Source organism: Cephus cinctus, unplaced genomic scaffold (assembly GCF_000341935.2).
Source record: "Cephus cinctus unplaced genomic scaffold, Ccin1 Ccin1_scaffold0692, whole genome shotgun sequence".
NCBI classification, from domain to species: domain Eukaryota; kingdom Metazoa; phylum Arthropoda; class Insecta; order Hymenoptera; family Cephidae; genus Cephus; species Cephus cinctus.
Genome location: NW_014333315.1, coordinates 475 through 72563, shown reverse-complemented (window position 1 = coordinate 72563; position 72089 = coordinate 475). Strand labels below are relative to the sequence as shown.

The 72089-nt window shown below is 38.3% G+C and overlaps 4 protein-coding genes and 1 long non-coding RNA gene across 17 annotated transcripts in view; 2 read left to right on the top strand and 3 right to left on the bottom strand.

Annotated features, from left to right (window-relative positions):
- LOC107269956 overlaps window positions 1-12327 on the top strand; it is a 21639-nt gene extending 9312 nt beyond the window's left edge. Inside the window, exons 1-3 of one of the 4 annotated variants that reach the window (XR_003060353.1) lie at window positions 6664-7166; window positions 11689-12031; window positions 12120-12327. This is a non-coding gene — a long non-coding RNA (uncharacterized LOC107269956). Of the gene's footprint in view, window positions 1-6663; window positions 7167-9389; window positions 9568-10454; window positions 11017-11688; window positions 12032-12119 lie in introns of those variants that run through there. The other 3 variants (XR_001538191.2, XR_003060351.1, XR_003060352.1) reach the window with 3 other exon arrangements.
- On the bottom strand, window positions 8434-13331 carry LOC107269955. 4 transcript variants are annotated; one of them, XR_003060349.1, is made up of 6 exons: window positions 12689-13331; window positions 12555-12611; window positions 12220-12467; window positions 11886-12153; window positions 11537-11796; window positions 8434-8598 (listed from the first exon to the last, which is right to left on the bottom strand). XR_003060349.1 is itself a non-coding variant. In XM_025087332.1 (4 exons), exons 1-4 carry the CDS (start codon window positions 12691-12693, stop codon window positions 8595-8597), a joined length of 321 nt encoding a protein of 106 aa, XP_024943100.1. In that variant the 5' UTR covers window positions 12694-13331; the 3' UTR covers window positions 8434-8594. The 4 variants fall into 4 exon arrangements, 1 of the variants encoding a protein (XP_024943100.1); XR_003060350.1 differs by having other exon boundaries at window positions 12555-12595; XR_001538190.2 differs by having other exon boundaries at window positions 12555-13331.
- Window positions 13332-22836: 9505 nt separating this feature from the next.
- On the bottom strand, window positions 22837-53078 carry LOC107269951 (UDP-N-acetylglucosamine--peptide N-acetylglucosaminyltransferase 110 kDa subunit). Of its 4 annotated transcripts, XM_025087330.1 has the most exons (13): window positions 52746-53077; window positions 52546-52642; window positions 48529-48679; window positions 48173-48416; window positions 47921-47989; window positions 42906-43102; window positions 27390-27479; window positions 27106-27286; window positions 25916-26518; window positions 25316-25830; window positions 24620-25073; window positions 24169-24545; window positions 22837-24043 (listed from the first exon to the last, which is right to left on the bottom strand). In XM_025087330.1, exons 2-13 carry the CDS (start codon window positions 52574-52576, stop codon window positions 23854-23856), a joined length of 3102 nt encoding a protein of 1033 aa, XP_024943098.1. In that variant the 5' UTR covers window positions 52577-52642; window positions 52746-53077; the 3' UTR covers window positions 22837-23853. The 4 variants fall into 4 exon arrangements, with proteins under 4 accessions (XP_024943098.1, XP_015599903.1, XP_015599902.1 ...); XM_015744417.2 differs by having other exon boundaries at window positions 52546-53078; XM_015744416.2 differs by lacking the exons at window positions 52546-52642; window positions 52746-53077 and adding an exon at window positions 49423-49825.
- Window positions 53079-53528: 450 nt separating this feature from the next.
- Window positions 53529-57911, top strand: LOC107269953 (nucleoside diphosphate kinase). The gene is made up of 3 exons (XM_015744419.2): window positions 53529-53752; window positions 54403-54504; window positions 57511-57911. Exons 1-3 carry the CDS (start codon window positions 53573-53575, stop codon window positions 57748-57750), a joined length of 522 nt encoding a protein of 173 aa, XP_015599905.1. The 5' UTR covers window positions 53529-53572; the 3' UTR covers window positions 57751-57911.
- Window positions 57912-57968: 57 nt separating this feature from the next.
- Window positions 57969-66473, bottom strand: LOC107269954 (lipopolysaccharide-induced tumor necrosis factor-alpha factor homolog). Of its 4 annotated transcripts, XM_015744423.2 has the most exons (6): window positions 66333-66466; window positions 64794-64863; window positions 64626-64734; window positions 59253-59372; window positions 58933-59077; window positions 57969-58844 (listed from the first exon to the last, which is right to left on the bottom strand). In XM_015744423.2, exons 4-6 carry the CDS (start codon window positions 59344-59346, stop codon window positions 58742-58744), a joined length of 342 nt encoding a protein of 113 aa, XP_015599909.1. In that variant the 5' UTR covers window positions 59347-59372; window positions 64626-64734; window positions 64794-64863; window positions 66333-66466; the 3' UTR covers window positions 57969-58741. The 4 variants fall into 4 exon arrangements, with proteins under 4 accessions (XP_015599909.1, XP_024943099.1, XP_015599906.1 ...); XM_025087331.1 differs by lacking the exon at window positions 64626-64734; XM_015744420.2 differs by lacking the exons at window positions 64626-64734; window positions 66333-66466 and adding an exon at window positions 65296-65326.
- Window positions 66474-72089: the final 5616 nt, after the last annotated feature.

The window sequence follows — 72089 nt, the reverse complement described above, 5'->3', positions numbered from 1 at the left end:
GCTACGTTTGAATACGATACCATGGAATGGATTGAAAATATAATCAAAGTTATAATAACCCGAGGGCACGTTCTTCACGGGTATCGTAACATTGACGTATACCTACTTGCATAAGTGCAATCTGGATATGACGTTAAGTAATCCATATGACTTTATCCGATTTCAAAGTTCCCATAACCTTTCGGCATAAGACAAAGCCGCTGGATGCGACTTTCTTGCCTATAATCTTACGGACGCTACCTGCAAAAGAGACACAAGGCCAACCGGTCTCTTGGAGGTTTTCCGATCGAATCCAAGTAATGCGCGCCGGATGATTTAGGTGCAGGAAGAGATTATACGCCGGAGAACTGGTTATGTATTAACGTCTGGTATCCATTGTGCTGGCCAGTTTTCGCGGTCGTCGGCTACGTTCCCCATGATCTCTCTCGAGTGAAAGCTACATAAAGGTGAGTTCAGATTAGAATGCTCGAAGACGTCTGTGGCTCGCGAGTCACGTGCAGCGCCCTGGAAAATCGGATCGTTCGATCGGACAGTCCAGTAGCCGTGTTTCCCTGGCACGTTCGATTTCGGTTACAGTTAGGGAAACTAAGCATGCCTTCGTGGACAGGCTGGAAGGGATACTAAGCGGGGTACCTACAGGCGAGGGATGTTCCTCGAGGTTTCGAGGGTCTGGATGGAATCGTGTTGGCGGAGGAGGCGAGAGGCGTCGTTTCCGGCGTGGCACTGGCAGTTTGGCAGGCTAGCTGGGGCCATGCGACATGTGTGTCAGTGCTAGTGGTACCGGTTCGCCTTGATCCCTCGAATAGCCAGTCATCTCTTACGTAAGTCCAAGAGAGCGACTTATCTCCGCACGCAAGAGCGAGAGACGCCGGACGGCGTGAGAGAACAGAGTCCTCCTTGTCTTCCCTTCCGCCTCCTCCACGTTCTCGCTCTCTCGCTCCTCTATCCCTCGCTCCCCTCCTTCACCCTCGCCTAGGACTTCCCTCTCTGCTCCTCTGCTCTCTCTCTCTCTCTCTCTCTCTCTCTCTCTCTCTCTCTCTCTCTCTCTCTCATCCCACCGATCCCCTCCTCTCACTCGCTTCACCACTCTGTTCATCGCGTTTCCCCAAGCGGAGCTACGATCCTCCCTCTTTCGCCTGCCAAAGGATGCCAGAAGCCCTGCTCTATGGTGTGGTACGGAGTCCTTCTAGGAAGTAGGAAGGGTGCGAAAGGGAGAAGCCTGAGCTACGCGCTCCACGAGCCATGGGAACGAAACGCGCTCTCGTCCGCCTCTATCCGTCCGTCGGTTCTGCAGGCATTGCATCGTAGCCAACGTATGTACGACGCTGCCAGACAGAGTCTCGATGTGCTATTATGCGCCGATGACGTCATGGGACACGCTCCCGTCATCTCCGTTTCACGTGGACACACCCGCTAAGGAACCCACGTTACCCCCGCGGGATCCATTTCCGTTTCCAAGGTCTCTTACCAGCCCGGGTTCCCCTGGTATCCCCTTAACGAGAAGGGATCCTGGGATACCACCCCAGGAAAATCTCTCCTAACGATCCACCGTCCTTGCCGTCATTTTCCTGCTTAACCTCGACGATTGATCCTCCTCACTGCCAGTGTCACTCCCCGACCTCCGTCTGTACCCTCGGTAACCTCCTTTATTTCTCTGGATGATCATCCACGTCATTAACGAACGACTATCCTTTGTTTTATTGCTGATCGATGACGCTCGCCATTAAGCGCCTATACACACCTATCATGAATGCTAGGAACAGGTGAACATTGCCCCGTGCTCAATGGTGTCGTCGGCCATCATCAGGAATAATCGAGCGACCCGTCGATCCCAGAGATTTCATTTTGCTACTGATACACGCGTGTCGTATGGAAACGAATGAATTATACCTGAGCTTAGTTTTAATCTCATGCGTGAATGAATCAGGTGGTTTCCGATTAAACATAAAACAGTCATTATAAATCATTGGTACAAAATCAAGTAGTCTTATGTATACATGTATATCGACGACTCGATCTTTATAAAGGTATTTGCAAGCTCATGAATCATTCGCAGTTAATATGACCCGAATATACCTAAGCTAGAAAAGTACGTAGTCCAGGGTCGTCTCTATTTTCGCGCGTCGACTCCGCCCAGGAACTACGTATATTTCCTCGAGGGTGTCCAACTAGCAGCTAGTTCTCCGAATTTGGATGACAGTCGCGCCTGGTGGCCCAGTTTGTGGTACGAGGGGGGATCTATGTATGTATGTCACTGCACATGCGCTCTTTGCATTTTACTTACGTTCCGCAACGTAAACGGTCCTTAAGTTGAATTCGACTGTAGCTTAGTTTTACGATGCGTTCATGTATATATATATATATATACACGTTCACCTATATGTCGTATCGTACGGTACTGTATACATACTGATATGAATATACATATATTTACTGGCCGGTTATATACATATATATATATATATATATACACTGTATCCCATTCCATATAGGGAGCAAACGGCCGTCTAGGTACGTGTATTCACGTTAGGTACACACGCTGCATACTAAGACCCACCCAGACCTGCTGTGCGAGTCCATTACAGAAATTGCATTTCTGGAAATTACCCTGATGCTATAAGCTTAGGCGAATAGAAAGTCCAACGCGATGCGTGCGTCAAGGTATAAGTGTCGGTGAGGAATTTTCAGGAAATCTTTAAGTTTTCACGTTTTATCTCTTCCCTTTACTTACTTTCTAACCATTTGCTAAAAATTTGCGAATAATCGATTTCTGCCTACTTTGTAAATATTTTTTATACTGATCCCTTTTAGGAATTCTATCCTACTAGGACTTTATTTATAATTCGCAAAAGTTTACGCGGTGCATTCATGAAATTTCTAGTGAATACACAATGCACCGTGCATTACGTATAATCGGTGTAGCTTCTTATACATATTATATATAAGACACGAGGATTCTGTTTGCAGTGCGTACACTTTTATTTAATGCCATGGACCTAGGATACCATGGTAGTAGGCAGTAGTAGCAGTGCTATATTTTGAATTTCAATACGTTTCTGTATTTCAATGGGTTGCGTATAGCGTATACACTGAAATATATGTTTGTCCTGTGTAAAATCATCGGACGTAGTTGCAGCTGTTCGTACTATTGTTTCGTAATCAGCTTCTATAACGTTTTACACAATGTCATGCAGATGGCAAATATGTGTATACATAAGGTTATCGGAGTATATTATTATTTGGTCTGAGATTTTTCGAGCTGCTTTAACAGAGTGAACTGGTCAGGTGATTAAATGTCATCGGCTATTACCGATAGGATTGACTTTAGTAGATTACCTGTTATCTATTTATGAATCTTTATCCGTACCCACTTACTTATCTCTTTATCTGTCTATTCATTATATCTATAACACAGCAGAAAAATGTGCAAGCGTATATGAAATTATAGTATGCAAGGTAATATACGTTATTGGAATTGGCATGTACGGTATACGTGCATGTAAAAATAAGTAAGGTTAAAAATTTCTTTGACTTATAAAACGATATACGCGAAACAAGATTACGCTAGCTTCTCTGTTTTCACTTCCGTCGCACTTTTTGCTGTACGAATGAGTCGACTTTGCATTTCGGTACACGCGATAAGGCTGGGACACGGTCTCGAGATACTTCAAAGCCTCGTCTACCTCTTATTGAAGACTTTCTCGCTATCTTCTTCTGCACTGTGTGTCGTGTTCTCCTTTTTATTTTACTTATCGTCGTAGTCGCGGTATTAGCAAAACTTTCTGCACACTACGTGTATTCCTTGCTGGGGACAACCGAAGGTCTCAGCAGCTGTCGTAGAAGATTGCGAGGGTGTAGAGAAACTTTTCATTTATTTTTCAAGCAGTCCTACTTCTACGAACATTTTTCCTGGTTGTAACGCGAGCGAGAAAAGCTAACGTGTGAGCGTTAAAAAAAAAGTGTAAAGCTTGGTCAATGTCGAAAACAATTTTATTTTCATTCCAATCGCACCTTCTCAACAATTATTTCTTGCGCCTTTTCTAATTGGAGAACTCATAAAATTAAATTTATCGTCTTGTAACTACTACGGAATGATTTGAAGGCGCTAAAGAATTCGTTGCGTAATCCAGGGGCCCCGTAAGAGACTCTGCAAAAGATAAGACTCAGATATCTACCCGACGTTGAGTGCTTCGCGTGCGATAGACTCGCTATTGAAAATCCTCTCTCTATATATAGACAGAGTGTACGTTGTAACGTATACACGGTAGCCAACTGTCAGTTAAAAAGTTACCCAGAAGGCACCATGTCGATGAAGTATTGGGACAATTCTTTTTTCTATCAAGATCATCCCGAAGTTTATTCAAACGTCATTCCTTTCAAATATCCACGGGATGTGCATGTCATAAATTATGAGACCGACCGGAAATAAATATTCGAATTATTGTCAGAGCATCGCTAGATACATTTAACTGATTACAGGCAAAAATTCACAATTTTCAAATGAATTCGCACGTGATAATACGACCTTTACTATTTGTATGCTATACTACTATGCATATATATAAAACTCATATTGATACAAACAATGCCCTTACAAAGTCGGCCATGTACATAATACATGTCCCGTGTGTGCCTACTGCTGGCCTACATTCCAACAACGATACTATGAACCGGGTCGAGGGGGTCCCTCGCTTTGTTGAACATTAAGTCGCGCTCAAGACTTTTTCATAGGAATATGCTACCAGCTAAAGCACAATAGAATTCGTACTGTGTTATTTTTATTAAACGCACCACGCGCAGTATTTCCATAGCCGCGTGCCAAATTGGTATCTTTCCCGTATGGCAGAACGATAACCGATTCTGGTCCTCGTTAGCATTACGAATTGTAGCCATGCAAATGGACACAGAGAAACTATATGTATACGTATATCAGCCATCCTGTACATACGCACACTTCAGCCGTACGACCGTACAGTCTGGACGTTTCCACCCGGAAACCGTAGTTTCGGCTTCCGCTTTCGCACGTGATTACCACGCGTAGTGTACAGTGGTTTCATTTCGAGCGGCGATAAGGTAAACGCGTGCGTAACGGACGCGTTCATTTGACGAGCTTGCGAATATCGAAATTCGAGCAAGATATAGGATTTTATTGGGATATATTTCCGTATACTTCGATATATATACTGTGAATTAAAGTCAGCTCGCAACGTTAGGTCTTACGACCTAAAACTAATTTGGATATTTTGAAAAATATATGTACCAGTATACAATAATATATATACAGGGTGTTCATTATGAAACGCACTGTAGTAACACCGTTGCATTCCTTGTCAAGTTCTAAGGAATACGTGTATTTTGATTTTTTATTTCATGTATCAAAGTTTCGAGATAATCAAGGTTGAAGTTGCAGTAATGCGACCAATCAAAACGCGTTTAAACGGAGCGTAGATGACGTCGCGAGCCAGCCCGCAAGGCCTGCTTGCCCTAGGCCAATAACACTAAGATTATCGTCGTAGTGTCCCTGTTTATCTGCATGTAATTGAGTAAGATACAAGGGACGATACTCTTAGTGTTATCGGCCTAGTGTAAGCAGGCCTTGTGGGCTGACTCGCGACGTCATCTATGCTCCGTTTAAACGCGTTCTAAATTGGTGGCATTACTGCAACTTCAACCTTGATTATCTCGAAACTTTGATACATGAAATAAAAAATCAAAATACACGTATTCCTTAGAACTTGACAAGGAATGCAACGGTGTTACTACAGTGCGTTTCATAATGAACACCCTGTATATATATTATTGTATACTGGTACATATATTTTTCAAAATATCCAAATTAGTTTTAGGTCGTAAGACCTAACGTTGCGAGCTGACTTTAATTCACAGTAAGTTTTCATCTTTCGTACTGATTTCTCATATTCTTCTCCACCTTTTTATCAGCCACGAAAACTCGCGTAATGATACTCAATCGGCGTTTTATACGGGCGCATAAATATCCGCTGTTGGACATATATATGTATAAATATGTGTGCGTGAATATACGTGCGTGCTTCCCCTCGTGCGCGTTGTGCGTTACGTAACGGAAAGGGGTTTCAGCCTTGAGCTGCCATTGTGTCCAACAAGCCCGGAGAGCCAGAGCGCAGAATCTGCTCGTGGGCCACTCCAACACATTCGTGTTTATCAAGTTTTTTCCAAATAGTCGGGATTTGCTTTTGCATTTATTAGCTTTTCTCTTTTTATAAGCTTTTCTCATCAGCGTCGTCAGCTTCATCAGGGTCAGCCAGTAGCCATGATCAAGGAACGTAGCAGTCCCACGAACATCGTGTGAATCTTTGTACCACGAAATTGGCAGAACCTGCTAGCATTCGGTTCGACGTCTCTTTTTGCCTCTTCCATGTTTTATTCGCATACTCCTGGGGGCGAGAGGCCTGGATCGATCGGTTTCTCCCTCAAAATGCCGCACTACCCTTTCTGCTCTGCCTCCTTGAATCTTATACGCTTCGTGCTCGAGCGCCGAATTATAGATATACATATTTAGATTCGTATAGGGTCGCTGTGCTAGATAGACCATAGACTATACGTATAGAGTATAGAGCGTAGACTAGATTATGGATACAGTCCGATACTGATTCTGTGCTATAAGGTATGTATACGCGCTCTTGCGTTTGTATATATATATGTATACATATTGTAGGTTAAACCATACTGTCGTATCTGTACAGTACTGTACCTACTACTGCCTTTCGATTATCCAGTTTGGACACTCGGCGAAGACTCGAGGTTTATGTAGGGTAGATATTTGACTTTAGGGAGTATCTGCAGTATTATTGTATCCAAAAGATTCGCCGTCTGAACATCAAATCATAGAATTTATGTCAAGACACGTTCCTTTATTTCCTTTTTTGCTGTTTCCAAGCATTCTCAACGTCACAACAGCGTCTATCTTTCAATCATTTTTCATGATCGTGTATCGTGTGTATTGCGATAAACTCCTGAATGCCATTCTGAAAGTAAGTGTGCAGTGTGTAGCCTGCCATTATTCGCGAAGACCTACGTGCCACGATCCCGGATGAGAGTGACATCACCCGGCACCTAAGGACGTCGATAATAATTAGAATCGCGTAATTGCGCGTAGGACGGCTCATAAGATTTGCGCATGCGCACAGGTACACGTACACGTAATAACGTTACTAGATAAATCGCGGCGAGGACAAACGTGTACGCCGGTTGCATCCTTTATATAATCTACTGGGATTCACGTAATTTCAATTCCTAAACGATTATTATACGTGCGTTCGAAGTTCAAAGTGAATTGTATTTTCTTTATAGGACATAAAGAAGAAGTTAAAAATTTCTATAACGTTTCATATTAACTTCCGGGCACATCTAGGCGACGGCCCAGGCTCCACGCAGCTGGCCCCTCATCTAGAACGGATTTGATTGATTTTTTTTGCAATCATTTGTATGTCTTTTGTAGGTGTTGATACTGCATCCATGACGTTTGATAGTCCATCATTTATTTATTATATTAAAATTAATTTTCTAGGGAATTCTTCTTTAGGTTAGCCCCTCATTTAAATATTTTATTACCTAATCGCTTTTTGCTCATATGCAATCGTTTGTAGGTGCTTCGTATGTCCTTGACGATATGAAATAATTGATTCTTTTAACGTAAACAATGAAAGAAATTTTATCTAGTGAATTCCATAAACAGCAGCTAGCGCGCATGCGTGGGGACTTCAATATGTCAGATAAATCACATTGTACACGTACTTATCTGTATCTTAATTATATGGCATATCATTATAGTGAAGATTATATTAGATTAATGATTTCGTTATCAAGTGCTCCTTAGGAAACAAAAAAAAACGTGTTCAAAAAGTGCATACACAAAACGGCGTACAATTGCTTTCCTTTTAAATTGCCAACATTGATAGAGTGATGAAAAATTACAGATATCTGAAGTTGAAATTTGCCAGAAATTGTTCTCAAATCGGGACAGGCATGATGAGCTTTTAGATGACGATGGTGATAATTGTGTCAGCACAAATTTTGAATCTCTTCTGAATGCTGGTGATATTGAGGTAGAGTTTGAAGCAGTTATTATCTACAGAGAAGAAAAGACTGTGCAAGCTGTTCTCGGTTTTCTTATTCAAAAGGTAATTTTTAATTTATTTATTGATAATTTTATTTATTGAACTTGATACACATAGCGTACAGTGTCATGCATAATTTGTATTTTCTTACAGAAATGGATGCTCAAACAACAGATAAATATGTACAATCAATTTTTATCGAAAAATGGTTACTATTTTTTGAATGCTTAACGTGAATCGAACGTTGCCTTTGTCTCTACATAAATGCTGTTATCTCCATCACTATTGTAAATACATATTTCGTTTATTCTAGTACTTCGAAGTATACTCGGATAGGTATGTATTTATAGTATTTATTAATAATATGATTGTACAACAAAGATAAACATCTTCTGCAAACTCTTATGTTACATTATATTAGACTTCTCCCTAAGCACCTTCAATTTTGCTTTTTTCTTTGCCAGAAGAGATATCTGTGTCCAGAGGTAATGTATACAGTCACCTAAAAAGCAGAAGGAAGAGTACTACTATAGAAAAAAAGATTACAAATTTTTAAAATCTAAATAATAACTGACTTATATTGGTACAGAATTCCAATGAAGCATCTTTAAGGATTGGTATAAATTCTTTAATGAAATGCTAAAATCCAAGGTAAAGACTATTGAATACAGTGGTTCTTCGCAACACTGGCAAACAATCGAATGACCTTTTACGTTGGACAACTCATAATTCTTTCAATGTTGGCAATTTAAGGAGAACAATTTATTGTACGCCGTTTTGTGTGTGCACTTTCTGAACACTCCTTTTTTCTTAAGGAGCACATGATAAGGAATTCATTAATATAATTTTCACTATAATGATATATGCCATATAATTATTCGTTTGCATTTTTTATATAACCCTAAGAGTAATGCTCCACCTTTCTTTATGATCATCCAGTTAATTATACAATTTAGTGAACACTAAACTGTACAATTGTAAATGTTTCAGAACTAAGAAAAGAGCACTAATAAATATTTGATACCTCGGTTTACAATGTTTAGTAATATAATTAAGATACACGTCCGTGCGTGTAAAATGTGTACGATTTATCTAATATATTGAAGTCCCCACTCATGCGCGCTAAGTGCTGTTTATGGAATTCCCTAGATACAATTTCTTTCATTATTTACGATTAAAGAATCAATTATTTCATATCATCGATGAGATATGAAGCACCTACAAGTGATTGCATATGAGCAAAAAGCGATTTGGTTATAAAATATTTGAAAGAGGGGCTAACCTAAAGAAAAATTTCCTAGAAAATTAATTTTAATATTATAAATAAATATTGAACTGTCAAACGTCGTAGATGCAATATCAAACGCCTACAAACGATTGCAAAAAAATAATTCAAATCCGTTATACATGAGGGGCTAACTATGAGGAGCCAACAGCCGACAGGAATGACACTGGAACGTTGTTACCGACGGTGGGTAAGCAGGTATAGATACTCTGTAAATGTCTCGGGATTTACAAACCATTTCAGTAGCGTGTTCCGCGCGTACTACTCGTAAACTGTTAAACTTCTTCGTTGCGCATATATTTCAACCCTGACACTTATTCCTATCTACGTATCCCCACGTCAGTTTGTTAAACTTTTCACGAGCTGCTTATATATACACATATGATGTCATTTAGACGCACGTAGCAGCAAGAACGAAGAGGGATGCCTGTGGAATGGATTTCAAGGACTCTTTCTGGGAAGGTATACAACGAAGCCGAATTCCCGGCACAATCCTGAATTCCTACGCGATACCTTGAGAATTCGTTAATTCGTACGTCCATTGCTGTATGACTCTTGCATGGCTGTATAACTCCGGAATAAGGTTATATTGCAAGATCCAGGTGTACTATGTAAAGATAAAAAGAATGTCAATATAATTTTATTGACATTCTCTATAAACGACAGCGCGATCGCAGCGCGGAAACGGAAAAGTTGATAACTTCTAGTATGGTATACCTATACCGTCCATTTGACGAAGTTGGATAAAGTTAACTACTCGAGCGAAGAACTGGGTCTCTCGGTTGGATTTCACTTGATTATACGCAAGAAAGATTTGAAATGCCATTAGCAACAGTGCAATGATGAAAACTTGAAGTTGTATTACTGGTATTTTTGTCTTTACGATGACTGCTGTCAGTACCGATTAGTTTTACGTAACTGGAGATGCCTCGTTACACTCGCTATAAGTGACCGGTATGAGACTTTTGAATTGGCAAAATAATTCAATGATAATACTGAGGTTAGTATAGGATGAAACAGATCCTATCAATTTGAAAATCGAAAGGAAGAGCTTGATCACGTGTACTCACAATGTCTATATGTAACTATACGTCTGCGTGGGCTTTTATACGCATGTCCCAATGTATTACATGAGTTAGCAGGAAGGACGCGTTATGTTGCTATTTATTTTCTCCACAGAAATTTGAAGACGTTCCCGGCACATTAATGAATTGGAGTTTTGCTGGCTTTCTTAAAATAGAGCAGCACCCAGCCGCTGCCAGGAAATTAGTAGTAACTTTGGAAACGGGAGTATGACATATGATTACCATGGTACAGGCATATGTATACATATAAAGGTCGGAACCGACACGTATCCATAAGAGTTGGGTTAACGAGAAAAAAAAATGGAATAGAAGAAAGATATGACCGCCATTGGCAAATGGGCTGTCCAAAGTTCTTCGGGGAGTTCCAAGAAGAAAAAAGGGTCGAGGAAGAGGATGGAATATTAAGATGGAAAGAAGAAATCAATGGCGAGAGCCGTAGTAGCGCGTGGATTGTAATAGTAATTACAGATGATGCAAAGAGAATACGTATATGTGCATATACCTGAAAAGGACGAGGGTCAAGAAAAAGACGTAGGAGGGACTCCCGTAGGTATTAATTATCCTGCTTCTCCTATTTGCAATATCGCACCGCATACGGCAATTACGGCCTTTTCGCAGCGGATAGATATTCTCCCGTTATGGAACGCAATAAGCCTCGGGATAGGAAGGCGAGGGCTTCGTTTTATGCCATATGTGGGACTGGGAGGAGGGAGCTGGATGCTACGTGTATGAGCTAGATGGTCTTGCATAGAGAAACATGCGAGTAAAGAGAGATTGGAAAAGGCGTAGAGAGATAAATGAAAGAAAAATACAAATATTTCCTCCATTACTCGAGAAGAGTTTGCGCGAGCTTTTGAAGCGTCAGCGTAACAAAAGTTTGAGGACGGTACCCCGGTACACTGTGTGGCCCCGGTGCCATTTACTTGTATACCTGCCCTTTTGTTTTTCACTCTTTGTTCTTAGGACAGCCTACGAGGCACGTCATTGTGCTTGTTAATCATTGCTTCGTGAAATGACGTCGAGCATATATCGAAACGGAAAATTAGTCGATAAACAGTTCTAATTCTCACCTTCTAGTCTGGAGGGTTCGATTGATCTCTTTAATTCATGGTCGAGCCGCTAGTGGCGCTACTGTCGCTACGGTGGCGTCTTGTTTCGTAGACCCGCGTTGTTTTTCATCTTATACACTGCTTTGACTCGATGCTCACTTGTCTTATTGCAGGGAGTAAAGCCATCTAACGGAATAAGTAGAAGACTCAATCTACAGCGGTATCCTGGATTTTCATGATCCCCCGAGCATGGCTTGAAAATCTTTTCAACGCTGAGGGACCTAAAGGTTATGAAATTAATAAAGGACGAGTCTCTACAAATCTAATCAATTTCATTGATGAAATCGTTATCGTCGTTTTCATTTTATACCTTCGATTCACCTGGGTACAGACTTTATCTCTTTTTCTTGGCATTGAGCTATAACGATTATTCAGGTTAAATTACTGGGACCTTATACATTGCTCAGGAGTGTTGAAATGTCAGGTGTGAGCTGTAATTGAGAATTCTAGTCGCAGGTAAGTCAGACTTGTTCATCCGTAAATATTCAGACCTCTTCTTCAGCCTTCTTAGCCCGTATACTCAATTCGTTTTACCTCTTCATAGTGAAGCGCAGTTTCTCGTGACTTTGTTACGAGAACTAAGGAGGCAAGAAAATAAGGAAAGATGTGTATAACGAAAAAAGAAGAACCCTTGTCCAACTCACTTCTGTCGTGCATTTGTGCAATCATCCGGCGCAAGAAGGTTAGAACGATGGCAGTCGAGACGAATGCGAATGAAGTTGGCCAACCTGGTTAGTAGATGGTTAGTACACACATGTTGGGCACAGACGACGTCGAAGGTCGCGTTTACGTTTGCGTAAGTCGTGTCGGTTGCATGGCACGCGCTTATGCCAGAGCTTGTGTCGTCTTTACCTTCGCGTACCAGTTGATCCAACCAGAAGAAAATTAAAAGCTGTCAAAGATACGTTTAAGAGAATTACAAGTTCCTCTTACAACATGGCACTTCAAATTGGCAAATAAAAATAAAAAAAGGACTCACAGAAGAACACACTTTCTTCAGACGTTGAATGCCTTTGTTCGCTAAAATTGAAAGTATCTTTTTTCTAAATAATATTAATGACAGCACTCATAGATATATTTAAAAAATTAATTTAAATCAATCTTTTTACACACTTCATAGTGTCTGCAAAATAAAACGAATCGTTTCACAGACGTTTCTGCAGCTTCGACTGAAACTCACAGTACTTTAACGTAATTGTGTGGAACCACGTATACGTATGTACATATATATAGTCACCGGTATGATATTAGCGTCTCGCTGACGATAAACGCGTGTGGGTGAGATCCCAAGGTTCCTCTAGATTAGCTTGGCCTCCGACCGTCTCTAACTATCCGCTAACTAATAACCGTGCAGTGCTCACGTGAAGATTCTAAATGCGAGATAAACCTCTGTTGAAATCCTAATGGCGCGAGCGTCAATGCTGCAGTGATAAGAACAGGTCTCGGTTTGAACGATTGAAATATTTGAGGTTAGAATTTGGTAGTTTAACGTAGATCTTTTAACACGTTTATCAAGCCAGTCATACGACATCTGATTCACCGTACATAACCTAGTTACGTGAAGTTTTGATCCATGTCCTTTCGCAAGATCGTATCACGCTTACCAATTGCAATAATGGTGAATGAAATGATGCCGGAGATTGGCGTCGTGTTCCGGTATAAAATGAGGAAATAATTGATATAGAGCGTTTACGAGTAACGAAGAGTTTTCGATACCAATCAAAGTTGATGCTCGCTACTTCCTAACGATATGGTTATCGACTTTTACTAGTTTAATATAAAACTTACTCGATGCAGTAATGACGGCGTAATGGCTCCACGCTTCCTATAAAGTGCAGAGGAGTTGAATTTATCTTTTTCGTTATCGATCGACGTGCTTATGTGTACGCTCTTGGGTTATGCGGTTATGGAGGCTTAGTCGCTTCCACCCACGGAATCCACATAGAGTCAGTTGGCAGGTGCAATAATGCTGAATGTGGGTGTAAAGGGCATCTGCTACCAAAGAAGGTTACGATTGCTATTCTCTCGTGGGGTATTGTCTTTGGCTCGGCTCGAAACGTATGGTTGCGAAAAAGCCTTATACGAATACTTTTGGCTTTGAGTTCTCTTTCTGAGACCCTATGTCGAGTCGGTAACGTCCATGCAAGAGACTGTCTGGTTCTTACGGTATTCGATATCCGGTTTGGGCGATGATGTCACTTTTGAGTTTTAACGATCTTCCTAAGGCGTTTGAACCAGGTTTCGCGTCAGAAACTTATTTTAAAAATTGTTCGAGGAAAATCGGCAGTCCCTTTGTTAGCCGACATCAAGTATATTGAATAAAATTAAAACGTGTAATTTCTAACGGTCCTATAGTATTTTTGTGGTCCATCGTTATACCTTTTACGTCCGTTCGATGATATACGGACAATTTTGACAACTCCAAGTGATTGCTTCTGGTTTTACTGTCTGTGCTACCGGCTCCCCCAAATTGTTCCTGCAAATGAAACCTAGGTCCTGGCGCAATTATTAAACGCTAAATAAAGCTGCCCATAACGATCACCAGCAAATCCAAATTGTTCAAGAGTATCCCGTAAATTTACACACCGGAGTAAATAGCCGTCGTATCGAGCAGCGGAGTGAAATTTGTCGATAAATTGCAAGGAGGGCTTCCCGTACGCCCAGCGAGGGAACATTTTTTCATGACAAATTACAATGTTGCTCTTCCTCGTATATTTCTGTATAGGACGCGTGGCGAAACAGAAATTCAGCCAGGGTAGTCAGCGGAGCAGATACGCAGAGGGTAGAGGTTTAGAGAAAGAGGATCATTTGAGAGAACGAAGAAGAGGGGGAGAGTCATGAGGTTGCGGAGGGTCCAGTAGGTGGTTGAAAGGAGTTTCGGAGGGTTCAAATGGTAGGTGAGGAAAGTGGTGGTGGTGGACCACGAGATGAAGAGGGGTCAGAGGTAGAGGAGAACTAGGGCGAGGCCGGGGCCACATGGGTTTCAAGGGATGCTAGCACACGTACCACCACCCCCTCCAAATCCCTCCCTCATCGCCCCACGAAAGGGTAGGAAAAGCTAGTTACATAGGTGGTAGCTAGTAGTAGATTTCCCATCTACCTAACACGAATACAAGTGTGTCAGAATGCGAATGTACATAGACAATATTAAATTCAAAATGTCCCCCAGTATTCGAAGCATTGGGGAAGAATTAAAGAATTTAACTGAGAGCCTCGCTGGCGTTATTGCAGCTATCGTTAACGAGGCGCCATTATTACTGCCATCGTTCTGCTTCCGATTTTCAGGGCACTTTTAATTACAACCACTCCCTCGAGATTCACTCTATACCATTTAGAACTCTAGGTAGAAGACCCTGCAATAGGTGGGTGATATTTCGTTTATATTAATTTCTCAACCTGTAGCGCGATAGTTGTGCTATGAAGTAGATAGGGGTGTCGGTACTTAAGGAGGAATACCAAAAAATGAATCCTAGTCATTTAAACCCAAAGGTTTTTCGAGAATAAATTTCTAAGGTTGAGTACAGTCCAAATTTTATTCTTCTACGTTGAGAAAGGAAAAAATGTATTCTAGTCTTACATAAGCACCACGTATCGATAGTCATGACTGTTTAATTCATTAACCATAGGCCCAACCTACATTCGCTCTAACCCTGTATAAATACCCGCATGGCTTTTTTTTCTTGAAGTAGTATGCAAAGCTACAGTTAACAGGTGCTTCCGTGACTCCTAAATCGTTAGTCTACTCTGCGTTGAAGTCATCCTCATCGTATTATCCCAGAATGTGTATATCCAGGCGCTCGACGTCGTTCGAGGCATTAGATAAAATTGTGTGATGGTAATGACGGGTGGCACGATTAGTGCGCGAGGTTTTGGTGGTGAACCCAGTGAAAAAGCATGGTCCAACACTCGAGCGTAACTGGAACAGGGGCAGAAGGAGAGTGGCCTGCTTCGGAGGTGGCGTTGGATCGATGTCGTCGTCATGGTTACGAGAGGCGCGCTGCTCTACTGCTGATTATTTATGTCAAGGATCCTCCACTCGAACGCAAACGCAAACGCAAACGCCAGAAGGTGCACGCTGGCTGGTCGGCTACGTAGCTAGGTAGGTACCTACCCCCTTCGTACGTAAAGAGTCGTTTCGACCCAGTTTACCCCTGCCGTGGCCTCGTCGTACAATCGATACTTACTCCGCGCTATGCTACCCTAGCTAGGGGTGCGCGATTGCTTGCTGATGATGATGCTGGTACTGCCGGTGGTGGCTGTTGGTATAGACTGTATACTGGTACACTTGACGAATGTACGGAACGAGTCTTACTCCAGGAAGTTTAGAAGGAGACGGAACACTTGGGGTTCTTCGATTTATTTGGTATCTCCTTGTTATATCTGTTCTGAGGTCGTGTAATAGTCTTAACCTTTTGTCCTTGGCGATCACGATGTCCTGGAATGGAAGAGGAAGACTAGCTGGAATGTTGCTGTGGATCGCTGAGGATGCTAATGTGGGTATGGCAGGGGTCTTCGCAGGTGAGGTAATTGGTAACGGATTGGGATGATCGTCTTGCAAATTCCCAGACTTCCGGGGAGACGTCTGACGAGATCTAGCCCTCCCTTGAGCTGCCTGGAAATTTTTCGAGGATCGCTATTAATAATTCCTATGTGTTACCGGTTTGTTGGGCTCTTTCTTTCAATAGGCGTTTACTATGGTTTTATGTTTTGGGATCGGTCGGGGCCTGACAGAAAGGCAGGATTGGGTCGTCCTTGATCCCAGGGATCCAATAGTTTCCCCGCTTTCCAGGTAAAGGATTCGTCTTATTTTAAGGTTTAAAGAAATGAGGAGAGGGTGTAGCCTAAAACATCCAATGCCGGATACGCTTGGAGCCTACGAGTCGGGCCAGCCTCCGGGAAGATTTATGATCGTTCAGAAGCAGCGGAAGCGACCGAAGAATGAAGATGGGAGAATGGTAAAGACGCTGGCTAAGAAAAAGGGAGAACTAGAAAGACTGATCGGTTTAACGGGGATGCGATGCACGAATACCATTGGGACAAGGATTCTGGGGGATAGACACTTTGCTGTGCATCTCTTTTCAAAGAAACTTTCTTACGCTTGTGAATTTTCAAATTGCTAATTCGTTGTGGGGTAGAGAAACATTTTGATAGGTTTAAACGAAAAGCTTGTTACATTCTTCCCTCCGGAAATTGGACAGATAGCTACTTTCCCTGACTGTTTCAGTTTTCATTATAATGCTTGACACTCTATTAGCAATATTTTGTTCAACGAGTTCTCGTTCATTGATCATTTTAATTTTATTTACTCTAGATTGAAATTTTTTGAAAATATTATTTAGTCACGATGTACGTTTAATGAAAGTAAAGTAAATTATTTGCATGAAAATGGCTAGTAGTCATTATAATTATTGACCTCATGTCGAAACTTCTATAACAAAATTAGTTAAATATATATTTTAATCAAGTGGTGACTGTCCCTCTAAATCACAATAATAACGCGATACTTGATATTACGTATATTATGAAAATTTTGCAGAGAATTATTCAACAACTATACAGATAAGCATACACAGAGTTAGTCATAACAAATGCACCAGTTGAAGTTGGACGCAATTGGCCGATACGACCGATTCACATAAGCGCACACTGACAGTTCGCATAGCAATAAGTTAGGTTATTGAAATAATTAATAACCTTGTTCTGCCATTGACTAAGGGAGGAGTAAAGACACGAAAATTGAACAAATCTACGTTTTCAGATTCTCCATCATTTTCTAGTAGGCCTCTTCTGGGTCCATATCCTATTTACATATGTCCTATTGTGTTTCTTTCCTATAGCAGAAACATGCTTATTTCTGTAAGTTAAATTCAATGTTTCTTTCAGCCTTATTACTTTTGTCATTTCTTTGTTAGTTACTTCAGATTACTTATTTTATTTTCATCGTAACAGTTCGTGCAATCACCACAATTTACGCATACGCATAGTTTTCCGCAGCATTGACTTTAAATTAATTTCTTTCTGACCGGCTGCTGATACTGAAACTTGGTCTGAATGCAGGGAACCATGAAAAGTATAGTCTGCAACAAGAAATAAAACACGAATTCAGACTTCGGATGGTGTCAGTCCTTGCCTACAGCTCAGGCAGCCAACTTCACCCTAGTCTGAAATCGTCATGTTTCATCCCTTGTCACACAGTCTACTATTAATGCGGTTTTTGATAATTCGATTTTTACGACCCTCTACGTAGTCACAGTATCAACACCATTAGAGGTTTGTCGATCGTAAATTCTAGCGGCTGATTTAAACGACAAAAAATCCACATTAAAATACAAATGCGCAAACGTTGCCGTACCCGGATTATACGAATCATCCTTTATCGCAACATTCGTTTTGGCCCTGTAATTTTTTCACATCAATCCTTGACTTTCCAGTACCAACGATTCAGCCTATACAACAGTCAGCGATCATATAACTATAATGTGGACATTAAGATAATACAAATAGCTTTAACAAAAAAGAAAGTCAGGGATGCACTCAATTGTAATTTATACATAATTTGTAAACTGTTACCTTTAAAAAAGTGTACTTAACAAGAATAAAAGTCCATACGAAAACCATATAATTTTATCGCAGTCTTCACTATGGACCATAACTTCCGGCTACGTTGCGCCTGGTGGCTGCCCATAAAATTGCTATGAACCTACTTCAACCTCAATGTCATCTCTCGCGCTAAGAAATGAAATTAAAGGTATACATTTTTGTAAGAGCTCCGAATCACCTCCGAGCAAGCTTAGGAACAGTCTTGTAAGTAAGGAAAATATATAAAAAATCAATATGGTCTCCCTGAAATACATTTGCCTGAGACTCAACATATACTCAAAGATGATCGCTAACATAGATCTGTTAAATGAAGGAATGACCTATTGTCAAAGATATTTTGTAATGCGTTAATCTACATTACCGACTGGTTACCCTGAATTGTGTCATTGCCACAAGAGATAACCACCGTATACAACGAAGAAGAACAGCAGGCCCCCACGAGACAGTAACTGTCTATCCGGTGCATCGAGTCTTTTGAAGTAACCTAATAATTCTCGAATTCGTATATATAAACAGCGTTACATTCCCTAGGCGTAACTCCGTAAACCCTGTAAACGAATCGCTTTATGATTCTTCGTTGCCGTCTATTTTTAATACCGGAGAATGTACACAGTACACGTGGAGGAGGTAGACGTGGGTGTTGAACGGATATCGAAGTACTTCTATAGAACGTATTTGCCTTCTTTCACATCACAGAACTCCGGGCACGAATTCCAAAGCCTTGGAAAGAGAGTTCCTTTTCGAAAAAGAAGAAACAGTCATTCAGGGAAAAGCTTGTGGGACGTTACAAGCAAATTACTTGGGTATAACGTAACTGGAAGATCAAACATTTTTTACTGGGTGAAAAGATTTTTCAATGTAGTATTATTCGTTGTCTTCTATTTCGATACTTATTGGATTTGGAAATAAAACCTGTTGCATGGGATTTTTTATAATGGCATTATAATTAAGGAACGATTTATTGTCTTTGAGAATTTTTGCGGCGCGACGGAGAACAGACACTGTAAAAATATCGGATCGTTCCGTGGCTGGTGAATGGCTAACGGAGCCCCTAGTATATCACGCATAGAAGAAGCTACCAAAGAACGAACTGAGGTCATACACGTGGAGAGGCCAAGGCGGTTCTTCGTGCCCACCGCATACGTGCTTCTTTCTACCAATGAGCTATCAAATTTGTCTAACGTTTTCTTTAAATAATTCTGTACCACCTGAGAGTGTTTAGGATTGAAATAGAAAATTATGTCGTGGATCTAGAAGAAGCCAAGGAGTTCGGGTCGAATGGGTGGAGAAAACGGAGAACGTGGAATCGTGTGGTACTAATTATATGTGTATACGTGTATATGTATATAATTCGAAACCTAGGAAGAACGTTTAGAACGATTTAGACGATGCAATTATTTCCCTAGAAAGAGTCGTTAAACGTCGGATACAGAGCTTCTAGCATTAACAATAGCTTAAACGAATGTTTAAAGAGCCCTGACGGAAATATTAGGAAATCGGTTAAGGAATTGCGAGAGAGAATTAAATTCTGGAATGTAAAATAGTTTATACATATGTATTCTATTTCTCTTCAATTTCAAATTCACGATCCACTCTCTCTCGGAGTATACTAAAACAGAGATTTAAAAAAAAATTCGGCTGTTATAAATAACTGAAACATTTTATGCCGCGAGGTTGAACATGTGATGATTGGATCGAACTAGGATAATAATATATTAATCATTAAATGTTTTTATCGGGAGATAACAATATCCAATAAATAGCTGCGGCCCTGTTACGTCACCCGAGGTACGCACATGCGTGGAAACGCCCATACACAATATCCAGAAGAGATTGAAGGCACAGATACAGAGAGAAAGAGAGAGAAAGAGAGAGAGAGAGAGAGAGAGAAAGAGAGAGAGAGAGAGAGAGAGAATGTGTGTATTCACGTTGACTATTAATCGATCAATGAGTTGAACGATGACCGCTGGTTACGTTTATTCGTACGCGTATATGCGTAAGTGCGAATGTTGTTTGAATTTTCTTTAAAGGCGTTAACCCTCTATGGTTCTTTACAATGCTACCGAATATGATTTAATTGCGATTGAACGGTGATCATCAATTTAAATGGACGTGGCTGGTTGACCTGGACTATAGAATGATAGTCGGAGTGATTCGTTTGAAAAATAAATAGTAACTTGGCTGGGGTTCACAGCGACAGAGGATGCTGCGACAGTATGCAGAATCTGTATTCACTTCCACAGCGTGTACTCGATTAACCGTAATTCGTATTTATTTACAGCAGTAGGGTATGGAGTCTTAATCGAAGCCGTGCGTTATTTCCATCGCGTTACAATTAAATCTGGTTCGTATGTCGATATTGCGAATAAATAGGCATTAGGAAGTTGCTGTGGAGCTTGGGACTAAGAATGATTAAATGGACGTGAAATTAGGATAAAAGGGAATACCTGTAGAGAGTGGATCGAAATTGATAGTGATCGAAATTGGTAGTTTTTTTTATGTGATAAGGTACTGACGATGCCACGAAACACTGTGTAGTTAAGGGTTAGGTTCGGAATTTCAAGTGGATGCACACGTCGAATGCATCTTTGTTAGAGTGACGTGCCGCTTTCAGTTATGAGAATAACGACGCAGCTATATCCAATTGAAATTAATTAATGTGCTGCTAGCTGCTATCAAGACTGCTGGCCTATTTTCTGAAGTGGGCGGGCATGCCAGATATACAGAGTTATTCACGGCAAACGTACCACCTGAAATTGGCCGTGAATGGATGACTTTATGAATTAGAGCAGGGTGGCATCATTAAATAAATGAAAACTAACGTCGTAACATTGCTTTTATTATGAATTTCATATTCTTTCATTTGTTCAACGAGGCTACACTGCTGCGATTAATCGAATCGTTTAATCGCGTCCAATTTCAGCTGATGCGTTTGCCGTGAATAACCCTGTATAGGATGTATGGATTGAAATGATGCAGCGGGAAAATGGTATGCACACTGCAGCGCCCTCCTGGAAGTTGCATCGTGAGTGCATACTGTGTCTATTACGAGAAAAGTCACTTTTGAAAATTGCACGAAATGTCGACTCATCGATCGAGTACACGAAATATAGTATATTTTCGTTGATGTTTCCTTACTATGGAAAAACGTTACCGACGTGTATTCCGACGACGCGTTGCTTTGGCTTGATAACAGCGCCTCTAGCGGACCATGACGCGCAACATATCTTAATCGATACCGTTATGCAAGAGTTGGAGCTGTACGGAAAGCATTGTGGGTGAAATCATTGGTGAATTCAATTATTTTGTATTACGTCCAGATTTTATAGTTTTAGATGATATAGCGTATTTGTGTATCTGTGTATTTTATTCTAATCAAATGAATGAAATTAAAATTATTAGAGTATTTCATTTTAGAAAATTACCTTATACCGTGTGACCCAGCGGATTTTATAACTTGTACGTACATAATCTTTGTAATTAGTAGATTTAATGTAGAGTACACATGAAACAAATAATATGTACCTTCCCCACACGTGGTGCAGATAACGTTGATCCACTTAGCGGTAATTGCAGTAAACTGAGCATGCAATTTTAAGTCAAATAAGATAGTAAGCAGAAGTTGCTAAAAAAAAGGACTGTAAATTACAAGCATTTATCATAAGACGACACATTGTTGACCGGTCACGAGTAAACTCGTGATGCACTTTTTTTCGCATTAGCGCCGTTTTCTCAGTTCGTTGTTGGAGATCATACAGTGCAATTGTTGGTCAGCATACCTCAAGCTGTATCTTTCGCTTATGAAATCCGTCAAGATTGTTGTAAAAATAATTATATAGATGATACAATTAAACCTACGTGCATATTACAATACACTAAGCACATGAAAGGGGTAGATCCTGCAGATCAGTATTTGGCGAACAGCAGTATTTTACGAAAAACTTTAAAGTGGTCCAAAAGATTAGCATTTTTTCTGATAAACTGCACCTTGTTCAATGCATATAAAATGTACTGTACCTATCTGCCAGAAAATAAAACAAGATATAAAAAAATGTCTACTGGAAGTAGCTAGAGAATGGATAACTGTGGATTCCAAAGAATGCAGCATTGCACCTATCACTTTTCGAATTTCTAAAACAGCTCCTTATAATGATGCACCCTTCAGGCTTTCCGGACAACTAAGAGACCACGTCTTAGAAAAAATAGTCACTGGCAGAAAAACAAATCCGACTAAAGCGTGTAGAGCATGCTCTTCAAAAGGAAAACGCAGCGAAACTAGATATATTTGCAAAACTGCTGTATACCATTACACGTAGGTGATTGTTACACTGTTTGTCATACGAAAAAGAAATATTAAGAAGCTGAATAAATAAAATTTATTAAAGTTTATTTATATTGTTTTACTTTCTCATCTAATTACGAAATAATAGCCGGTGGCATGAGATAAATTTTCAGTAAAATTGCCGGTCAACAATGCGTTGAAATCATTTTTTTGTAATATGAATGATGATGAAATAAAATAACTTTTCAGATTTTTAATATTACTCAACAGTTTTGAATAAATAAACCATGACTTACAGTTTCACTCGAAATACCTACCTAAACAGTGAAGAATATATGAATTATGAATAACGATTATGATATTTATGAAATGTTTAGAATTATATATACTATTTTTCTTTTATTTTCTCGATTCACATCGTTATTATCTATGCTCTACAGAATTCGTTCCTTGCACACTTTCGATCTCGATAATATATACTACAGACTATCCAATTAAAATAATAATTATATTTGGATTATTTACAGGTTTGGTATTGTTAATAGACGGTCGATATCATACACAATAGTATTCTTTAATAACAGACATGTACGCACTTTGGTACAGCCACATTTGACACTTGACGTCACCCCGCGACTTTTTTTTTATCATCTTTACAAAAGGGTAGGGGGAATAGTATGCTTGCGTGCAGATAAATTTCGCGAAGAAGTGCGCGATGCTGAAAGCAGAGTGCACGAAATATCCCAAGCTCGCTGAGGAGAATGGTTCAAAAATTAAAAGCCTAGCTTATAGTACTTGCGTCAAAGAATCAGTTCAGAATCGATCACGGTATATTCGATATGAATATCAAACTAAGTGCGTGAATTTGACGTATCAGCGAACTACATAACCTTCGTCGTTTCCAGTAACTCTTTACAGCAGGAGTATGGAGGGGGAAGATAGGATGTAGGACACGATCAATAGTTTCTAAATGGTCTTGCACGACCCGAGAAACGAGAAAAACGGTATCTAGTATAAAAAAGAGAAACGAAGATGTTGCTAAATAAATACAGAGTAACATGTAAAAGGGATTGATATAATCCTAAGTGTGCGAATTCCCATCGACTCAACATGTTCGATTACATTGTCCCGTCGAAAACTAGAGGCTCCAAGTCAATTTCATCATCATATAAATTAACATCTAAAAGCTAACCTAAGCTCGTCAGATTAGTATACAAAATGGTGGTCATCGACCGATATTCGAGAGGCTTAAGTTGGAAATAAGTAGTGGCTGCTGTAGCGTCGATTAGCTGTATGTGTTTTTTCTTCGTTCTCAGAATAAAAGAGATTTCTGTTTGAGCAGCTAACGAGAATGCGATACAAGAGCTTCAAAGCGTAAATAAGTTCACCATGGCGCTTAAGAGGCGGTATTCATTTTCTGGCTTTCAGTTTTGTCAATAGCAGCAACATGATCAGGCTTTTCGCCCCGTGCGAATCGCTCCCACATTTTTTTATACAGCATTTCCATCCCAATCGCGTACATCTTGCAGTTGAACAGTGGACTGTCTGAGCGTGCCTTCCATACTTTGGCACGGATGGCTTTCAGGCTGTAAGAGAACAACGAAGGAACATGATTATTTAATTCAACAGTAAGTGTTATGAAAAATCATTCGTTATAATTATTAATTTATATATGTTATTTGATCAATGGCAGCTTAATAGGACTACGTACTATTCACGATCGGTACCCAAACGAACTGCAATGTCTTGATACTCTTGTCGAGTGCGTGCTACTAGTTCAGGACACCCAAGTGTATTGAGTTGGCTGGCTGCTACCCGAGAAGCCAAAGTTTCCCCTGGTAACGTGACGACAGGTGTTCCAGTCCAGAGAACGTCCATACTCGTGGTGTGTCCATTACAAAGGGGTGTGTCAAGGCAAACATCAGCCAACTGGCCTCGTCTGACATGTTCTTCTTTGGCAGCTACATTGCTGAATAGAATTCTACCAGGAGACAGACCTAGCTGTTGTGCCGTTGCTTGTAGGTTTGGTTCTCCTACAGCTGGAAATCGCAGTAACCACAGGACAGAGTTTGGCACGTGTTTCAGGATCTGGAAGACAAACGATATAACAAATTTGTGGAAGTCTGATTGTAAATTTTGACTCGGAATATTCTAATACTTACAAATGCCCACATATGTAGGGTCAGTGGATCGATCTTGTACAATTGATTGAAATTACAATATACCACTGCATCTTCAGGTAATCCATATTGTTGTCTTGTTGTGATAACAATGTTTTGAGGCACTTCTTCGCCAGTAGCTGTCTTGTTGTTCACCTGAGTCGTTGCCATACCATTCTGTACGACTACGCCGTTCACGGACATTTGACACTGTCCTGAAGCGATCATAGTTTCGATGGGAGTTGTCGTGGGTAGTTCGGCTACTTTCAGAGAGATTTCGACTGGTTTGTTCTTCGAATCTGGCATCACAACCTCTCGGATTTCTTTGACGAGAGTGTTCTCTATCATGGGTGACAGATCAGTAGCATTAATGACTGCCACATTGTCAGCGACTTTGCCTTTGAGGTTGAGTTTATCAGCCAGGATCAGCCGTTCCTTCAGATGCGGAAACATTTGTCTACGAGAAAAGCGATACACGTTATAGTTAATTTACAATACAAAGCCAGTGACATGGACGTTAGTATTTCCATTTAATTCTGATGCATTTCTGTGTTCACTAGGGAGGGGGCACGGAATTAACAAACAGAAAGTAAAAATGCTCTAGGAATAATTGTTTTCCTGTACTGCAGTTGACAGGATCTTGCCAATAAAGTACAGTAAGGTTCTTCGACATTTAAAATAGATTTTGTTAAAACTTACCTATGATCGCCGATGAAGTACGTGTGCGGCATGTACGCTAATTTCTCGCTGTATTGTGTAGCCAGTTCTAAGGGTGACGTTACTTCATCAGTAATCAGATAGTCCATGAAACTGGCGCCAGATGTTCCTGGATATCCTAGCCACATCACTTGGATGGGAGCTGGTTTCAGGGCGAAGATTTCATTCCTGGCACCTTTTGTGTAACCATTCATGTTCACCAAAATATGAATTCCGTCTCCATTTATGCGATCGGCCGCCTTTCCATTGCACGGAATTTGAGAGAGATCGATGAAGTGTTCGGCTTCCCTGGCAATCTTAGCACGGAAGGTCGTCCCGTCATCGGCACTTAGAGCGTAGCAGAAAACCTCAACGTTTTGTTTCTCATGGAGACCAGGAATTGACTGCATAAGATGACTGGTAGGATGATTACCAAAATCGGAGGATACGTAACCGATTTTGAGGCGAGAATTAACCTCTCGCGGGTATTTGTATGGCTGTTTGTGTAAAACATGAATCTGAAAGATAACCATATCATTAAATTATTACCAAAAACCGTGCTAACCATTTTTGTGAAGTGGCTAAATTTAACAAACAACTTACTTTTTCAATGCACAGGTTGGCATGTCGGGCAGCAATTGCCTTTCTGAATTCATGAGACAATGGATACAGCATGGAATGATGAGGATGCACACTGGGAAGTCTGTTTTTATCCAGTTGCTCGGCCACGATGGAAACAAGTTTCTTCATTCTAGCTTCGTAATCGGTCCAGTCGCAGACAATTTGCAGGCAATGGGCCAAATTGCAATATGCATCGGGGAAGTCGGGCTTCAATTTGAGAGCTGTTCTGTAGGACTGAATGGCTTCCGGGATGTTTCCGGAGTCCTTGTGAATCGATGCTAGATTGGAATGGGCATCGGCAAATGCTGGATTGATCTGAATAGCTCTTGTGTAACATTGAAGAGCACCCTGAATATCTTGCATCTCCTTTAGGGTGTTACCCATATTCGAGTACGCATCTGCAAAAGTCGGCTGGATGCGGATAGCTTCTTTGTAATGCATGAGGGCTTCATTTAATTTTCCTTGCTGCTGTAGGACGGAAGCGAGGTTGCTGTGGGCTGCTGCAAATTCGGGGAATACTTCCAAAGCCTTGAGATACAGGCGTGTGGCTTCCTCTATGTAACCTTGTTCGCGTTTTATGTTGGCCTAAAAAGGAAAACAGATATTTGAAATATTAACACAGTATGTCAATCAATGATCTTTGATAGATGAATAATAAATGTTCCACATTAAAATTACAGAGTTTACATAAATATTTTCAACTTTCTCATACCATATAACATATGATATTGGAACTGTCCCATTTTGCATTGTGTAACATTTCAATACCACCGGTCAACGTAAGTCTTATAAATGGAGAAGTATGTCTATAAAAGATGTCACCGGTACAACTAACAGTGATAACGGAGTTAATCTATTCTCCCGACTGAGATAACTACAAGAGCTGAAACTCCAAATGATGTAACCGACGAAGCATAAATGCTATGACTGGTAATTGTCAGCTCAAGGAATTGAAAAAGTTCTCTGTTGAGATTCATGCGAGAAGTGGCCTCTGGCACGAAGAACGGTATTGCGCCACTGGTTTTAACTGTACCCTAGAAAGGACTCCAAGTGACCGTTTACGTACAGGTCCTTTCCACTTTTCAAGTGCACAGATAATTAACGTTTTATATCATCTCCAAAAACAAAGAGTTAAAAACAAGAGTACAGCTCAAAGGCTGAATATTACTTACCAGATTATTAAGGGAATCAGCATGGGTGGGGCACAGGCGCAGGGCAGTATTGTAACATTCCTCAGCCTCAACCACCTGACCCTTCTCCTTGAGTGCATTGGCCAAGTTGCAATATGCATCCGGGAAGTTTGGCTGAAGTTCAATAGCTCGACGATAAGTGTCAATAGCGAGATCGATAAGCCTGTGTATACAGAAGACATTCCAATAAATATATATTATATATAAAGATGCAGTTGGTATAAATGAAAATTAGCGTGGCCCCTTATTCATGTAAATATACACACCCTTGCTCATAGTAGACGCAGGCCAAGTTTCCATGAACGACTGCATTGTTCGGACTAAGATTCAGGGCACGGAGATACGCAGCAACAGCTCTGAAAAAGGAAATAAGAAATTTTAATATTTAATTTTGTATTTTGCAAATTTTCTTCGCTGAATGATCTCGATAAAAATTGAATCCTTTCGATGTTAAATTCTACTGACACTGTATTGGAGTGATTCCTACTATTGAGTTTTCATTCTCTACGGTCGACCCTGAGGAGCTTATGTAGCCCGGAAAGGTCTCAACCTTCATTTGGAGGATTTCGAGTCCCTACCACGGACGAGATTCAGGACGAAATTCTACGTGGCTTAAAGTCAAAAGCCCAAGAGGTGCCTACTAAATTTCAAAGTATGCCAATCCTATTATGTTTCATTCTGTAGCTATGAATTATACCGAAAATTTCAATAAGCTCAGCCGACTGTCACAACCGGTGAGAATGGACTATTATTTTGAAATGTAGCTGACAATGATTTGAAATACGTGCTGACCCTACGGGATACGATTTTGCTCTAAGAACAATTGAATCTCTGGAAAATTGATGATTTCCTGTAGATAACAACGGCCTAATTCGCTAGACTGAATCGATATAATTCCACAGCCAGCATTAATGTCTCAATTTTTTCCCACGCTCTACCTTACACAGAGAGTTATAATGAGTATACTTTTTGTCCCATCCTATTAAAAAAAATATATAATAATACACAATCGTCAAATGCATGGGTAAATAATATTTTTGCGAACTCTTCATCGCTGTAAAGATTTTTTATTAATACCACAATCGTCCGATTTCTTTTTCAGATAATTATCCATACTTAGCGGTAATCGACGTAAAATCATGCACGAGGGATCAAACGATATTTTGACCTTTTGCATTAGAAGCGTGAAAATATCACTGAAGTACAAGAAAAAAAAAAAATGTAGCTCAAGAAGAATGGCACGAAAATACCAGAAAATGAAGCAACGATGCTTTCCTGACAATATCCCAATAATATGTACTTTTGACGTTCATCCATCATTACCGACAAACCGTTTGGCGAGCAAAGAAAAAGCCTGTGTTATATTCACATGACCTCGGTTAACAGTAGCACAGTGCCATGCGTCACAAATCGTAAAGAAATAATCGACAGCCAGATTGTGCGTTTGCGAAAGATAGCTGGTACGAAAAAAACGACAAAGAAAGTACAATAGTCATCCATGTAATGGCGTCTCCAATACATATAGTTCAGTAAAGTGCACAGAGAAACATATGTATACATATAGGTAACGTAAGTCGCTCGTTTTAAACATAATAATCCAGATACGTGCAGGACAATAAAAAAACGAATCACAAGCGAACTTTGATATTTGCACATGGGATCAATTCGAGCCAAACGGCAGGTCCAATCCATTGCTGAAGCATGTATCCTACGTGGAAGCTGTGACAGCATAAACGTGTTTATGAACCTTTTAATCCAGGACTTGACCCAGGCAATGCATCCAGGAGGTGGAGGGCGGGATATAGTACTTTCAAGCTGCAGTCGAAAGGAAGGTGCGACCGTGGTCGAGGGTGAGATCACTGTATAGACGATAACGCACTGGTACTCCATTCCTTATCCATCGTTACACCACGTGATCATCCAAATACCAAGAGTCTCCCCGTGCAAGCTCTTTCTCTACAGCATATAGGTACTGCTGTGCCCCCTTATCCGACGTGAACGTCACTTGGAAAGCCGGTGCGTGGAAGGATATTTGAAAATTCAACGGTAGGTAAAAAAATATGTGTTTTTACGGAAACTTATTACCGTTAACTTATTATGCCGACGTTCGTAAACAAACTGACAGTGTTGTTCCTCGTTGTCCTTCATAAGATGCAGCGTGTGTTTTGTTACAGCATTATTTTGTTTCGTCGTTTGTTGTTTGGTCTTTAAAAATTCAATGATTGCAACGTTGCATCGATGCGGATGGTCATCACTTCGAGCATTTGTTGTAACGTAAGTCACTCTGTTTTACCCTATTTCCTGTTATCGAATTACCATGTATCAGGGGTCATTGTAATCGTCTAAATACCTGCTATTTTATTACGAATACAAAAATATAGCGTGCCATTTGAAAAAATGGAAATGACCTTGAAATCTTCAAAACGCCTTCGCCTAGAAAAAAACTATTACATGCATATTATGACCCCCATCGAACCATACAACTTTCATAGATACAGTTTTTCTATATCTCTAAAAATAACAGAGATATTCGGGGTGGACAAAGTTATTGGGCCACCCTGTATATACGCGTGTGTGCAGGTGTGAATCGATCGCTATGTAAATTCGTTATATTCGAAAAGCGCGCCAAATGACTCGTGCGGGTCTTCTACTTTTTGAGCTTGCGCAAATTCAAATATATATGTGTATATATTTACGTATATGTATATAACGTGTATATACCGGTCAGTCTCTTGGATAAAATCACGAAGGGCACCATATACTTTATTACAGATATTATTATCTATTTCCCACGAGGCATCACGCTCTAATTCCTTTCTTCGAAGCTTCCCAGCACTTGTACAGCAAGCCGATTAACGTTTATTCCGTTAGGCACGAATATTTGTCACATTCTTTTCCCCTCAGTACTGCACTTCATCAGTCTTGTCATTTTTGTTTCCTTTGTCGATAAGACGCGGAATTACGTTACTCCGAGAGTCACACCCTCTGTACTCCAAGTGAATGGAACACGACGGTAAAGCGAAAAGTTTGAGAATTTTAGCTTTTTATTTCCAAGTCGAGGCTATTTGATTAATGTAATTAATTCTTCGGTCCCGTCGGAAACGAACTTTTGATGACGCTGTTAACACTTTTGTAATGACGGCGCACCGGGATACCTTCAACTCGTTTAGGAACGTGTCGATTAAATTACTAGTTGGGTGTACGAGAATGGTTCCTGGGGACAAGTTTCTATAAAAATTGTCAATTACGTAATAATAATGTAATTGAGGTGATTAATGTCATGGGTGAAAGGTGAAAGGTCAAACGAAGATCTCAATTGAAAATGGGTTAGGATAAATGGATACCAGAAAATGAAGTTCCAATATAGATGTGTATGGGCTATGAAACCATCTGGGAATTCAAGACTGACAGATTTTTCCCATTTGTTTTACTACCTTTATCGCGGACGTAATTTTTTTTAAATTGAACCTAGTATCTTATATACAAAACAGAAAGCTAATGTCGTTCTTTTTTCTTTTATACGCTTGACGTATCTTTGGGATGAATAATGGATTGGCTTGTAGTATGACAGAAGGTTATATTGGTATAAGATACACATATAGAGAAAAAAATTCAATTTCGCCAGATTCTTTGCTTTCAATATATTCTATAAACAAAGAATAGGATGGAGTTTGATTTGTGAAATAGGATTTTCAAGAATTTCAATAAATCAAAAGTTCCTATGCATCGTGAAGATCATGTGAATTCATGAAGATTGGATGCAGCAACTTGTATAACAAAAGTTACGTTATCACTCGAAATTTAAAAAAATGTTCGTAATACAGACTTTTAGAAAATCAAAAAAACGTTCCACGAACATTAAAATACGTAATCTACGTAAATCGTATATTACTGATATTACGAATTTTTTCTCCGTATTGTAAAATCTTCACAATATTGAAAAAAAAAATGATGAAAGGATCAATGATAAATATTTAAATGCAATAATTATGAGTAACAAATCCCCGATTAGAGTCGTACACGCAAGTAGAAAATAACATTGAGTTTCAAAGTAAGCGCGACGTTCTTGAAACGTAAAATTCGCGATACTCAGAGCACAAGAAATTAGCACCTGTCACTGATCGTAAAACACGTCGTACATTAAGAATCAGGCACACGTCGCGTCGTAGCCGTTCACGTAGCGACCCGAGTTCGTCAAAGGCTGCCGGAAAGCACGTGAAAACGTAGAGTAAAGATATAAGGAATACGGTAAACTTGTATGAGAGACATCACAACTGTTATAACGGCGCGAAACGTCGAGGGTCGTTAACGACGATAAGGGTTGGTTTATCGCACTGAATAAATAAAAAAAAAAAAAAAAAAGAAAAACAACCAACCATTAAATATTACGTTTCAGCCTGATGAGCAAAGCGAAACAAATGCACCATCATCATTGTTTAAATACTCGTAGGTAGGTTCGTCGACGTCATCCAGTATAGAGTAGGTACTGTGACGTCTTTGTCGTAACCTTCTAAAAAAATTAACCAGGCGTTATTAACAAAACGACTGGACTGGAGTGCGTACAGTTTGGGATAGATTGACGATCAGAAAAATGAGCGTTTCATGGAAAGATGAAGTAGACGGCGTATTGCGGAGACTACGAGCTAAACTACTGATTTGCTGGCCGTCGGGAGCGGCAGTGAGGGTTGGCGACCACGACGGCCTCCTCCATCCACCACCACCACCCTGGCGGGTACAGTCGACGCCACTGCCGCCACCATCATCAGCAGCGGCATCCTCCGGCTTCTACGTTGGTCGTCGACGCCGACGCGACCAAACGCTACCCGTCTGGGATGGTCTCCGTTGAAAAGGCGTCGTCGAGGACTAAAGTAGACGTCGCGACGACGGTGCTCTTGCGTTGCTAGGTGATTTCTACGTGGTCCCAGCCGATAAGTCCTCCACGAGGACCAACCGGGTCACGTAGAATTCCATTAGACCCGCAATGCACCGATGCTACGTTCACATCGGTACTTGAAGGATCTTCCAGAGAAAATTATAGACTTTGCCATTCAGTCTGGTGACTTACATCTGGGTTACGGATTCATCAGAGTATCAGATGCTTTAGGAGACAATTTCTTTGTAGGCTGAACTTTACGGGATCCTAGGTAAGTAGACACCGTGCTTTCGATCCGAAATTGGTACACTGCTGGAATGGGATAATTCTAGAATAGAATAGGACGTAAGAGGAGCTTACAAAATTCGGGTAATATCGATCGAAGTGCTTTAAGCGGGCCATTCGGAGTTTACAAGCTTGCTCATGCGCTTTTTAGAACCCTTCTAGAAAGATTTAACAGTTACGAACCAAACATTTTTGTCGGACAATTCCTTCGCCTTAAAACCCTCTTCGAAAGCACTAGACTGGTCCTGATAAAAAATCATTCACGCGACAATAAAAAAAAAAGGTTAATCGAAAAATATTCCCTTCAATAATGTTTTGTACTTTCGTCTCGTCGGAAGCACAAATATCTCAAGGATTGCAGCATCTCATGCAACCTTGATCATAAGTTAAATCAATAACCATCGTCTCATCTCAAACCTAGCAAACCTGCGTACACTATTACACGTCGCACTAAGATCGTCCTTTCGCTAGGCCTTGGCAGCTATTAATGTGATTTCCTTCCTTTTTCTTATCAGTCGTTCAACGAAACATCGTGCTACTTCCTTGTGATATAACTAGGAAAAAAAAGGATGAAGTATACTATAAAGAATACCAGTTAGAGAATAAAGTTGGTAAAGAATCAGCAAAAGATGAGAATCCTGGTACATCAAAGAACATAGGGGACCGTGAGAAAATCTCAATTTCCAGATCCCACGGAGTATGAAAACGATAGAAGCAACGTATCCTTCCATTATAAGTTACACGAGATGGATAGGCATGAGTTCTGGGTGCTAACGCAATAAATTATCCTGAAATTCCGTAAACTCGTGTTCCATAGTAGTTGGGATATTCTGTCAGGTTACACAAGTTGGATATTAGTGAAACATAGTGCGAGTGTCTACCCTGTTTTTAACCATTCCCTGGGCGTGCAATTTAGTTCTCCATTGGAAAAGCTTTGACCTGGGGAATTCCAGACGTCCCACATGCCTATTTCTGGGTTAAGGATTTGTTCAAGGACAAAAAAGGGCAATATTCAAGGTTTCGAAGGTCTCTAACTCTGGCGAAATTAAGAAAACTAATCAGAGCACTTAGGCAGTAACTTGGTAATCGATAAAAGCGATTGAAGTAATATTTTCATATTTTATCAACGGAAAAGTAATTGATACCAAACAGTTGATTTATAACCTATCGCGCCGTTGACTCGGTCAATTATTTGACACGCAGCGTGCTAGATATTGCGTGATATCGAATTCTGAGCTTGCGCTCAATAAAATTGCCATGGAATCAACGTGCGCACACGGCTCTGTATCCGTGTGACCTTCTGGCTTTTTATGTTCGCGGGCTTCTGGATTCGTTGGGATATTTATTTCGCTTTATCGTTCATCGTCAGTCGCCACGCGATGTCGAGCGAAATATCGCATTACTTTTGAAATATTAAACAATTTTTTGCGAGCGCCCGCTGCGTAAATCTCCAACGGATTTTTCGTGCTTTGCGTGCTTATCAGGATTCTTCGCGTACAGAAAAGACGTCTGAGACGATACAGCGAAGGATACGGGAAAATGTATAATGTCTGAGACACATTACTCCCTATCTCTGGTTATTCTTACCTTTGGGAGAAAAGATTTTTCTCCAATGTAAAGATATAATAATGTAGATATATCGAAGAGGCCTTTGTAAATGCAAATAACGTGTAACGGACTCGATGTAAATATTTTGCGGGATATTGCTTGTGCGGCGTTTGTACATACAAATTTTCAATCGATCGTCCATTTATTCGATGATTAGATTCATATTACGTATGTATAATCCCTGGGGAAATTGGAGAGTATCGAAATAAGTCGATTACGTATTAAATGTAACTCCGAATTAACGCGACTTTGGAAAATGCTAAGTCGGTCAAGAGAAATATTTGCTTCTTTTAAAGTTGGATAAAATAGAGATGAGGGAATATCCGGAAGACTATCAAAGGGAATATCACGAGAGTGCTTTGCAGGCAATCAACGAGGAAAGAAGATGTGTAAGTAAATGGACTTAAAAAAAAAGTTTAAGAAAACAAGCCTCTAAAAAACTTCTATAACGACTATCTCCCGAAGTCTCTATACTCTCTTTTTCGTCGTTGACACTACTGTTTGTCTTGCGACGTAATCCCGTCGAAGCCATCAATTTTCATGGTAACTTTTTTCCTCTCGCCAGCGCGTAAACAGGCGGAAGAGTTATTTTTCGACCTAAAAAACGGCCTCGCTGATTCGTCCTGCGCGCACTGACTGTGACACAATAAGGGAGCAAAGACCGCGAATCCCATAAAAAAGATTCCACTTTCCTTTAACTTTCAAAAAAGCCCGCAATAAATGCGAATCGTTTGATATGCCTCCGCTGCGTCATATATACGTATAGCGATATATAACTGGGGTACAGACATTTCACTCGGATCGTTAAGAAAAACAGGGTCCTTTCATTTTCGTAAAATCCTCATAAAACCAAACTATTTAATCTCATTCGTTTCAGTGAACATGAAATAGGACTGTTCGTTTAAGTTAATCTTCCGAATGGTTATATTATGTTTTTGCTAAAATTATATTAAAGAAAAAATTAGAATTAATTTATGTAGGATTAGATATAAAAAAAAAGTTTAATCAAAGCTGTAACGAAGTAACGTACGTAACATGGTAGCTAATCTATTTTTGTTCCCTCGAGATGCTCGTCTCCCCAAGTACGTGACCATAAATACAAGCTCTGAGCTTTTGCAGCTGTACATACACTCGGTCCGATTCCAACGTCCATTCACATACTTTGATGAAACGAGGAGGATGGATGACGGCGCCCACTGAATTCATACGACGTAATCATAGTCGGACGTCCCACGCGTTTCCTGCGGGGAATTTGAGAGAAATACAATAAATGAAAAAGGGCAGACTATTCGTGCCATTATTCATTTTTTGTCTATTTCCATCCATTTTGCTCTTTCGTATTACTATAGGGAAGATTCGGGTAACTGGGACATCGAGGGTGCAGCAGACCGCGATAGGAGGAGATACGAATCTTTTCAGGAAAAACAATGAGCGCACGGTGATTACGATGGAATATAGCACGAAAACTTAGTTCTCAATTCTAGTCAGCCTGTGGTCCATTAAGGGTATACACAGGAAATCTCGAAGCGCGGAATATTAATTATCAAAGTAAATAATTGGTTCCAAATTACAGGTATAAGCATACTGTTCAAGAGACGTGTATGAGATTGAGTTAAATTCTCCTATGGAGACGCACATAGCTATTTTTCACGCATAAGGGATCCCCTTTATAGCATACTATTTGCGTGATTGAATGATCGATTCAAATATAATTTGGGAAACAGCGCAGGAGATCGAATTAGCTAAATTGAAAGTTCACGATATTCTAATCCCAGTGGAATTTTATTTGAGAATGTGCCGAGTACAAGGTTGACGTGACATTTTTAATAATAAAAAAAAAACCTAAGAACACGATTTAAAAGGTCGTATAGTAAATAATAAGCGGCAAACAAAAGTGTTTCCTCAAAAGATACCGTAAAGATGAGTAAAAGGAAGTTTCTTACTTGTTTCATATATCTGACGAGAAAATAAATAATATGATTGTAAATTAGTAAACGGACGCTGATTAATAGCAAAGGCTAACGAGCAATTTCGTAGAATCCCTTGGTACGTGGCTCGAAATCTTCGTAGTTAAGTTCAGGTTGATGTTGACATTGACGTTAACTGAATACGCTATACCAGCAGTGTCAAACTGAGTAAAATGCCTGCCGTGTTGCCTGGCTGAAAATAACCCTTGGGTCAAACGAGCCCTCGTCAGTACACCCCGAAAGCGTAAATACCTGGTCGTGAGCCAAGTGATTTGTTAAACAGGGTGTAGCCCGACCATCAGTCGTGGAGACAAAAGGCATGCAAAGAAAGTGCTGACGACTTGGACGCCTCTTAGCCTGAAGTGAACTTTCTTTTCTCTTTTCAAGACTCTTTTAATTGAGTGGAAAAATAGATGAGCATCCAGATTCATCCGCCATTTCACAAACAATACTCTCACGTCAACGACTCAGAATAGAGGCTAATAATATATCAGAGCCTTAAGAGAATCTTTAAAGATCTCAGCAATTCCTCTCGTTCATTTACATAGCCCCCTCTCGGGAACACACGGACATGTAAATTCGTTTCACCTATACTCAGGTTCCATTATTTTCATGCCGATAAGGGACTTGAGGATCTCATCGCTATTAATCTACTTTCGAGTTTTCCCCCTAAATCGACATATCGAGAGGTATCCCTTGAGACACAAAGTAAAAGACTTCCGATGAAAAACAGATACTTTACTTGTATGACTCCTTACTCTCACCGAGACCACCAATTTCAGTCATCGATGAAATAACTGAAGTCACTTTTTAATTTTGCACAGATTTTAAGGCCCCTGTTTATAATTCAACATCAAACAGTGGTCGATCAAACTGTGCTTGAATTTAAATTTGAAAAAATCTCACCAATTTAACATGACATGACTGAGACTCGAACCTAGAATCTTTGGTTTCATAAGTCGACACGCTGACACTTGGCTAACACGCTACTTACTGAACGACCATGGATGTAATATATTTACTCTGCTATAAAGAACACTAGTCTGCGCTCTCCTTGCTTATGCACACAATATTAGACTATTTGGTTTTATAGTCGGTTGTCTGTGCTATAAGATACACAAATCCCGTGGATTTCATTTTGGCCTTCTGTACATAAGTGAACGTATATTCGGTGACATAAAGGAGGTTCAGCAAGATGTTTACCTTTCTGGTCGATTTGTGGCGGTGAAAAAATATATTGACGGGTAGAACGAGGTCTCAGAATTGTGAGACGCGTTTAGGCGCCTCGTTCAACCTTTTAACTACACACGTGCGGTCTCAAAGCCCTCACTAATTTTGTGTTTAGCCCTCCTGCCGAATTTGCCTCTGCGTGAATTTTCAACGAATTAAAAAAAACCTACTAGTTAATTATTACTTGACACTTGGTCATTAAATTTGTTTAAACTATGAGGAGAGCGAGATGAAACTCTACTTTTGAGCTATTCTATTCGTTTTGATGGCCTTACAATCCAGCCACACAAGTAGAGCGAAAACTTAATCATAAATAAAAGTAAAAGAGCGCAGTTAAAGAAGACGGGAGACGAAGAAGCTCGTAACATCGATCAATCAAATGTGTAGATACCTGGAAACATCCTTTCAATCTGTCAAATTATTAATGATAAAAGTCACAGAAACGCGAGCCTCGAGGGATCGAACGAGATATGATATTCGCGTCGAGAAGTTGTGGAGGGTCGAGAAAAAAAAAAAAAGTTCTATTCTGTGGATTCTTGTGTGTTTCTATCCCTCCCATTGCCAATTCAGAAGGCGGAGTACATAGTTTATCCTAACAGTTTAGCTCCCAGATATGTATATATGTTTATAACCCATATACTCGTTATTCGAGCATCCAGATATAAATTCCGATAACGCGCTTTCCTTGCACGTGGCTGAATATGTGGTATTAAATCCTAAACAGAGAAAGTATGTTGTGAAAAATCCTAAAATTCTTTGGGTCAGCTAGAAAAAAATATACAAGGGAAAAAGAAAAGCGACTAAGGCGATTCACATGTTGCTGCTGAAACGCTTTAACCCTCATTAGTTACGCAGGAAATACACTTTTAGAAGAGAATAACAAAACGCGTTTCTAATATCATGCCGTGACCATTAAATGAATCCACAGTAAATGGAGACCAAGCTGAGAGTGTTACTTGCAGTTAGAATGTATCAGGAGTATGGATACGAAAGATAATGCGATAAAGTAAAAGTTGAGTTATGTGAGTGATAGAAATCGCAATAAACCTGACGAAAAGTGAGATTCAACGATTGGCTTGTTTTTCTCTTACGAAACATTGATTTAAATGAGGTCTATCAATCATACGGAACGCTTACAATTTTTTGTCCAATGGGATAAAAGCTCGGCTGATGTGAATAACAATTCGAAAAATTTTTGAAAGGTTGGGACATTCAAGATAGAAATGTTTCAGTTAGAAACTGCATTAACGATCCAGGTTGTTTTCTTGAAAACTAGACGATGATAAATGTTGTGATTATCATAGTGACGTAATAATGGTAATTCTGCTTGGGAATATCCCGTGCATTACAAATCGCTAGTTTCCACGTCCCTGGTTTTGAAAATTCGCACGATAGTTCGTCCTGGTTATATTTCATCGAGCAGTAGAAGCTGTAAGGACTAGAAACTGTACAGATATATATCACTTGTACACTTCGTGATAACTTTGCGTAATGTGTTGTGAAATGGCTTCGTGGATTCGTATAAAGGACGCATGATACGAACTTTGGACATATTGAACTAACGCCAATGTACTATTGGACAGTAGAATGCCATACGAAATTGTCGTGAAATGGTCAGGCAAATCGACAGGCTATATTTGTGAAAAAGGAAAGTAATATAATGTTCACCGATGCACAAATTATGTGCTCTTAGAATTTCATGACGCTGTTTCTTCGCTATATAACGATCTTGGAAATAAGGTGGTTGTATAAAGTGATCATGAAAGTGTGAGTATGAAAATTCTGAATTACTCGAATCATAAGGTAAAATCATATGCACACTTTTTCACTATTCCCACAACTCCTCGCATTACAATTTTATAGGAAACAATGAACAAATTTAAATGGAGCAAAGAGCGAAATTTTAGTCTAAAATATAGTTCAAAATAAATCCCTAGAAATTTTTAGGTCAACAGGCACGATACAACGATACCGTAAATATCTTGAATGTAGCTGCACCATTCGTTCCATCCATGACCGCACAGTGTAATAAAGACAGTAGAGCAAAATCAGAAAAGAAATACCAGTAAAAAGTACGATTGGCAGAACTGACCAAGAAGTAAAGGTTCCAACAGTTCGCAATTAGCATCTTCGATATAGTTACTATAACGCAAATCAATGGACTAGCCGTGAAAACCTTCAGCTATTCCTGCTGGTTAGGAGATGAGGAATTAGAAGATGATTTCGCAAACTGGTTATTCATATTGTAAACGTTGTATCTGTGACGATATCTGTGAAGTGACAAATCGACGTGATATTGCGCGTAGGGGGTGTGACAGTTATGAAACACATTCACAGTATATATAGATATACTCATTTATCGGGGTTTCCTAGGGAATATCGTTTTCCCTAGATACCTCACAAATATTACAGATGAAAATTAAAGAGTTGAGAAAGCAACTTTTAAGCCGCTTTAAGGGAATAATGAATTTCCCGTGTGAATCAACTATTCGGAATTTACTGGTCGCAAATCACACAGACACGTGATCTGGTAAAGCGATTCCAGTCTGCACAACTTAATTGATAATCGACATTCTGAAATCTTATTACCGACGAGTACCGCTACGACTGCCTTTCGTATCCGTAATAAAACTGATTTTGCACTTTATAGAATTTTTGCAGAAAATCCGTCTAAGTACCAAAGTTACTTCCCTTTCTGTTATGATAAATTCATTTTCATCTCCATTCCTCTGTTTTGCGAAACTGCAAAATAGCAAACATGTTTGTGTCATTTTGATGGATTGTATACATGCCGCAGAGAATACGCTACAGCTGGTATTTACCATGAAAATTGCACGTCGAGTTTCTGAACGTCAAAAATAACCCTCGTAAAAAGGCGCAGCGCGAATTCTTCGAGTGGAAAAAACTTTGTACGGATTTTTTTCATTTAATCGACCCTCAATTTACAGCACGCAATGCGTCACGCATATAAAACAATTTCCGTAGATGCAAAGTTTACGTGCGAAATAATCGTAACATTATTACTATGCTTCTACCTAATTACTATTAACGTAAACTATCATAATACAAATATACGGTGTATAAGGGTAACAAGTGTTTTCGAGCTTGTTTAGCGTTATTACTCTGTCTTTGTATAAAGACCAAAGCGAAAACGTGTGAAATACAAAATTCTAGAAAGCCGAGAAACTCGTAAATCGTGAAACGGATATTCGTGGGTGGAACAACGTCAGCCTTTACGTAATTTATTGGCTGCCAATTGATAGAGAATAAAAGCAGAGACCATTCGGAAGGCTTCTTCTCGTTCCCAATAAAGCCAAAGAGAAATGAGTTTGTTTCCCGGAAAATTTTTCACAGAAATGTTTGAAGAAGAAAAGACATCATCCTCCATTACGAGCGATATAGATCCTCGTATCAGGTCCATTGTTGTATTAGCTATACGCGAAGAATTACGGCATCGAATCTACAGCAGCGCCGGCCAATACTAAAGAAAGATAATAAATCATTATCGAAGTAAATGGCCGACCGAGACTGCTGAATTTCTACCGCAGGAGAATTGTTCTTCGATATTTTCTCCTCGCTCATGTCGTTTGTCAAAATCCTGATACTTGGCTCGAGCTCTGACTTCCTTCAGAGAGCTATTACTCTGCCATCTTTTTCTTCGTAACCTCAAGTCAGTGCTCGCGGATAGCGTCTGGAGTGTACATGAGTGATGAATTTTTAGTAGACACTTGGCAGGACATAACGGAGTTTCCGCTTGGCAATGATACGTACAGAATCTCCTTAAGAAAGTTATTCAATGATTATTGAGAAAAATCGTATTTAAGAGAGACAGTCATTCATTCTGAATTTAAATAACTTTTCTCGTCGGACTCGAGTATTCAGAATGTTTTCATGAATAGAATTCTGACGAATAACAGTAAAAAAAAAAAAAAAAAAAAAAAAAAAAAAAAAAAAAAAAAAAAAAAAAAAAAAAAAAAAAAAAAAAAAAAAAAAAAAAAATCCTGATAGTACTTCCGGGACTTTCCTGATATGATCCCACATCTGCGCTAAAGCATCCTCGTAAAATACAAGAGAAGGAACGACGCCATTTCAGTTATTTACGGAATCCAATTGACATTCTCAGCAATACCGTACCGAATGGCACAGCACAATCACCCACTGGGACACGGATTAATTGATAAACCACTCAATGAATGTATCAAAGAACGTCATCAACGTTAAGTAAATAGAATGAAATAAATGGAAGAATTAAAGAGATGGGGATCGAGAGGAAGGATGTAATTGCGCATCAATAGTCACTTCATCGAGTGCTCGTTAGTCATTTGTCTGGCAGTCTTTTAAAGACATTAAACAAATTATTTTCTCCTCTTAAAACAAATTCCAATACTTCAACATCCCCTCGACAAATTGTTCTCATTAGCCTGAGGGGTGTATCCACTGTGCACTAATGGAAGGAAACTAATAAAGTTCCGCATGTCAGTGTTTTAATTGAAAGCCTTTCGACCATGCTGCTGCATTGACTGGTAAAGCTGCAATTACGTTCTCCAACAGAGTGCTTAACGAACTACCTCATCCTTTTTTTATAATTATTTGGAAAAAAATCAACAATTTCAATGTCGATATAACCCCTCAAAGAGATTTATTCAGGTGACTGTTCTGTCAAAATATTGCTAGTTTATACACGTGATGACGTACTTGAAAAGGGCAAATTTAAAAGTAACAAAAAAATCCGTAAGCTTAACATCGTTCCCATAACAAATTCCAGAATATTAAATGAAGAAACCCGGTACGCTCGAAATGTACATAGCTAGTAGCAAATACCAATTTGGAGCGAATGCTTCAAATGAGTTTGGTAGTTTTGGAAAGAAAAGAGAAGATCCAAAAGAGATTGGAGATATGAGATAAGAGAGAGAAAAAAAGAGCAACGTCGGATAGATTCTTAGGTTACTTTGCACTTTGCTGGACTCCGCCCCCCCTACCCCTCTCCAACTTTCCTCTGTTCGCTAACCGAATGTGTTATAGGAATATTAGTGTCTCCTTCTCTGCAGCGAAGGCAGATACGTTCTGTAGGAATGGAGAACAAAAACGTGAACAACCAAGCCAATCCCATTCAGCGGTGTGAAAATAAACGAGACTTTTTCGTTGGGAACAAAGGGCGCGTCATCTCTTGACCTATTTTCACAGTACACGTAACCATAGTCGATAATAAGTTAAGCGACGAGATAACCCAAAAGTGTTCTCTGTGGTTTGGCTCGCATCCTACAATTTTTTTTCTTCTCCCACGTCAGGACACCGATACACACACTAGTGTACTTAGCACTAATGCTGATTAGAGCGGATGTTCAGTTCAAAGCCGTAATTAACTTTCGCCCTAGTTTTATGGTTTGATTTCGAACGCCCAACTTTTTTTTATAACTTGAGTTTCAAATAAAAACAGCCTTAGCGTCGCTGGTACGAGCTTTTCATCAAGTTCTTTGGATTTTCTTGGGAGTACTCATTCGGCACGAGATCAAAGAGTTCATCTTCATGTTGGTCGTGGACCATCTTAGGAAGAGTGGATGCACTGCTGGATGTCGAGTAAAAAGAAGCAGAATGCAGGTAAAGTGTAAACCGACAGCTATATCTCGTGCATATCATAAATACCCTATTGGAAGAGTCTGAGATCAGTCGGAATTAAAAAAGGGTAAAATCTTATTGAATATAAAGTCTACAAGAATTTGAAATTCAAACCATGGATAGTTTTAAACTATGCAAATAATGCTGACGCGTATACCAATACAGAGTAGAAAAGACTTTACTTTGAAAAATCGTATACATACCGGTCAAAGATACGGGCTTCCTTCAAGACGTTACCAAGGTTGATGTAGGCGTCCAGGAAATTAGGATCCAAAGCCACAGCCTTTTCGAAATGATGAATGGCAAGCCATATCTCACCCTGAGCGTTGAAAACGCAACCGAGATTGCTCCAAGCGACGGCAAAGTCAGGCCGCGTCTCGATCGCCTTCAGATAACAAGCCTAAGGTCAGAAAAAATATCGTTAGTCAAGAGGTTCGCGATTTTGAGATGGTCGCGCCGCGCGTTGCCCGTTCTCTCTTCGCCGCGCCGCAGCCATACGATTCCTCTCTCTTTCTCTCTCTCTATTCGTCATTCTTTTCTCCCTGTATTCACGTCCGTCCCCGTGCCCCTTCCTTGCTCATCAACGATAATTAGCCTGACAATCGGCTTAGAGATAATAGCGAATAAGAGTCTCTGCGTACGAATCGATTAGGCCCGAGGAACAACCGATTTACGTTATATCGTTGAAGTCCTTGGTGTAGGCGGCACGTGACACATTTGCGCGAATCTTCGGGAGAACAAAATGTCGACCCAAAATCAAACTGGAAGAGAAGGAGCAACGAAAGAAGAAATAAAGTCTTAAGTGAACGACAAAGATAAACGAAACGAATGATATCATCGTTCGTGTATGCTTATTTTTTTTTTTTTAAATTAATTCAAAGTCCCGAGCACCGACTTGGGTGGCAGTCGTCAATTTAGATAGAAAAGAAAACCAAGGAAGTCACTCCCCTGGTTGATCGTCCGTCGTTTCCAACGGAGCAGAGCGCCTTCCGGTTTACGTAGAAAGTAACGAAAGTGTGACAATGAGCACCGGAGAAAAAAAAATTACTTTAACGAATATACACTCATCGTACATCGACTTTGATTATTGGTGGGAAAGAAAGGACAAAAAAAGAAGAATATTTATAATTAAGCGTTAACCGTAATCGCGCAAATAATGAACATTTACATGGAGCTTGCTACGCGTCGAGATCTAACATCTTGCTTCCGTGTTTGCGACAGAAGCAAGATAACGTCTCTTTCGTTGACATCGCGGGTCTCTTCAGGGAAGGCGGATATGTGGGATCTTGATCAGGAACGTTTTTTAAATTTCTTTTTCGGTCTTTGATAATTTTTCAAAGCGCGCAAGGAGCGTCACGAGATAGCCGCAATGACGATTCTCCGGAATGCGTCCGGTGGACTCGCCAGCACGTATACAGGCTACAATACGTTATACCCTCAAAAAATTACTTTCAATACTCAGGAATTTGATATACTAACATGTAATGCGCACGGCAAGCACTGAACGTTCGCATTAATTAAAAAGACTAATCATCTTGAATTTTAATATCTGTCATCTGCTGAAAAGGAAATGATAAGCACGTAAAGTACTGTAACCGTTTAAAAAAAAAGATATGAAAAATCGAATCACAGATTCAACTTGAAAATATCACAAATCAACATGTTTACTATGAATCGAGCTGTTCTTCCTTTCGTACATTAATGACAGGGTAAATCTTTTGATGAACGAGGTTTCCGTTCATCACGTATCGGACACACGAATCAAATGATAATGACGAGAGAGCATATCGCCCTATTGTAATTTAACAATTCACGATAAAAAATTTCGTGCCGCGGCGCAACATGTCATTCACGCTTCCCATTGGTATGAAAACAGTCTAAATTTTCTAATCCATTCTGTTTGTCTTTCTCTCTCTTTCTCTTCGTAAAGAAATGACGCTCCAAAGAAATAAGCATGAGGGTGATTCGCGCGTGCCGAGAGACGGGCTGCATCGTAAACAGTGTAATCCGTACCTAAAAATTTAAATAAAAGGGGATTTTTAGTTGGCCGGCCTCTAATGGAGCAAGGATACATAAGTAACAGGAGACATATATATATATATATATATATATATAGGATTGGATTTGAAGCGCAGATCGAACGATCGATAACAATCATCCGTTTTTCGTGATAAAAATCATGGATGATTTTCAATACCAGTGGTAATATCAATTAAGAATTAGCACAGGTCAAAAAATCAATAAAACGATTTGTTACGTGCGTAGTCGCGAAGTAACGTTAAATTCCGTAAATTAAATGCATTGGATACAACCCGAGCAATTCAATATTTCGATAAAACTTTTCGCGGAATTTTGTTTCATTAATATCTTCGATCTGGTACCCCGTGGATAAGAGACTCTCGTATTAGGATAGAGACCGGCCGCGGGAACTACTTTACCTGCAGTGTACCCTTCGGTAGGTTGACGGTAGGTATGGGTCGTAAGCTCTCATAATAAACTTAGACTGAGAGACAGTGTGTTACTGAATAACCAGATTCAGATTTCACCCTTTGACGAAGGAACCAGTGGAAACCGACCAATTGCATAGCTCCAACTTCCCCTCCTAGAGTTGATCATTCCATCCACAACAATAAGACAGCTGCGTTAATCTCTCTTCACCAGGTACTTCACACCTCACTTTTTTTTTTTTTTTTTTTTAATACCTAATCGTGTCACTCGCGGACACGATTTGCTACACGCTACACTCGTCAGCCACGTTCCTAATATCTGATAGCATTGTAATTTCGAAGTTCTTGCCCAAATGAAGTCTGCGACATCTTGAAAATATTTATACCAAAAATTAGATACTGACCAACGTGAAATCAGCTGTTTTCTTCGTCGAAATTTCCTCTATTGCTATAATATATAGTGTATGGTAAAAAGTGGAATGAAGAAGATAATGATGGTTCTAATTGAGAAGTAAAAAACAGTGCACTGTTAATAAGTATTCCATCGATATTGTATTGTTATAATAGGAACGAGAATCTCTATGTTGAACGAAACAATAGTATCCGCAACGAATCGAATATCTGCTCTGACATCATCGATGAATTCTTCGAATTGGAATGCTAATCTGTGAGATTAATTCGAGTGTAAACAAAATTGTGGCTGAGCGAGTCGGGAGATGGATTAAAGTTAAAGGAGCTAGCGAGTTCTCAGGAATTAATAATAAATTAGCAGAAAACTATCCTCGATGCCGCTGCGCTCTTAATATTACGTTTATACGCTCACGACGATAAAGACGTTGAATGTAAATGCCTCATCGCACCACACGAGTGAATTATTTTCTTAAGGGAAAAAAAAGTGGGAACAACTTTTCACAGTCGTTATCGTAAATAATTTCTTTATTCTATCCAATTTGAAAACGAAAACCCTTTATCCGTGAGTGCATTTATATATGTGATCGCAAGCGCCGCGCTGCAGTAGATTGCTTGACTATGACAACTGTCTCTTGAACTACATTCTTCAAATTTAGTTCGGCTTCCACGTAATAATTTGTAATGTATAATGGGACCTCATGGCGTCGTTAGTTTTTGTACAAGAAATACTGTCATCTGTCCCCAAGTAGACTGACTGCGTTCTAATTCGTATTAGAATTAAAATTTTTGACAAAGTAACGACAAACGCTTGGCCGATTCGTCTTCTACCTGATTGAAAGCAAGTCATAGAACTTTCAATATTTGAGCATGGTAATATTTAAGAGAAACTTGAAATCAACTTACGCATTAGAGCGCATAGAAAGTCACGAAGAGTCCAGAAAGTCGTCAGTAAATTGGTATCACTTTCACGATTTGCCTTTACACGTAATAAATAATGTAATTGAGAGATTGAAAATAGTCAAGTAACCTCGCGCCAGTGATATGCCAGCTGAAACAAACTACCGGATATAGAGATGGAAGTGATGCTGTACATAATGAAAAACAAAGATAAAAAAATCAATCAAAAATGAGAATCTAAAGACAAACTTAGAAGATACGTAATCGCGCGCTGCTGACCCTATTTTACATGCTAAAGTCGCGTATATTTCCAGTGTTTCTGATCACCTGCGAATAAAAAGTTCAGCCACTCCTCCATTCCATTTCGTCCGTATTGTAGACTATACTGAAATATAATATAAATAGGGTCAGCGAATTCATTAAAATTGTTGCAACACCATGCTGGTATGATCGTGTGTTATGATGGTGTTGCTACAAGTCGCGCACTGCCTTTGTTGGTTTAGCGCTGCCTCCAACTTCACAAACCTAAACCCAATAATCACATTTGACAGTGTACAGATTGTCTCATTACGAGTCAACGTAGATTTATTACGGCTTGCTGCAAGAGTGAAACAAGGAAAGTGTATGTTAAGAAGAAAATTGTACAACTGTGGAAAACTTACGTAAAGAATATTGTACAACTATGTTTTTTTTTCTAGGTCGTTTCACTTTTTTTTTTTTATCGTAACAGTGGTAACGTTGACGAGATACGAGTCGCAAATTCTGTCAAACGTGATTCATTTAAATTACCAAAAGCAAGGATACACAATATTTGTTCTGCAATCAAAAATTTAATGCTGAAACGAGAGAATCGAGGATGATGTATGCACAGTTTCAATTTTGATAGCAGATAATTGCGCGCCGCGCACATTATTGCATGGCAAAGAAAGACAGCTTTCTGCAATGAGCTACGTAAAACATATATATTTGCTCTACACATTCCTCAGAACTACGCCGGCTGGGGCACATGCACGTTATGCATTTGTACTCCGTCAGAATTCATTCTGTAAACTATGTTTATAGAGTATCGTAAATTTAAAAGTGAACTGAAATTTGTCCCTTTAATAAGACTTGATTATAGAAGATGTAAGAAATTTGAATCTTATTGACTTGCCGAAACAATAAAAGCAAAAACTAAAATCTATTGCTCAGAGGACTTAGAATGTTTGTCGTTAGTAATTTAATATTTGTTCAAATGAGGCCGTTCCAAAAAGCTGAACTTGACGTATGAAAATTTAGTTTGATCGATGTGATAAAAACTAACACAAAGTATATTTTATGCAGAGTTGATAACGATTCATAATCAATTTAGATATAGGTACGTTTGATGGACTCTCTTTAAAGGGTTCGAATAGAGTACTAATGCATAAGAATGTGACACGTGATATTAGTGTCTATTAACAGTATATTAAAGTTCAACCTACCTTAGCCTCGTCAAGTCTTGCTAATGCTTTCAAAAGATTACCAAGATCGCTCCGCACACAATAAAGATCCTGAAACAGATGAAAATATTTTCTTTCTATAGATTGTTAATTGCAAAAACATTTATATTATCATCATTGTTTAATTTTAATATTATTATATAAAAATTTGTTTGATTATTGCTTATAAATTTATTCCGCTATATGACAAAGCAAGGTCTATTTTTGCATTTATCTTTAAAATAATGTACTTACAGGGTTGTATTGCAGAGCAGTGACATATGCTTGTACAGCCTGTTCCATGTCCCCAGCAGCAACAAGGGCTGCTGCTAAATTGATGTAACCATCAATGAAATCAGGTTTCAACCTAACAGCATGACGATAGTTCTCCAATGCTTCCTGCAGTTGACCACGTTCCTTGTATACATTTCCTAAGTTGCTGTATGCTTCCGCTAGCAAAGGATTTTGCTTAATCGCCAAACTACTATAGTGGGCTGACCTATAGAAAATTATAAATTATATTTAAGTCTAAATTTGAAAGAGTAATTAAAAATGAAGTAAATTATGTCATTGAAAATTGGTTAGATCTTTATTTATATAACTAAACTCACTTTTCTAGCCTGCGACACTGAAAGTGTATCGATGAAAGTAACAGAAGAACTCCAGTATTGTTTGTTTCCTGCCGCCAAAGTTGCATACAATGTCTTTCTGCATTTTCATAATCTCCAGCTTGATATTCTCTGTGTGCGAGTTCCAGTAACCCTGAAATATAACAAAACACTAAATTAAAACTCTGCTACAAGTAATCATAAACATATTTCAGTATATGTAATAATGCTGGCCTATAATAAATTGAATACTTCTTCTTCAACAAGATAGTATATCATTTTTTTTTTTAAAAAGGGGGTCTTGTTTCCATACTTTCTTGCCTGCTATGATTCTGCGTATGTATAAAGAAAACGTAGATACATATGTTACATACGTAAATTCAGCAAACTTTTAAGGAAATATGCCATTCCTCTAAAGTAACAAATATTATACAGCGTATAAATAAATTTTCTCTCTGCGCGGTATCTTCGCATAAAAATAAAATAACCGACTAAATAAAACTCTCCCACGTTTCATGCACTTCATACCTACAAATGCAATGCAAAAACTGAAGTTTCCAACGTATCGATAACGAACATAATCATAATGGGATGGCGCATCTACAAAGCATTGGAGAATTTCCAGAGTATAACTTGCAATAGCTCTAATTATTAGAGCTAATATAATTTAATAGTGTGATATATAATGAAATCAAACATGCACGTCATTCGAGTCGCAAATACGTAACAGATATCCAACTGCACTACTGCCAAATCAAAAACGATAAAAATGTAGAATACAACTTCTTCTTGAAGAGCTTTATGTAAAAAACTCAAACAATCCACAGCTAACTTCATAAAAGTGTCGTATTCTGTACTTTATCTATAAAACTGAGTAAAAATATTGTTAAAACTAACAATAGGAGTCCGGCACGATGTTAATAGCTTGCTCATCAGTTACGGCAATAATCTCTTTGCCTTGAGCATCCTGTGTAACGACCAGAAGATTCTGTGCATTTTGCCAAGTAATGATACCCTCTTGTCCACTTTCCACTGCACTTATAATAATATTCCCAGCCAAAGCGTCATTTCCACCCTTTATTACAGGGTAACTTTTCACCAACACGTGATTGCTCATTTTCTCCAAAAACGACTAGCGATTTCGTCAGATGTCGTAACTATCACTATCTGCTCACTTCTTTTTCGAAAATTTTTCACGAATTAAGTAGAAAAGTGGAATGTACTCTTGCTAGAAACCGAGTTCTCTTCAACCAATCGTTCAAATGAATTTCACAGCTGCGTACTCTTTTCTGTTATGGCCAAGTTACTCCCGCCAGATCACAGACTCTATTGAGGGGTTGGGGGGCAAGGTGGATACCCGAGTAGAATAGAGAGGGATTTCCAGGGCTGTATACATTAAGGGCCCCTCATCAACGTAAACCTTCTCATAAATGTTTGGTGTATATGCTACAATAAGAAAAACTGACACATACAGAATAGCAAAAATAAAATGCATAAATTTCATTTTGTAGGAAATTCTTATTATTACTTATATACATGAAAAATATTTTTAAAACATAGATAGATGGTAACAGTTCATTAAATAATTAATCCGTCTTACACAGCAGTTTCCTAACCGTTTAACAACTCGTTTATATACAAAATGAAACAATATTGAATGTCCAGACAATATCAAGCATTGCCAACTCATAGAATTATTAGTTATGTAGGGCACCGTAAAAGAGCTGAAAAGTAACGAGTAATATTGGCTTTGGCTCTAGGTCGAAAACGTTGTGTAACGGAGAGGGTCAGTGGATTAAATAACGAATAGCTGTCTTGTTAAACGTCCTCGAGAATTCGATGTGAGTTTATTGAAATGTAAAGTATCTAGGAGGAATGAGAGTTTTCTGGTCAATTTATTCCGGAAATTAAAGGATTGCTTTACTACAAATCGTATAGAAATCACTAGTATTCCCTGCATAATGAAGAAACTGCCGAGCGAGAACGATGGGACGTGAACCATAGCCAGGTTATTGATCGTAAGTCCTAAGAGGTGCATTTAATTAATATGGAAAACTCTTACATGAGAATTTAATTCTAAGAACATAAACGTATTTTTTATAAAAAATATACTAACGTACAGCAACAGAATATCAGACAATTGATCTAAGAATTTGGTCTATTTTATATACATGCAGTGTTTGTGATTATTTTGAAATAATTCATTCAAAGATCATAAAAATATACTATCTTCAAACAAAAGCAAATAGAATAATTATTTTTTGAATATATAATTTAAATAAGTGTGAACATTTAAAAAATAGACCATTTTTTATCGATCTTAATGATTACGATCTTCGAGGTTCAATATGTGATTTTATTAATCGTTCACTTTTTACATTTTTATTCTATTAAAAATGTCATCGTATTCCAGGGCCCTACTCAAACTAAGTACGTCTCTGACATTGGAGACTACCAAAGGGCCGTTCCCACTCTTGGCACGGAAGGCAGATGGAATCGGTACCCAGTGGAATATTCCGTCGGTTTTTGACAGTGCCCTATACGAGGTATCGGCACTGCCAGAATATTTCGGTAGAAAAACAGGAGTCAGGAACAAAGGCGGTCGACGTGAGAAATGGTTCGAATTGCCGTTAGGATGTATAAGCTTCCTAAATAGTTTTCAGAGCGTTCTACAGCACAACGTCTAATACAGCTCAATATTCATAGTATAAATATTGAAGAAAAATTGATGGTTTTTGTATTTGAATAATAATCTTAGATTTCATCATAATTACGTTTATGTAATTATTTGTCCATATGGTATTGTAGAAAACTGAATAATCATTCCAGAATTATTACGTGTGTTAAACGTACTCGTGACCGATGACGAAGCAGGATTATGATTGCGCTAGGACTAAATAAATGTCGTTTGCTTTTTTTAGCGATTACGCGATGAAAATTTGATTACTGAATTTGATTGAACTTTTACAATAGAAACCTGATAACGGTTTTTACAGTTCTTTTTTTATGACGTTCACCAACGGTTACTGAACATCATGCGCATGTTATTTAAAAAGTATTTGGCACGTCTATCCAGTACTGCGTTTTTTTTGTTATCGCAACTTTGGCATTTCTCATGTACATTGGGATTTATATGACTAGTGAAAATTATCATTTTCTTATCGTACTGATACTTAATAACTTGGTTGGACCGTAGGGATCATAAAAGTTATACAGGTTGGCAAGGCGATATTTTTTTTATTCGACCTTCATGAATAATTCATGATTTATGAATAACACGTATCAATCAGTATCAGACTATTGGTGTTAAAAATATTATATGACTTATCTAAATCGTCATATTGTAGTAGTATAGGATATATATAAAGATTTTAGCTTTCGGAGCAGATGTAGATTCGTCATTAAACTGTAATAGAAAAGTCATTTTGACTGGATAAAAATACAGAGAATAACGCACAGTCTTTTAAAATTTTTGTAGAACATATTTATCAGTAAGTAAATTTGGTATGACAATGAGAAGCTGGATAATGGAAACTTCCACGCACAATGTCACGGAAGTAATGATCATCCATAAAATAAAATTCTTAAAATATCTTTAAGATGACCGATATAACATTGGACAGACAAAATGAAAAATTCATAAGGATTAGAAGAACTGTTCAATCTTTGTAAAATATTTAAGACAAACTTTTATCAATATAAATAGAGGATTGGAGTAGCACTTCTTCGTGTTACTACCGAAAATCGCTTAATCCATCAGAATGGTATTAAACAAAATGTTCTTTCGTAATTCCGTCAATGTTCCAATCACTTCTATTATCTATTGATATAACAATAAATGTACGCACTGCATAAAACGTGGACATTGTACTCCGTTTAGAGTGAGAAATGAGTAAAACATTAAGAACGTTGATTTGGAGCACAAAAGAAATTCTTTGACTGAAAAATAGGGGCAAAAATATGTAAAGAGCTGCATGCCTTCCTGCTCTCGTATTATCAATGATTTTTAATTATACGTACCAACTGTTGAAAGTTGCTGAATTTCGTTCATTTTGAGGATGACACTAGCCCCGGCGATTTGCTGGTGGCCTTGCTGCTGTTGCTGTTGTTGCTGAGCCTGCATCGGTGCTTCGTTAAAATACGTTAATCAACACGAAGGCAAAACTGCAAAATCTGTATCCGCCGCTTAAAGATTACGTCTCGCGCGATTTCTATCTTGCCTGAATTTGGTTATCTTGTCACAGTTGTCCCACGGGGGACAGATTTCACTTTGAGGATCAGCAAATCAGCGAAACAAAACAACGTCAAGAGAGGATCTCATCGGCAAGAACACGAACGCGGCCTTCATGTGTCCGCCATCATGGATCTACCTTTGGTACTCCAATCTGAATAAATAATATATAGGATGTATTACGTTTATGTGATGTTCGTTTTCACAGAATGATACACCCGATGTCACTTGTGAAATTTCTTAAGCTACACTTCACGTTTGTTTCACGATAAGAGTACACGAGACAAATCAATGGTTGTGTCTGGGTTCGAGGCTTGCGCGAACATCAAAGCGGGAAATACGTCATTGCGACGAATCGGAAGGACGTTCTTATTTTCCAGGGCTGTATCGTAAGTGCATACACACGAAATCTAATCACGAATAAATAAATCTTTTATGTATAGCGGGAAGCAAAAATAGTCCTACATAATACTATTGTAAATGAATGTTATTACATTATAAACAGGAAGGTTATTATTGCTTTCTAGTGTACCCACATTAAGAATGCTTTACTTTTCAAAATTTACGTACGATCGAGTTTATTGTACAATCTTCGGTTCTTAATATTACATTGAAAAAAAAATACTGTAACGTCATATTACAATTCATAATATACAAAATTTGGCGTATTCAAGTAAAAGCAAAAAGTACCAAAAGTATCGGGCACTGTCGCCCAAAATGTATACGTTCCTGTTAAAAGACTTGGGCGCATCCCTTCTACTTGGCATATGGACAGAACCCAATCGTTCTCACTCTCCTGTAACCTGCCGGCGTTGCATGGTCTTGTGCTCTGTATTAGCGTTGTTTTATTTAATTTCTGAATACATAATGGCTGAAAACAAAGAACGCACCTTTATTATGATCAAACCCGATGGTGTCCAACGTGGCCTCGTCGGCAAGATCATTCAGCGGTTTGAAGAAAAAGGCTTCAAACTTGTCGCTCTGAAAATGGTCTGGGTGAGTAAGTTAGCAGAAAGACATCTGCGCAGACTCCGATCATGTCGAAAAATATAAAGACACGTGGTGATTTTCAATCATCAATAAATAAAAATTGTTGCAGTGATTTGCAAGTGTTAATTCCTTTTATCATATGGTTCGAAAATATGTTAAATTCAATCTTTGATCTATGCTACTCCGAAAGATTCCATTGCACTAAACGTTAACAGTTCAGAGCGAATAAAAATACAACTGCTCTTAAGATTACAAACCTTTATTAAAACTTTGTCAGACTATCGTCATTCAGATCACGATTTATGCTTCATTATTTTATAGCTTGATTTATTACCAGTGAAACTTTTGTAGGGGTAACTGAACTTAATTTTGTTGTAGAATCGATTGATTAGAGGGCGTGCAAGAACACGATCAATAGTTCTGTTAACCTTATCGGAGGTGACCTTTAGAAGAAACCTTCTAAGACTTTATAAGTGTATTACATTAAAGTTTTATGTACATACTTTTCGAGTGAATTCGTTTAAACGATATTTTCCTTTTTAATTTTTCAATTCAAAATGGCAGACAACGATATGCGAATATTACGGTTTTCATTGTATAATTAAATAGTAATAATATTACACATTCAGAAAATAATTCGTATTCTATTGTTTCAGGCATCTGAGGATCTTCTAAAACAACACTATGCCGATTTGGCTGCCAGGCCTTTCTTCCCTGGCTTGGTAAAATACATGAGCTCTGGACCCGTCGTCCCCATGGTAATTACTTATGATATAGAACTTTATAATTAATAGCAAGACAATGAAAAGTCAATAACGAAGATCACACATTGTAATTTTACCAAATCTTATTTTAGTTAGTTTACTTCTCGTGTCGAGTAAAAAAAACATTCACGCTGACGTACACATGCATGCCTTAACTGAAGTATGTGTGCATTATTTTAACTATCTCTCACTATTGACTCAATAACTAATCCATAGTAATCTTCTCGTGGAATGCTAATTTTTCTATTGATCGTCGAATCATTTTTAATTAAAGGTACAGTCTGTTCAACAAGAAAGGAATCGGCTATTTATAGCGAAAAATGAAAGATATTCGTCTGAACTTTTTTCGGCGCACTTTTCAATCAATAGGCTACGACGCCGACACAAATTTATTTCAGTGCCTTTTGAAACGTAGAGAAGCATGGACATTTGCCGAAATAAGCGCCGCGTACGCGAAGCAATTTGAGGCGGTTTTCCTCTGCACACATCCAAAAGGACCAACAATAAACAAGTTTGTTCAAAAGTGGGTGACGTAATACGAATTGTGGAAAAACGTTGATGACTAGCCAAATCGAAGGAAAACGCGAGCAACCAGGTTAAAGCGATCGTCCAGCTCTTCGAGCGTAACCACAGTCTTCGACTTCGCGAAGCCAAGGCCAAACTAGCTAGGAAGGGACTGGACGTCAGCATCAAGACTATTAAGCAGCGCTTACAGGATGCGAATATTTCATACCGATCTACAAGCTCGAAGCCATTTTTGTCGGAAGCCCACAAAAAAAAAACGCAAATGGTCAACCCATTGAGAAGATGACGTGATTTTCTGGGCATGGGTTCGACTGAAGCGTTCTTGGTCCATGTGTGGTGATCCTTTGATCCAGCGCACTGTTAAAGCGCGCTGGATTGGAACTCTTTTCTGAGAATTTAAATTAAGAAAATACAATTAAAATTTACTCACGGGGTCCCTTCAAATCAGCAAACAAGATGTTTGGACCGAATTGCGATGATTGGGTTTTACAAGAGGACAATGATCCGAAACACCGCAGCAAACTCTGCGAAGCTTGCAAGGAGGAAAATGGCATCGTTACGATGGATCTCTCAATCTCCTGACATCAACCCGATCGGAAATGTGTGGGGTATTATGAAGGCCAACCTTGCTGGAAAGCTTGTATTTACATTGGGGCAGCTCTCGCGAAACATTCGCAAAATATGGCGTTCTTTTTCTGCCTCTTACACGGAAAAACTCGTTGAAAGTATGCTCAGACGTTGTCAGGCTGTTATTGACAGTACCGCTGATTTCACTGTTTACTAATTCAAATGCGCCTTACTATTCTTAATGTACTTTCAAACGAAAAAAGTCGGAAATAATAGTAATTTGCGATACGAGTGCGAGAAAGCGAACTTTATCGGATCACTATCGCATAATATTTTTGTAACGCATGCATGAAAAGTGATACTTTTTGTGTCTCCAAAGTAACTGGAGCATCTCCTCATTGGAGGAGGCAGCCATAAGGAAAACAAGGAAGGCCTCCAAAGTGAATACGTTTCATGGTAACGCGCGAGAACAAAGTTTAGTTTATCGCACTGCGAGAAGAAAGCACTAGTGCGATAAAGTAAAATTGGGCCGATTTGCGCATGCGCAGCATTTTTATCGCATCCTTAGCTATAAAGCGCCACTTACGCCACACTTTGGAGGCAGGAAAAGTAACGCTTTTCATGCATGAGTTACATAAATATCTCTTACAGTTTTTGAAAAATCGCGATTCCTTTCTTGCTGAACAGACTGTAGTTTACAAGGTAAGGTGTAAATAGGGATCATTATTTGTAGTGTAATAATGATTGCTAGTCTTCTCCTTTATCACGGATGTTTTGTATGTATTATATAATGTGCCGAGTAGCCCAGCTGAAAGTAACGCATTCGAGTAGTATACGTAATTTTAACTGGGCCATTCCGTATGAACATCTATGAAGAACGTATCATCGCAAATCCATTATGATAAATATTGTGCAGATTAAGAAAATTTAGTAAACATGAAAAACAAATAAGAGAGCCGGCTTTATATGAAAATACCCGCGCGGAAAAAACAGTTTCGGAAGTTGTGAGTTAGAAAAGAGTCGCGAATAGGATCCGATGCGTGACTGTCTTTCCGATTCTTTTCTAGATTCGTGAAATTAAAAATTTTCGACATGGAAAATAATCGGGGAAACTTGAAATTATAATCAAACTTCTTTGTAACAAAAGGCTATTCCAAGTTTTTATTATCGGTAACTTGGAAATTGAGGAAGTGATGTGATGCAACAGTTGGATTTCCTTCGAATGGCTCGCACAAAATATTCCGGAATTTGGTCCTGACATTTGCAGGAGTCTGAAATGAGTAAATTAGGACGCAGAAAAACTTACCAAATAAAAAATCAACAATAGAAAATTCGAAGTTTCGAGTATATTTTGTACTGAATTTGTTTTATCGACGTAATAATAAAGCCTTACGTATCTAATAGGTCACACAATTAACCAATACTTTAGTTCAATTTCAATTCATAATCATGCTTATTGATAAGTTCTTCATGAGTATTAGAGCAGTTAAAAAAAAAGCACTTTATTTTTTGGTTGAGCTGCTCATCGAGGTTCTTGTTCATTGTCACAAAATACAAGTTTACGTAGAAGGGCCAGTCTTAAATAATATTTTGTCCTATTCTTTCTAATCCATTTATCAATGAAAGTCTCGACAGTCTCGCATTGGATCCTATGCGCGACTCTTTTTCTAACTTGCAACAACAACTTCCGAAACATTTTTCGAGACCATTTTTCTCCGCGCGGGTATTTAAAATAATGACAATAATTTAACGATCGCTGCCGCAGTGCGACTTTAAGGTTGCTGCAGTTCAGTTTGTGCCCAATAGGAATCAGTTTGAAAGGCTTCATGGTTGAAAAGAACGTCTATTTTCATTTGTGCTTTTAATCCCTACGACAATCTTGAATGTGTTGAACCTTAATTCTTTCAGGTATGGGAAGGTCTGAACGCGGTGAAAACTGGACGCGTTATGCTTGGTGAAACAAATCCCAAGGATTCCGCTCCCGGAACTATTCGTGGGGACTTGTGCATCCAGGTGGGTCGTAACATCATCCATGGTTCTGACTCCGTTGATTCTGCCAACAAGGAGATCAGCCTATGGTTTGGAGAGAAAGAAAAGAAGGAAGTCATTGACTGGGCTTCCTGGGCTGAGAAATGGATTTACGAATGAAATCTCTGATCGATGTGATCATCATTCCATGATTTTTTTATGGGAACACATTATGGCGTGGTCTTGCCATTTTGACAATGTATACTTCCATTTCGTATTCTGGCGGTGCGGTGATTGTATATAAGAACTACGCAAGAGATAATAAATCAACATTCGGGCAATTGTTTGTTTCTTCTCTTCCTTTAATAAAAGAACTCGCATAAAATTAACACATTGGATTCTCAACGTGTACATCATATAACTTTTATTACGCATAAAAATATGTAATACAAAATACCATCACAAGGTAGACATTCATCTGAAGACTTTTCTATTTAAGATAAAGGTAAATCGATTCCACGATGTAAATAACGTGGAACAAGAACTTGCTGCTTAGAACGTGTATTTTCATTTGTAATTGAACGCAGATTCGTAAATAGCGAAAATGTGTCACTGATGTTTATTAAAACGGACATCAAAAGCGTTTTATCAAATGAATATTCTTTATATCTCTATATTATTGTATATAACGTATTATATATCATTCCTCAATTCAATGTATAGGATTTGGAAAAAGAACTTTTTTTAATAACAAGTCCTATCTTTAGTAAAGATTTTTGGACATAATCATTATCGTTGAATAAACTTATAAACTGTGCCACAGTAATGCATATTGAAGAAACTTGTTCTTTGTCAAAATAGATCGAAGATATCATTGTTACACTGGTATTTTAGTAGATTTTTTATGGCTTCGATATAATCACATGTTGTTGTTGCTAGACGATTATATTTTTTAAAAAATATCAAATATATGCCTATAAAGGAATACGAAAACCTAATACGTAGGTTGAGGATTGTTTTGATCTTGAAATTGTACGTGGAAGGTAAATTTTCGTTAATGACTCACGGCATCATTTGCGCCTATACAGCCACTGTTACTGTATTAGATGACTAGCCGGAAAAGTGTATCTTCTTGGTATCTTCGGTAGAGAAAAATAATTATTTGGAATCCTTAATTGTCGTACTGGCCCAGAAATGCATTACAGGCTGGACAATAGTGCTTAGTTGCGAGACAAGAGTCCATACAATAAGGGCAAGGAGCACATGGCCAGCATCTGAAAATGAAAAATTTAAATTGTATTTTTCATAACTACGATAGGATATACTTTTTTATTTCACGAAAATTTTTAATTAATAACTTACCCCATTAAACAGAGCAGTAGAGCAAAGAGATGCGTCTTTGTACTTGATTCTTGTACAACTCTTGTAGATATATTGGCGTGACAGTGTGGGCAGGTCATAGGCTGTGTGTCTGGTCCCAAATTTGGATTTTGCATGATAATTATGTCTAAAAATGAGTTATGTTAGTTCTCTGAGAATAATAAAATGTCTAAGAAAAAGAAAAACAAATAATTTACAATTTATACTAAAAAGTTTCAGGCTGATCTTCATATAGAAGCATTAAAAATTCTATATAATGCCAATTTTTATTGTACCAGGGGTAAAAATAGTTAGTAACTTACTCGGTTGTGCCATGTGTCCTGGATTCATTGGCGGTGGTCCTGAATATGGTGGAGGCGGTGCAAAACCAGGAGGCGGAGGTCCTTGCTTGTCCATATTGTGTGGGAGGCTTTAAACTGAAACTGAGTAATTGCAGATTTCGTAAAATGCCTCGAACCTGCAACGCGTCCGACTTGACTTATCAAGCGTAACATCTATATTTCCAGACACAACACAATAATATTGGTATCGTACCTTGACGATAACGTTGACGTAACATCTCATTATAGTACGACTAAAAGTATGATTATTATCCACCTATAGCTATAAAGTCTTATTAATTGTAAGTAACGCATAATCACGACGACCTTTAGGACGTCGACAGACAAGAATTACTACTTATAAGCTTAATATTATCTGATATTCATTTTTAGCAAAATATATTCAATGTGCAAAGTGCATTTTGTTTCTTAAAACTTGTCTTTACTGTGCAGAATCATATTAAACTACGAACTAAGTGTTGCATACAAATTCAACTCCCAAAAATATAATAGTATGTTGTGGACGTACTAGATATATCATAAACATATATATCTATGTTAACAAAATTTGAGTTAACTAAAGTTAGTACGCTTATTGTCTTTATGTTGTATGATATATCGGGTCGTTCAATCGATGTAATATTTTCTTATTATATTACCTATTTATGTATATAACCTACGTCATTTACTGCATTTTTCGGTACATCCTAATGTCATTTACAACCACGATCTTACATACAGGTTCTGAGACCAGCTTGGTGGGAGATGTCACACACACGGTCTTGTATACAGGTCTGGGCACTTCCCTATCCTTACCACGTTGTAGCTCGTAATCCTAATGCGGCCGGTTTTGCCCACAATCGCTAGCGTCGAAGAAGCCTGCTAACACAGCGCATGCGCATCCGTAAATTCACTGCAACCTCTTATCTCCAATTCAAAAAGAGAGTTATTAACGACAAAAAAACCGATGCGATGCCAATTAAATAAAATTTTCATAAGTTAGACAAATAAAGAATTGATGATTAAAAACACTAATGTTAAATGGACCAATTCACCTAAAAGTTATGAAAATTAAAACAGTCAATTTTTGCTTGAGTCGTAACCTTTTTACTGAATTTATTTGTAACTCCTGTGAGATTTTCAAATGCAAATTCATATCATTGTGATTCAAGCAGGCACGATGTACTTTCTGGTAATTGTTGCATTTTTCAATTGCAATCACGGTATATTAGACATTACAACGAGCAAAGCTGCAGGTTACGTATTCAAGAATGAGATAACTGCGCACGCGTAGTACTAGCACGTGATAGGCTCTTTCAACACTAACGCCTCTTGCGGCAGTGATCAGCTTATCGTCACGCGTTTTTCGCCTAAGTGTCCAGACCTGTATAAAAGATCGTAGTCACACATAATGAAGCCATTATTTATTTCCCTGGAAGCCGCGTGGCGCGCTGCGATCGTTGAATGCGTGATCACGTGACGATGTGACAAAGAGAGAGCCATATTGTTGATAGATCTCCAATGTAACCCACGATTAAATATTGTTCTGACACTTCTTGAATGACCAGTAAAAACAATAATACGAGATGAATATTCTTGCAATTGTTCGCCCGACAAAATTACACAGAACAGTACCAACAAGTCTCTGTGAAAAACATATGGATGATAAGCATAAATGTTTTCCGATCTATTTACATACGGTGCAAATGACGTTTAGCCGAGTGGACAAGTCTCAGGTTTAACACGCCGCAATTTTGAGTTCAAAACCTTTTTTTTTTATATTTTTTAGAAGCTGGTTAGAACACGAAGAATTACTTCATCATATATAAAATCCAGTTTAGATACGAACCTATTCGTTTACATCGTATATATTATATATAAAAATATCGGGCATTTATTTAGAGAGGAGTAAATTTATATGATTCGGTTTTATTGAAGTAAGTATCAACATTCATATTCTGTATGTCTTCATTATTTTAGGGATGACGAATTCCAAATAACACGGTAAATATAAATCAATATTTTTTTTTGTCAGCTTTTGAAATAAAAAATCACTCACGATTAATGCTTCAACATACAGTAATGCGCAATTGAAGTGGAACACTTGAATTTTTGTGTATGGGGTGTTTTTTTATTGCCGAAGGATGCTCTCTCTCGTTCCCTGATTAGAAATATAAATTTCCTTCCGGAACTACTAGATCTCGAAATTTTCAAAAAGTTCAAAAATGCACTTTTTCACTCCAACCCCTGCCATTCGGCCATTTTGTATCCGATCGGGATAAAACTTTTACCATTCGAACGGGAAGGAAATTTCCTAAAAAATATATTTTTGGTTTTTTTAAATCGGTCATAGTTTCGTAGAGATACACAAAAATTCAAGTGTTCCACTTCAATTGCGCATTACTGTATGTATTGTTTTTCTTTTTTAATTTTTTCTTTTAAATTGTAAAGAAAGAAATTGCGAATGCGCATTGAGAAAGTATTGAATGTACTGAACACGTGTGATCATCATTGCGAGCCATCCGGAAGTGCCATTATCATGGTTCATAATGGCGGTTAAATTTCGTTAAATTTGGCAACACACCTAACGATCACAGCGACGAGTAGCGGCAGCTCCAGAAAATAGGAGCAACCTCCATGCCTATGACGTCTCTAACCACACCTATTCACTTGAGTTTCACGACTTGTATGTAAGACCGTGTTCACAACTATACGTAATGATAAGCATATTAGACGGTGCGCAATTAAGGTACCTAGTCAGTACGGTTAATTTGTCCTTAAATATTTGTAAAAGTATGTCAAGGATTTCCAAGTGCGATACGGTATAAGTTAAGGTTGAATGATCACGCGTACATACAATATGGTGTACAATACAATTTAAGTTATCATAACAACATCATGTTTTCAGATGATATGAGTGGATTACAAAATTTTTTAAAATCGTTATCGCACACAACAGTGCGCTGCAGAAAATTATCTTTTAAATAACATTTAATGATTTGAGGAGCTCTGCGTAAATAATCTACTCGAATACACGCATGCACTTTATGATTGGGCATATCCTAATCTATAATTTCCAAAGTCAAACAAAAGGCCATTATCAATGATATATTGCTATACCTGTAAACGAATGATATAGGAATGCTTAGTGAAATCATCGATGCCTGTTTCTACCTCGCTAATGTAATTGTACACAGAGAATAATATGGGTGGTATCGTTTTCCGTCATGTCGTCGCTCTGCGTCTGGGGATATGCGATGGACTGACAATACCAGTCACGCCCATACTTTGGTTTCCCGATATTTTTATGATCCCTTCTATATAAATTGAGAGCTATATCAGCCGGCGTCTCGATGACCGCCGTAAAATTAAGCTAAAGTACTGTCTATAATTACTGAAAAATTAATTATTGAAATTGCTAACATGTACAGATATACCAAACTTTGTATCATGAGCGTTTAGAACAGCAAGCCTACACGTCTACATTCTTGTCCATACTCATGAATTTCGACTCCAATACCAAAGTCTATGCTTCTGAAACTGTACGGCGACAACTCCTATAGATTTTCGTGTGTCCGCCAATGAACGCCCGAACTCCGACGCCGGAGCAGGCCTAGCCTCGCGCGAGGCACCTTCGTTTTTCAGTAACTTCTTCGGGTAGTTGAGAATAACACGTGAACGTTTCCCAAACCACATTGTATACGCGCATAATTTATTTCCATTCGAAAGTATGAACAAATTGCCCAAAATCCCGAAGTATTTCCATTTTATTATACTGTTTGGATATTGTTCCCATATTTTTTCTAGAGATTTCCTGAAGGGGTTACATGGGTTTCGAAGGTTAAAAAAAGCATATTTTCTCTCATTTTTTTTAAACATATAATGAAAGAATTATTTTATTCAAACTTTCAAGCATATAAAAGAGGAACATTTAAACAATATTTTATACAATTTTCATTAAAATATTTAGAAAATTCAGCCGTCGGGACATTGTTTTCGGAGGTTTCTTAGAAAAAAGTGGTGGTCAAGATAACTTTAACTGAAATCAAAAAAGCAAATATTTCCTGTTAGCAGGTGAGTATGGCTGGCGCTTGAACGAAGGTTTTTTTTTTCTTTGATCACAACTCATTTTACAAGGCAACACGTAGTGTAGATTTTACCGAAAATTGTATTTTTCTGCATACAACTCTGCCAAAAATTCAATTTCAATTTTTTTTAAATCCTTCGTTCAAGCACAAGCTATACTCACCTGCTAACAGAAAATATTTGGTTTTTTGATTTGAGATAAAGCTATCATGAGTTATCCTGGTCACTACTTTTTTCTAAGGAGCCTCCGAAAAGCAGATCCCAAAGGCTCAATTTTCAAAATTTTGAAATTAAAATTTTATAAAATATTGTTTAAATATTGCTCTTTTATATGCTTAAAAGATTGAATAAAATAATTCTTTCATTATATTAAAAAAAATTACAGAAAATATGCCTTTTTTAACCTTCTAAACCCATGTAACCCTTTAGAAAGTCTTTTCCTGTATCCGATATTCATTGAACTGTCCAGTCGATGATGTAACGTTACAGTGTTTCATATGAAAATGTCGCTGAGTAGTTCCCAAGTTTATCAGAGTTCTTGATAACACAGCAAACGACAGAATTTAGTGTTAAATAGATACTGTTATAGGTTTTAAATGAATCATAATACCCACCTTCGATGGCATTACGAAGTACTCTCGTCTATTTGAAGAAATAATTTCGAATACAAATATCGTTAATGATTTTTTAGTGTTACTTTCAGTAATAAATTAATGCGCACTAGGTAGGATTAACTGATCAAATTTATGATCACTTTCACAATAACCCAAACAAGATACTCATATCTATTCATAGAATTTTTAAAAACTGCTGACTGTATTTGTAATGACGTTTTTATCAAATGAAAAGGATATGATTTATCAGGCTGGTAATGTGATAATATATCAGTCTTGCTCGAGATGAAATTCCAGACTGAAATTAATAATATAATATTGCAATGCTGTAGTTGGATATAAACTTTGTTTTTATAAAATATTATAAGACTGTATTGTGTCTAGACTAAATGTTGGTAATACAAAAACGATTATTTCCTAGAAACTCCCTAGACCATTTAATCCGTTCTTCGACGCAAGTACCGTACACTTGCGTGGCAAAATCATTGATTTTTTTGGTTACGTTATGCGCATTTCTATCACGTATCGCACTCGTGTCAGATTTATACAACATATTTTTAGTATAACGTATGAATTTCCATACCATTATGATATGGAATTTTTTTTCTCGGATGTGCAATTATACTATTCAGTAGATACTTTCCAGGTAACATACATATATATTATGTCCAAAACTCGTCTTTAAGGCGTCTGATGGCACAGAAATTATCTCTGAGGCATCTCCAACTTGACTTTTGGGGATATGCGTTGTTAAGTGGAGTCAACTATAAATACATATATAGTCAAAAAAAATTTAATGTACATATTTTCAAATTCATATTACGTTGTTGTTTCCGTCTTCCATTTTGTTTTTTGTGAACAATGTCTCTTGGGACATATGCTTATTTGTCCATCTATAATTTGAGAAAAAAATACTGACATCACCAAATAAATTACGGTGTTCTAACTGTACTCAATGGACTTAAAGAGGCGACATTAATTATCTCAGGAATGTGCGAAAGGTCGATACTTATACATATGAGAACTTTCAAAAGTAACCGTTCAGACTTAACCCCTTTAGTGTCGACCGAAATAATTGTACCAAAGCGAAGAATACCGGGACCAATTTCATATAATTTAGTAAGGTTTGAGAAAAAATATCATAAAAAAATGACAATGATATTTAGAAAATTCAAAAGGTTGAAACAATGCGAATAATAAGACGCTATCGCCTAGATAAGGCATATATCGTCGTTGGCACTTTTTGCAATCATATATCGTTGCTTAGCACTAAAAGGATTAAAATGATTCTACAATTTTCAACATAAAAGAATTGTCCATCTTACACTCTTTTTGTGGCATAGGAGTATTGACAATGGAAGTTATTAGGTTTAATTTGTAACGATAATATAAATGCTATACAGTTTCTTCACAGATACGATTAAAGTAAAATATACAATGTGATTTTGACAATGCAAAGATACATGCATGAACCGGTATGTATATTTCAACTGCAAAAGTCCTTTAGGCCCAACACTCCGCGAACCGCACGTGTTTATAATATATTTTACTGCGCAGTTTCCAGACTCAACTGCCACGTATATTTCGTTTACTTTCGCGTGCTCCTGCTATAGTGGCTAAAGTACATTCTCAACCAAAAACTATACGGCTCTTAATAACACTGCTGAAATTTCCGAACGAAATTAGTGAATTTTATACCATACTGTACAGACATCCTATCCTAGCCACGCCCATGACAGTTGCTTACTTTGAGGAACATCCAATTGACCTTCAATTTTTTTAGGAGACAATATGTACTTCCAATTAATGAATAATCAATACAAAGAAAATTGAAATCATTGAAAAGAAGTGAAACCATATTGTTCAGAATTGCTTCCATGAAACGTATTTACATTGTACTAAAAAATAGGTAATATAGTACAACTAACATTCTCAAATTGTAAAATGAAGATGTGCAACGTAATTTCATCATCCTCGTATAGTCAGTAACGTTTGATTATCAACTACACCGATAAAAGTCCTATCAGGTTTTTGTTACTATGGAACGGTACTATTTATAGAATGCGTCCCATGTATAGTACGATACACCGCGTTTCGTATAGGCTCAAATAGTTCTTCCCGAAAATCTACAGGGAATCATTTTTTTTTGTTTATTCTATGTACTATATGTATATGTCTTCTTACAGCAGACGAATCGTACTAGTCGGAAAACTCGGAAAACCCGACTTCTCATTGGTACAATATTTTTGAATTAGAAGTTTCAGCCAATCAGAGGTCCGGAATTGTTAGTCGTACGATTCGTATAACTGATTTGGGAAGAGGTTCCTCTCACTGTAGTTACACAATCCAATACACTACTAACCTTGTAAAAAATATTTCTTTCACTGTCTCCGGGGCGATGCTCACGCGTCGAAGTCTATTCGTACTATGGTGCGTCGGCAAAATGACGACGTGGGTATAGTGGGAATATCTTGAGTTGACGCCACTGCCATGTACTTGACGTCAATTGGTGGAACTTGGATATCAGAATTGAATGACGTTTAAAATGATTCATTCTATATATGTACATTACATACTGATAAAAGGTAGTTTTGTAAAAATTCAATAACATCTTACTTGTCGTTACTGGGAAATGATTGAATTTCTTATAAATAATAAATCAGTGCTCGTGCAAAATTGAAGTTGATGACATAAAACCTAGCTACGTTATTCACAATTTATTCATTTTTCAACTATTATCACTTTAACCAGAAAAACTAAGAGATAATTAGTGTTATTTTTATTTATTTGCCAATACATTACAGACTTTCCGGAAGTGGCGCTGTGATCTTGCGGCTAAATTTGGTACGAAAAAAGGTATCTGCTATTCACGCTGAGTGACAAAAGTAGATCCACGTGTTGTGAATAAAATATTCGTAACAAAACTGACACGTATCGTTGTGAGGAAGAATTTATGTTATAAATGAATTTGTGCTGATCTATTGACATCATAAATTATATTTGTTGTTCTTAATGTCTACTTATTACTCGCCATAGTTTCTGTTTATTAAGTACAGTTCACTCTGGTTATAAACGTCTTGTTGAGACTGTGAGAGAGTATTTCCTAGAATTACGGGTTCTCCACCACTGCGAGCATAGACGCGCGTGCAGAACTGCTAGTTATAAGCCTCAAGGGAATTCGACAGTCAATGTCAAGAATACACGTGTCGAGCTTACTATATATAATTTTAACTACAAGAGTGTCCCCAGAAATAATTCTTTCTTTGTTTGATTGAAGATCACGAATTTTGAATAAAATCGTATGCCAAGTGATATTTCATGATTTTATTTTAAAGTAAAAAAATGTAAAGTTGAGCATAATTTCCAGAGATATATTAGGTGTAAGTTCTACATATTATTGCGTCAATGTATATTTTTGACTTTTACGCTTTCATCAACACGCAATTCAGTTTCATTTATGAAAAACTAAGAACCTTAGTTCTTTTTAAAGACTATAAATAAAATGTTGAGGGTTCAAACGAACGAGTTATAAAAATGAGTTTCTTTCTGCGTAATCACAAGTGCAAAAACAAGTCGGTCTCTGTTCGCCTATCTTTATCTAAGTCCGAATTTCATTAATTAGATCACCTCGAATCAATTAACGAATAAAAATATTTTGAAATTTTCTGGATTATATTGATTAGTGGTGTTTCATGAATAAAATTTTGTTTTGAGTCAATGCCAGCGAAGAACTTCAGAAGTACAGGCTGATAAAGTTGATGGACTCCTATATCTCTGTAACCTGTTTTATCCACCTCTGTGAAGTTAGCCCACCTTCGTCTCTGGTCTTTTTCTTCGTATACGTGGGCTTCCCCCACTCAAAAACGCTTAAGAGGATCAAATGAAAGAGTGATCCCAAGTTTTGTCTGTTGCGAGACCGTGTATTTGAAATCGGGTGGTCGTCAAAATGATATCTTATGACAAGACATTTAATCGCAAGCAAATTTCAAATTGAGCATAAAACACCCCTGTGAAGTTAGCCCATTATTATGCTCATTTCAAAAAAATAGTTGGAGTTCTGATTGCCCGCAGAAGAGTTCTAGAGTTCCTGATGGTTTTTAGAAATAGTTCTGTCTATTAAATGTGAAAAATCGCGATTTAAAAAAATGAGGGGCTAACTTCACGGCGCCGATCATTTTTGAAAAATTGTAATTTTTTTGGGAGTTCTGAATAGATTAACAATAGTTCTAGAGTTCTCTATAATTTTTATCAATAGTTTCGGTTATTATCTGCCGGAAAATAAAGTTTGAAAAACTGCGTCAGCCCACCATCTTTTAGAAAATTGTATTTTTTTCAGTGTTCTGGATAGTTCTCAAAGAGTTCTAGAGTTCCCTATGGGTTTTAGGTACAATACATATCCAGATTTCGTCAAAAAATCATTTTGAAATGAGTATTTCAAAAAATCAATTAATCGTATAAAATCCGATACTCCCGATATACTGGATGAATTAATCAAGTCCAGGTATTCGTTTTGTAGAACTCTTATAGAACTATCCAGAACTCCTAGAACTCTTTTTTTTTCGAATCTACCCTACTTGCGATGGAGAATCTTCAAAGTCCCAGAACTCTTTCAATTTTAATTTCTCAGCTATTTGCCACAAGAATTATCGATAGAACTCTTTGAGAACTACCCAGAACTCCCAACTAATTATCTTTTTCTTGAACTTTTCTCCTCGTATTGCTTGTCTCATTTCTGTTTATCGTTACTCAAGTTAGTAAAAAAAAATGAAGATTTGCGGGAGTTCTGCGTAGCTTGAGTGGGGGAAGCCCACGTATACGAAGAAAAAGACCAGAGACGAAGGCATTTATAACACGAGAGCAGTTTCCGTTATTTACTTACATAATATATACATTTGACCTTTCATCATTTATTTTACGAAAGCACGTTATCATTTGATATTTGCATTTACTAATTCCAGGTTTTTACACGAGAATACAGTTCGAGACAGAAGATAATACGGTGACATTTATGCTATAGAGGATGTACAAAAATATCTTCTGATAAAAAAACTTGGCAACCAGTACTCATCTATTCTAATTATTAAGATGAGCCCACTATGAAGTTTTAAATGTCAATTACTCCTGAGGACTCTATATGCTATGCAAGTTATCTAAAGCATACGGAGCATAAGCTCACTCACATATTCCGTTGTTGGGATTCCATTCACAGTTCATCGCCGAAGAGGTTAAGAATCGTCGTGACGTAGTTAGTGAGGATTCACGTGGAGGAAACGTAACAGGACACCAAGGTCAATAGCATTAAAACCTCTTTTAATAAAGAAATGCTACAACGTTTCGACACAATTATTGCGCGTTGAAATATTTTTACAAAGTTAAAGCACTGTTACGGCGAATCGAAACGCAGGGAGTTAAATAGTATTTTATTTATCTAGTACGAATCCGTGTGATACACGAGTGTGAAGTTCGGTACACGAGCCGTTAGGCGAGTGCACCAATCACATGAGTCTTATATTTATTCGTTAATAGCTAGATACAACAGTTTTTGTAACAAATGCTCAAAGAAAACGCCGTCTGGCCATTTTTTCATAAGAGATGGCACCGTTAACCTGCTTAAAAAATATTTTTTAATAGCCCCCTTAAACCCCCTTAAACCCCCTTAAAAATAATTTAGATGCCTATGACGTCACTATCATAAGTTTTAGGTAATATTATGGCCGTTTGTCCAAAAAAAAGAATATTCTAAAGTGCCCTCTGGTGGGGAATTACGGAGTATTCTTTAAGCATCTGTTACAAAAACATATACATATAAAAGTGACATTCCTCGCTCGAATACACGTACAATTGATATGGAGTCATAAGAAGTACGTACTTAGAAACTTGTGTCTGTGTAGTATTTGTGAGTGATTTTGTGGATCACATTTGCATTATTATCGAAGCCCAAAGAGAAAACAGTAAACGTTATATATACGCTATTAACAATTTGTCGATTGCGACGCGAGAGGGCACTAGTGTCAACGGCGTCTCGATCAAGAGGTCAACCACTTGGACTTGAAACTAGAAACAGTTGCTGCAGTTTGATTTGAGTCTGACAATGCTCCCTACCTAAAGATCACCTTCGTAGTATTCCTTTGCCTCTGAATTTGGGGGGAATGCAGCCTCGCCACCCTTGGCAAGACGCAAAGGTAACGTTGAGAACACAAAGTCTGCTTATGTATGCACATCCCAGGAAATAAGTAGGTCGCAGAGAAGTCATCGACTTGGACTGTGGTATTCAATGAATAGGAGATATGGAAGCATGAAACTGGATTCAAGAAGTACTTAAATATTTAAATCAATTTCGGAGCGTTATATAACATTTCACTTCTAACGAGAAGGATACATGAAAGGACGGCTTAAAAACTCTATAGAATACTGTATACGGTTCACCTGGGATAATGACTTCACGGCTTATCCGTCTATCCGGGACTTTTGAAAATATGAACTTGTTGCAATAGCTTTGGCGTCTCTAGTCTTCTTATGGAGGAATGAAACTGATCGCCAAACTTCGAATTGACGGTGCTACCGTGCGTTGTAATGCTCAAGAGTTGGCTACGTGGAAGTGAAATGATTCCCTATATACTTTTTCCTGCTATACTTAAAATCTGCTATAGACGCTAGAGATTCGACAACGTGGCTGAGTAGCTGAGTAGACGTAGTGGCATGTGTATTAATATGACAATTTACAATTAATATATATGTATAAAGAACATTTAACTGAAGATAGCTTGCAGAGATGAATAGGGAGATGCTCAACGCTACGGTTTTAGGCGACATTAAAGTCATGGCGCTAAATCGTAGCGGCGGGTCCGGAAGTAGGATTTTGTGATCATCGTCTCAGTCGATAATGCGTTCTCCGCTACTTAACGCTTTTTAACTTTACAAGAAGTATTGAAAAAGCCTCTGTTTTTGAAAAATCCGTATTTTAACGATGTTACGTAGCAGAACTGTTATTAAAATCTATCAGGAACTATAGAATTTCTCGAAAATTATTGAAAAAGCCTATTGATGAAACATTTTTGAAACATTTTTTACAAATTGCGGTGCCAAGTACACACCAATATAGCACTTCAATTTTTGAATTTGGTATTAATAATATGATTTTAATATTTTTTGTTAGAGGCATCCACAGCACTTCTGTACTTGGAAGAGTTTTTTTATACGTAAGTGTTTTTCGGGGGTCAGAGTTAATTCGGATAAAGAGACTCCGTGCCCTGTACGTACATACATAAGCCCGTATTCAGAACTCGCTTTTAGTGCTAATAGCGCGCTTTTAAATTTTTTCTTAGTGACTTTTAACTACAAGCCACTCTGTTAGTGACTTTAAGAGCGAGTTGTGAATACGGACTATACAGTCCATTGCCTGTACTTAGCGCGAGACTTGACCGATTTTAAATTTTTTCTTAGTGACTTTTAACGTGTTTTTCGGGGGTCAGAGTTAATTCGGATAAAGAGACTCCGTGCCCTGTACGTACATACATAAGCCCGTATTCAGAACTCGCTTTTAGTGCTAATAGCGCGCTTTTAAATTTTTTCTTAGTGACTTTTAACTACAAGCCACTCTGTTAGTGACTTTAAGAGCGAGTTGTGAATACGGACTATACAGTCCATTGCCTGTACTTAGCGCGAGACTTGACCGAGTCTCTTGACATCGCTTCTTGTTTTCTTAAAAAAAATGAGGAGTTGTGTAAAAGACTCTTTCTAAATTACTTCATTGTGTTAAAAAATGTTCACATTTTAAAAATGTTTTCAATTTACTCATTACCATTGGCGAAATAGACTAGGTATTCCCGGTAGTCTTATTCCACGCGAATAGGATATCGTGTCGCGTTGTTGTAACTGCTGCCACCTGTGAGTCAAAGCAGTTATTATCAAGAGACTCGGTCGAGTCTCGCGCCAAGTACAGGCAACCGGCTGTACAGGGTGCAGCGCGCCGAGACTCTTTACTCGAGTCAACTCCTTATACCTGTGTTTGGAACGAAATATCTTATGAACCGCTATATATGAGGAAAAGTTATTGATACATTCACTATAGGAATTGAAGGTTCTGAAGCGATTGCCACCAAGTTCAATACGATCCCCC

Bases quoted from the DNA above. Each gene is read 5' to 3' on its own strand.
- LOC107269955 (XM_025087332.1), bottom strand. The intron at 12,468-12,554 runs GTGAGTCCTTTT...TATCTTTGACAG, and splicing joins TGAAGAAAGTGTGTTCTTCT to CTTTTAATTTTCTTCTGGTT.
- LOC107269951 (XM_015744416.2), bottom strand. From the start codon at position 49,642: ATGAGCAATCACGTGTTGGTGAAAAGTTACCCTGTAATAAAGGGTGGA. The intron at 43,103-47,920 runs GTAGGTTGAACT...TTCTGACCTTAG, and splicing joins CAAGACTTGACGAGGCTAAG to GCTTGTTATCTGAAGGCGAT. The intron at 26,519-27,105 runs GTAAGTAATATT...TTTCCTTTTTAG, and splicing joins CTGATTCCCTTAATAATCTG to GCCAACATAAAACGCGAACA.
- LOC107269953 (XM_015744419.2), top strand. From the start codon at position 53,573: ATGGTCTTGTGCTCTGTATTAGCGTTGTTTTATTTAATTTCTGAATAC. The intron at 53,753-54,402 runs GTGAGTAAGTTA...CTATTGTTTCAG, and splicing joins TCGCTCTGAAAATGGTCTGG to GCATCTGAGGATCTTCTAAA. The intron at 54,505-57,510 runs GTAATTACTTAT...TAATTCTTTCAG, and splicing joins CTGGACCCGTCGTCCCCATG to GTATGGGAAGGTCTGAACGC.
- LOC107269954 (XM_015744420.2), bottom strand. The intron at 59,373-64,793 runs GTAATATGAATT...GCAATTACTCAG, and splicing joins TGGAAGACGGAAACAACAAC to TTTCAGTTTAAAGCCTCCCA. The intron at 59,078-59,252 runs GTAAGTTACTAA...ACTCATTTTTAG, and splicing joins AGGACACATGGCACAACCGA to ACATAATTATCATGCAAAAT.